This window comes from Tachypleus tridentatus, chromosome 4 (genome assembly GCF_004210375.1).
Source record: "Tachypleus tridentatus isolate NWPU-2018 chromosome 4, ASM421037v1, whole genome shotgun sequence".
Lineage (NCBI taxonomy): Eukaryota > Metazoa > Arthropoda > Merostomata > Xiphosura > Limulidae > Tachypleus > Tachypleus tridentatus.
The window spans coordinates 93,966,556-94,038,644 of NC_134828.1; the positions used below are offsets into that span (position 1 = coordinate 93,966,556).

General features: G+C 33.3%; 1 protein-coding gene across 1 annotated transcript; it reads left to right on the forward strand.

Annotated features, from left to right (window-relative positions):
* The first annotated feature begins 670 nt into the window (after positions 1-670).
* On the forward strand, positions 671-48,730 carry LOC143249706 (guanine nucleotide-binding protein subunit beta-5-like). Its single transcript, XM_076500018.1, is given in 11 exon segments — positions 671-820; positions 11,621-11,757; positions 17,740-17,781; positions 25,057-25,133; positions 25,591-25,717; positions 30,456-30,599; positions 31,154-31,294; positions 40,682-40,711; positions 40,713-40,779; positions 44,976-45,142; positions 45,543-48,730. Coding segments are annotated over 11 exon segments (1,071 nt in total). The 5' UTR covers positions 671-693; the 3' UTR covers positions 45,555-48,730.
* Positions 48,731-72,089: the final 23,359 nt, after the last annotated feature.

Below are 72,089 nucleotides of genomic sequence, written 5' to 3' on the forward strand. Positions count from 1 at the left end.
ATTCGTAATCCGAAGATGCGCGGGTTCGAATCCTCGTCACACCAAACATGCTCGCCGTTTCAGCCGTGGGTGCGTTATAATGTGAAGGTCAATCCCGCTATTCATTGATAAAAGAGTAGTCCAAGCGTTGGCAGTGGATAGTGATGACTAGCTGCCCTCTCTCTAGTTTTACACTGCTAAATTAGGGACGGCTAACACAGATAGCCCTCCTGTAGCTTTGTGCGAAATTAAAAATACAACCAATATTTTTCTTACCAATGATATATATACTTAAAGAATTCCTTATTGTGTGTTTGACTCTCTTAGTAAAAGACTGAAATTCTACTTGAAATAGAAAAAATTCTAGAGCTAGAGTGCTTATATTTACTAATATCTTTATATTTCAAAGCGTTACTTCAATCTTTAAGTGTTACTTTTCCATTAATACAAACCAAGTTTAAAATTAAAACAGTATCATTATATATATATAACAATTGGTCAATTTTGATGCAAAAAAAAGCAAAGAAATTTTTATATGTTTTGGTGTGTGTATATAAAAACATTGAAAGTGAGTTCTAATAAATATCTTTGTATTTTGATTTTTACTAATATTTTGAACTTTTAGTTAGAATATATTTAACTCTTTTTCCGCACATTTGTTTTATAACTCTAACGCTCCATCTGTAACGCATATTATTTGCATACCACTTAAAGATGGCGTCGGATGGTAGTGGTGTAGAAATTGATAATCCTGAAGAGACGATAGAGTCACTGAGTAAGGAGGTGGAAAAGCTAAAAGGAAGGTTAGAAGAAGAGAGACAAAAACTTAATGACGTAGCTCGTAAGTTTACAATTAATATGTTTAATTTTGGGCTAATGTCGAAGAAATTCTGTGCTCTAAACATGAAATAAATTATCTAAATGAGTAAGTTGTAATATTGAAACTCCCTTTTTTTCGTCATACTGGTAAAATTATTAGCACATTAAACTTTATAGATGTGTTAGTGAAAGTTACTTTATTATACGTTAGGTGTAAACCTACCTGGTAAGTGACACTAATTGAATAAAAAAATGCTGTGTTCGTACGTAATTGTACTCATCTTCTGCGTTTACTGAGTCTTGCAACCTACCCTTTGTGCTTGACGCTGTATTTTTATTGACACAAGGCCAATTGTGACTAGTTCACGATATAATTTGGAGCTGGGTAAAGTAATGAAAATGTTTACTTGAGTAAAAGTACTGTTGTTGAGGGCTACTTAAGTTAAAATAAACTGTACCAAACATTAAGCAGCAATAAAGCAAAACGTATAAACAAAACCAACGATAGCAAAATAACAAACTCTACATTTAACTTAAAATTCACACACAAAAGGCATTATCAAATGTAAATTCAACAACCTTTATTTTGTTTTTATTAAAGCCATCAGTATTACTGTCTGTGGTGCAGTTTTTTATACACTGCACTTGTTTAGTTTCAGTAGCAGCTGATTTTCAACGTTCCTACTGGACAGATTAGCTAGTTTCACTGTGAACAAGAGCCATGCAGGACTAAACAAATGCTTACATGATGCAAATTCACTTAATTTCCCATTATTGTTTTCAATAAAACTGAAAATAAGTCTTTTTAAAAAAAGACATGGATCATTATATGCATCAGACATGATGGTCACAGTGGGATGAAGTTGTTGCAGACAACACTAGATGTAAAATGGCTGCATTTTTTTTCCTGCTCAACAGCACAGGAAATATCACTGTTTGTGATTTTCTTATTTGAAAGCCTAAGCATACTCTGATTGATTTAAACAAAAAATATAATAGCAGCTGGTGTTATTTTCTCTTATGTTTTAAAGGTAACATCAGTATTGTAAAAGAAATGCAGTGGAATAAAAGTAAATTATTTCATGGTTTTACTTAAGTAAAAGAAAAAATATTTTTAAGAGACTTAAGTGACAGTAAATCCCAGAAAAGTTATATTAGTAGTGTAAAAAGAGTAACATTACTTTCTTACTCTCCAACAGTGATGTTTGTTAAAAAGAAAAACAAAAAAAAAATGGTTTAAGTGGTATTTTGCTGAAGACTGTTAAAATTACAGTTATATTAATATTTTCTAATTATGGTACATTAAGTTGTAACACTAACAGTGCTTAAATATGGTGCATCATAATAATATGAGTCACAAGTTTAACTTTTATTATATGTTGGCTCAATTTGTCATCCTTAAATTTGTATGTAAGAAATATTCTGAGAGTGTGTGATATGTTTGTTGAAGAATTTATGAGTGAGAGCAAAGAAAAATAAATAACAATATGTAAACCATACTGCATTTGCTATATCAATGGATGACGCTTTTGTAAGCACTGGACTTATCTGGGAAGTGACCTACGTAGAACGTGTTCACACACTATATCATCAAATTGCCTGATCAACAATGTTACTGTTAGAAAAACAAAATTAGTTCAGAAATTATTAAGACCTTTATATTTGATAACAATATCCTCAGCTGTAATCCTAGTGTTTTAGCAACAAAGACATAAATGACCAGATTTCTGAACTGCTTGTTTTCAATTGTAATAGTTCATTTAGATACGAGAAGATTGGATAGTGGCTAATATTACTAAATGTAATGGTGGATTTGAGCTTTGTTAAAGGAAGTTTAGGAGAGTTATAATTTTGTTATGGGGAATCCTTAACTCTAGAGTGTCTGATAAAGATGTTTTTCAGGATTATCTGATGAAATTAAAATTATTTGAATAAGTTACTGTGAGTGGATAGAGTTAAGTCTAAATTGACTTGTATTATAAGTGGTGTGCATCAGGAATGTGGATAACTGTTGCTAGCTAAGGATATATCCTCAACTAGAGTTAGGAAATTAATGGAATTTAATGATGTATTAATCCTCAGCCTCATTAATTGATAACATACAGTTGATTCTACCATGCTTTTACTCATAGGATTACCACTGTAGATTTCTCTCATTGACACTGGTGTTACCTGACCCACTTTTGAAATGAGAAGACTTGTTGGTTTACCAATTCTTGTAACTGAATAATAAAGTTAATTCAAATAAAGTAGTGATAAACGACAGTAAATAAATAATATTGTGTTATCATTGCATATAAATCTGATTTGTAAATGCACTGAATGAAATTCATGATAATTACAATTCAGTTGCTTAATTGTATTTTTACCCAAAACGGTGTTGAAGAAAATTCATCTTGTATACGTAATTCATAAACTGCTACAACGTTGCATCCCAGCCAGCCTAATCAGTGTAACTATTTGGCAAATAGTTGTTGACATGCAATTACATGATTGATTTAATTAGTTCTTATGATTAAATAAGTTAAACATTTTTTTCTTTCTGAATATTGTGTTTTGCTAACTTTTTTTCTTTTATTATTAAAAATAAACTATTTCTCACTGAGGCAAGTTGTACCATTTGCAGATATCCCCGTGTTTCATGGAACTGTGTGAAATATATCCAGATTTACACAAAATCAATCTCAGTAATAACGTGTAATACTGGTTTGAATATGAACCATTAGTGTCTTATTTATTATGAGTAAGAGTGATTTTTTTAAATTATTTAAATGTTTTTGGATAGCTTTCAACATTTAGTGAAACTAGATAAATGTTCAGTCACTTCTTTGGTCCAACAGTTTTGCAATCCAGTTAGTTTTTTCTCAGCTTGAAGTGATTTGATTTTCTTGGACAGATTTTTTTTGAGCACTTGGTGAGCCAAGTTTACATGATTATCACCATCCAGATAGTAAGTAGCATCCTGGAGAGAAAACAATTATTGCACGATTTCCCACAGTTAGAACTAATTTTATTTGTTCATTTTAAAATGTGTATAGAAACTCAGAGATTGGGGTATCATGAATATAGGGACAAAAATGACTTGCGTATATTTATTTTCTCACCAGCAACATCCAGACGTTATGTATGTCTAATGTTTTAAATTAATACAGAATGAATGATAGATTTTATTAGGCCTAAGTAAATATGAAATTGCCATGTGTATATATCATAGTATATGGGTCATTCCATGTCAAATCATTCAGGGGACTGCAGGTGACCCCTTCAGAATGCCTTGAAAAGATTCACATGTGCTCATCTACCCATATAATGAAAAATTGCCAAAGAGTAGATTAATATCTCTAATAGTTTCTGATTTACAGCCCTGTAAAATTTAATTACTTGTATTTTATTTTTGGCAAATTTATTTTTGGGCAACTTTGGCTGCTTAAAGCTGTAATTACTTAAAGAGTAATGGTGGTAGAAGACTGACATTTGCTACACTGACTGAATTAATCTCACAGAATTCAAAAATGGTCTCAAACCAAGTTTATCTCTTGTAGGATTTGCATAGTGAGGCTGTAAATCACCTGAAAACCTCAAATTGTAAAAAAACACTGGTTTATTTAATAAGCCATAGCTCTAAGACTTAATATGATACAAAGCTGAATTTTGTTTTCTAATTTCCTATAACATATCAGTTGATAAATCAGCAATTGTTGTAATTAAAAGTCTATTAGATCTCCTGTAAAAAAATTTAGTTGCATGCAACTTTTTATGATTTAGCTAAAAATAGCCCTACTTCAGCTCACAGTTTGACCATGTCACCAGTTATTCAGTCTTTTCAGATTTTTACCATATATTCTTACATCTCTGAATATGATCTACAAAACAAATCAAGATGGTGTTTAACCTACTTTTGGAGTTATAATTTTTTAAAGTATCCTCTGACCATACGTTTTTACTTGAAGAAAAAACTTCTCTTCAGGTGTGTTACTGTGTGCAAATATATCCATACAATTTTGAAAAAAATGTATAAATTCCATTGAAATATTCCAATCAACTTTTACCATATATTCTTACATCTCTGAACATGATCTGAAGATATCAGTGTTGATAACGTGTGTTCTGTCAGATTGTCTGAAACATGACATAGTAGCTGTTCATGCTTTCATTACTACAGTGCTAAGCCATGTCAAACAGAAATATCCAAACACAGAAAAGATCATTTATTTCAGCAATTCAAGAATTTCAAACATCTTGCAAATCCTTGCTACCATTTGGAATATTATCAGTTGTCTGCTGAATGGCATTTTTTTGCCACCAGTCATGGAAAATGTCCATGCTGTGGAGTTGAGGGTACGGTGAAGAGGCTGGTGGCTCGTGCAAGTTTTCAATTGCCTATAAATAATCAAATTTTAAGGTCTCTGCTATGTATCATTGGGCAAAGGACCACATTCAGGGCATTAAGTTCTTTCTTGTCAATCAGGAATCAGTCCTGCAGAATTGTGTAAAGTTTGATCTAATTGAGCACTTTGAAAAATTCAAAACTGTGGCAGGTATTAGATCACATCATCGCTTTATTCCCCACTCTACCAACAAATAGTATATGGGAAGGCTATCAGATGACAATGTGTACACAGTTGTAACTGTTGGTAGTAGCAGTGAAAGTGATGCAGCAGCTCAAATAGGGTCTAATGATAGCAATGACAATTATCAGCCAGGGAAATATGTGGCATGCATGTACAATCATGAATGGTATGTGAGAAACATAAAAGATAGATCAGATGAACATTCCAATATGTTGGTGTCATTTATGAAGAAATCAAGAAACGAACTGTTCTCGTGCAAGGCAGTAGTGGCCTGCAAGGTCACAAACTCGAATTCCAGAAATTTAAAGATGAAAGCTGGATTCCTTTCCAACATATTCATTGCTTGATAAGTGCACCTACCATGCAAGGCAGTAGTGCTTGCCACTATGTTCTAAGTCAAAGTGATCTCAACATAATCAAACTCGAATTCCAGAAATTTATTCAAGCTGCTGCAAAGCAATGTTTATTTGATGATATTAAGGCTAATTTATCATCAAAGCAGTTTTTGAAACATTTCATTGTCACAATTATTGCAGTTTGATGTGACTATAATCTTTCTCACTTATCCCCTGTTGTAGGATAAAAAACAAGTAATTAAATTTTAGAGGGCTGTAAATCAGAAACTATTAGAGATACTGATCTAATCTCTGGCAGTTTTTCATTATATGGGTAGATGAGCACATGAATTTTTTCAAAGCATTCTGTAGGGATCATCTGCAGGCCCCTGGATGATTTGACATGGAATGACCCATATGATTTTTAAATTGCTACTGTATAATTTTATTTCGTGAAACCATTGACTCGGACCAAGATTTACTTGGTATGGGATATTTAGAAGGTTGAATGTGTTATATTAAAACAGTTTTGAATATAAAAATTAGCAAAATGTGTAACATTGTAACTGACATACAGAGACATTTTGGAATGCAATGTATCAGTATATTTCAGTGTTATTTGGTATTTTCTAGGTATTGATAATGTTGCTAAAAATTGATTGCTTTTGGGAAGGTTGTGTATTATCTGTTTTCAGTGTTCTCACACTGATCATAAAAAATATTTTTATGTTGGAGATAATCTCTAATATGGGGCTATCATTTGTACTTATGACATTGGAAAGTATATTGCAAGAGTGTTGCCAAGGTACGTGGTCAACGGCAAGAACGTGGCTAGAATGGTTATATGGGTTGTGATGATGTGGAGAGCCTCCAAACTCATAACTGGTGTACACTTTTGACTGTGACATGCAAAGCAATCAAAACTTGTGGTTTCTTTAAAAAAAAATTCTTAATGATCTGCAGTAGTTACAAAAAGGGGGTGTAGCTAGTTTGATATTTTTATTTACCAGTTCATTATACAAATGTTTTATTCTGTCACTGATGTCCTTTGCTACTGCATTAATCTTGCTGTAATCATTTCTTTTATAACTCTTCAAACTTGTCATTACAGTCTTTCTGTGTTTAATTGATGTTTTTCTGTCGGTCATTTTTGTCATTACATTCTGTCCGTATTGCTTTCGTCTTATTGTTATCATCCTTCATTGTACCTATAGTTTCATTAATCTTTTCATCTTTCAGATTTATTCTTTAATTATTATGTCTCTTTCTTTGAACTCTTAAATTATTTTCTGCTTTGTACTTTTCCCTTTTAATTTTCCACCACTTTTTATGTGATTTTTTAAATTTTGTTTTCTTCTTTTAATTATGTCTTTCTTCTGGACTGTCTCTTAATTTTCTCTTTCTTCTGATTTTCTTTTGTCCTTTTTAATCTTATTTTAATGTCTTTTTCTGTTTGTTCTTTTTATTTTATTTTTCCACAGCATTATCATCTCTAACAAGCATCCATCATAACCCACTTTGTGTTCATTTGTTCACCGTGAAGGTTAAAGTTCGATCATAGTTTTAATTTATTTTCACTGAAGTAATCACATTTTTTAAAACCAGTGTTGAAAATTCTGTTGCATGGTAGGTTCTTTTGATTGGTTAGTAAGAATGATGTAAGAATCAGTTTATGTAACAAATTATTATTTCTTTAATTTTTACAACAACCATGTAGCTCACCTATAGGTTTAACTACAAATACAAACCTTTTGAAAATAAACTCTAAAACATAGTATGTTGATAACAATGTTTAAAAGAAATTTCCTTGATCATTAACAAAGCCTAACTTACTAATTAACTGACAGAAGCATTATCTCTCATTGATATGATAAACGTTGCTGTACCAAAAATTTCTCTATCATCGATTCTTGTATTTATAGTGAATTCCTATTTCTATTAAGTATAAGAATTTCTAGTTTCTAAGACTACTTCTACAAACTTTCTAAATTTAGTTTTATCACCATACATAACAGCTTTCTCTAGTAGACAACTGAATTATAACATGTGAGTCAGTCATCTAAGAACATCTAGATGGTACCATGACTTTGCACACACAAAAGAAAACTTGCATTTTCTGTAACACAGCCAACGACAATCAATTAACCATGCAAAGACAAACTATTACATCAGAGGTCACATATTGCTTCCTGTCTCAACAGTAAAAAATTCAATTGTGTGATACACACATACACAGTAGTCGTATGTGTGTTACATTATAGTATCCAAAAAGTCAAATTTGTGAAGTACAAACACAAACTATATATCTACCTACGTGTGTCAAGATGCCATCTGTGTTTCAAAGTAATTATATTTACAGAAATCAGAAATAGCTAAGACAATGGAAGAATTTACAAGAAACTGAAAATAAACTGCTGCAAGATAAGCTGAGGTTAGGGATGGAATATCTAGTACACCACAAGTGACAGCAGATGGCACTGCTGTCACACAAGAAGAAAATCATTGTTGTTTTTTTTTTTTTTTAATTTTAATTTTAATTGCACAAAGCTACTTGAGGGCTATCTGTGGTAGTCGTCCCTAATTTAGCAGTGTAAGACTAGAGGGAAGGCAGCTAGTCATCACCACCCACCGCCAACTTTTGGGCTATTCTTTTACCAGCGAATAGTGGGATCGACTGTTGTATTATAACGCCCCCACGGCTGAAAGGGCGAACATGTTTGGCGTGATGGGGATGAGAACCCACGACCCTCAGATTACAAGTCGCATGCCTTAACACGCTTGGCCATGCCGGGCCTTAAGAAAATCATGGCAGAAAGAATGAAAGAATCAGTTACAGAAACTGCTGCTTGAGTAGAACAAGATAGATAACATCAAGATGAAACAAAGGTTGCTGCTACTGAATGTAGATGTAGAATGTATCAGAGTCTGTATATGATGTTGTAAGAAGATCTATAGAATGTGGTTCTTGTAGGACAAAACTGTATCCAAATATAAAAACAGGACTGTTTCTTGAGCCTAATCAATATATATAAAAAACAAAAATCTGTTTCTGTCTGTCATTTACCTACTTATAGGTTGCTGTTACCATCTTTGAAATGATAGTTTGGAACAAGGACTTGTTAATGAGAGTTTACAACCACCAATCCTGATTACTGTTGTTATTGAGCATTTATTATCTTAAATTAACATTAGCTACATTTAAAGATGATGTCACAATCTTATAAAAAGAATTGTTAAATTTCCTGAAACACAACATGCACAGTGTTGAGGAGAGCACATATGTGTATTTTGGAGAGTGCACTAATGCTCTATGGAGGAAAGCAATGAAAAAAGAAAATGATTATCACCATTGCAGTAATACATAAACTGAGCTGAATATTTTAACACCAGACTCCTCAGTGTCCTTCTATAGTATTTCACATGATTACTTAACTGATGAACATTGGCTGCAGAAGTGTCTCATGAACCAAAACTGAAAGTAAGGTAAGGAGTGGGTAACAGAAGATACACCAACTACCATTTTGCCATTACCCCTTCCTTGAAATTGACCCTGGTCATTGCACAGGGTATACCATATTTTAAGTATATATGTAGTAATTTTGTAAAGCATATACAAAACTTTGAGTTAGATATTCTAATATTATGTTATGTTATAAACAAGTTGTGTGAAAGTTGGGATTTGTGTATTATTGTATCATCCTCCCAACGTTTTTACAGTTCATAATCCAAACAAAGGACAGGTACCTCAGGCTGGTGAAAATAAAGCTCACAACAGAGTATATAAATATATGTGTGTGTGTGTGTGTAAATAGTTGTAATACTGTTAGTTTTATTAATTGTTAATAGGCAATTAAATAAGCATTGTTAAAAATAATGACCTTATTACAAAATAAGCATTTCTGTTATCAGTCATATGTCAACGTGGTGTCATAACATATAATGCCTACAGTAATAACACCTAAATGCATTGGGGACATCCCATCTTTTAAACAAAATTCAAATACTTATGTTAAACTAGCCAGTTGTTATAGGAAAATCGACTAACAACCTCGGTGCTTACACCCACAACTTATTTATGACTGACTAGTTTATCATCAGCACTTTTACTGACAATAGCAATTGTTAGTTTTTATATGAATACAAATATATACATACTAGCATACAGCCCATCAAAAATGATGGCAAGAACTGTCACCCCACTCCATAGTACCCTAACCTCACATTTCATAGCTAACTGAAATAAATTTTAAAAATCAAACTTGATCAACAAAAAGGCATAAGTGCAGTTGAAGCAGTCAAACATTGGTAACTTCCTTTGTAGCACGTTCATAGAATAGTTATTGTTAAAAATCATTTAGATTAACAACTTCCAATATATAGAAAAACCAGTGCATTTGACACTACATTCCAACAGTGGCTTTTATATTATGTTGCTTAGTAGCAAAACTGTAAGCTAATATTATTGTTATTCTGTGTACTGAAAGTATAAAATAACATGTATAGGCAACAAACTAAACAAAAATGTGTTGATTTCTTAATTTAGTCTCCACTGATCAATAGAAGTTTGTTTTTTATTAAAAATGTTTGATGTAACAGAAAATAGCTTAACTTTAAGCTTAAATTTGAATCTGTATTTTTACTTTCATGATAAATTTTGTGCACTTGACTCTAGGTTAGGTGATCCCACACTTTGTCTTTACTTTAGGCTTGTTATACTAACACTTGCTACACTTGTAATATTTCATAGTTGCTTTACAACTCTCACTAATCATAGTAGGCAAAATGCTAATTAAATTATTCTGTTTCAATAATGAATCCGGTCGCACCAAACATGTTTGCCCTTTCAATCATGGGGGCATTATATGTGAGGTCAATCCCACTATTCATTAATAAAAGAGTAGCTCGAGAGTTGGCAGTGGGTGGTGATGACTAGCTGCCTTTCCTATAATCTTATACTGCTAAATTAGGGACAGCTAGTGCAGGTAGCCCTCGTATAGCTTTGCAAGAAATTCAAAAAAAGAAACCAAAACTGTTTCAGTAAATGAATTTTGTTTTTTTTATTTCTGTTTGGAGAAATCAAATATGTTGTGACATGACACACATTGGTTTTTATATGGATTTATGTATATATAATTTAAAAAAAGAGTAACTTTATGAAAATCTCGTACACAGATTTTTAATTCAAGAATGTTTATGATTAGTTAGTACATGTCTAGTTATCCTTCGTACAGAATATTTTTTAGCCCTATTCTCATTGGTATAAAATGTGTAATTACCGGTTTGCTAAAATTGCAAGGTGAAACTGAATTACTAACTTGTCAGAGAGATGTTAAACACGGATGAATCATCTGTATTTATTTACTGTGATGTGGAAAATACTGTATGTTGAATTATATTTCATCGATATATTTAGTGGATTGAATAGACTAGCTAATACCATTAAGAAATGAAGTTTATTTGCAGTTTGATAAAATTTGTAATAACGACTTAAATGATAGAAGTGATGAGTACAGATTTTCAATTTTATGTTTATATCTGTTTCATGAATTGATTTTACAGTACCGTAGTTTTCCTTGTGATTGCTGATGTTAATAATTACAAATTTCAAGGTTAGTGTTAGATTGAAAGGTTATTTATAAATAATTGTCTTCGTTTTTTTCATGGGTCTATTAGCTTACTGCCATTTGCTTATTTTTACTCTGATGAGCACAAGTTTTTTAAAACAGAAGATTGATACCTATTTTACTGTTGAAAATTTAGGCTTCAGTATGCAACTTGCATCACAAATGTAATTAAAGAACTATAACTGTATACTATTACGTTTAATTATGTATTTGTGTAGTATGAAATTATATATGAAAATTATATCTTCCATTATTTAATTGATATAATTTAAATATATGAAATTCTAATTAGTTTATACTGTGGCTGAGCGCCTAGATCCTTTACCACCTTCAAACATCAAGCCTCGTCGAGTGTTGAAAGGCCACCAAGGCAAAGTACTTTGTTCTGATTGGTCACTGGATAAGAGACATATAGTTAGTTCATCACAGGTAAGTTGTGCTGCTAAACAAGTAATACAGTGTTAACAATATTAAAACCAAAGTCCCAGTATAGTTACTGAAATAATTTATGTAGTTTCCCTTTTGTAAAATAGCAACTTTGTTTTAAAGACACATTTTCTTTTTGTTTACTTAACTCAGAAATAACCCTACTACCAAGTTGTAATCACCAACAGATGTGTATGTACATTTAGTACTAATCAATCTGTTGTTTCTGTATTCTTCAAACATATATTTTGTGAAACATTTTGTGCTTTACTGCAGTTTACAGGAAATGTTATGTTACCTTAGTGTTAACAACTACTCAAACAAAATAAAAACTGTACACGTGCTTATAACACACAACCTTTAGTGGTTCAGCTTTAGTTTAGCAGTGATGTATGCTATGTATAATTTAATAAGATATAGGATAAAATTTTCATATTGTCTTTGATAGAAGATATATGAATCTGTGTGCATGTACACTGTACAATAATCTTTGAATAGTTGTGATGTATTATTTAAAATTTATTATAGTTTAACTTAAAAATTAGTTTAGAAAAATCAGTGTGATAAATGAGTGTAATACCATGTGTATGCATGAGTTTGAAGATTTTTAGACTTTACATACCTCTTCATACAGAAAGGTATCTTCTGCTTGCTTTGTGTGTACCCTGGAGATTTGCATGCCACTAGCCTTAAACAACTACCACCTAATCTTGTGAGCATTTTGTGAATTGTGCTACCATATAATGGCATTATTATGCAGCAGAATCTCTCTGCCATTAGGAGGTTATCACTTTTTCCTTGCATGCTAACTCCCTCTGTGCTTTTGCTTTCATGCATTTAACAACATTTGTAATGCTTAGGGAACTTAATTTCCTTTTTTCTTCAAACTATGAACACTTGTTTATGTGTCGTCTTATAGTTGAGTAACTACTTCCTCACACGCACTGTGTAACAGTTGTGATTTATAGAGGCACACTCCCTGTGGATGATGTGGTGATCATTGTGAAGGGGATCATACATTCTTTTATGTCGTCTGGGCCTTTAGCTTCAGTCCCTTCAACAGACATTCCTTTCCTTTATTTGTGGGATGAAGGAAAATGATGAATTTTTTTATCCATTTTCCTTCCTTGACCGTAGAAGCTTTTCTCTCTTAAATAAATTTAAACTTTCTTGTATTCTTTGGTCTTGATATTTCTCAAGGTTTGCACTATGCATTTTCTTTTCCATGCCGTATTCTTTCCTCCTTCTTAATCCTAACTATAACTTATTTTTGTTTGCCATTCCTGAACCACATACATTTCCATGTCACCAAGTCTTACTCTTCTTGTTCATCAGATTTATATTTCCTTGATTTTAGTCATTCTGTATCCCCTTTCATGATTTCTACAGTTGTGATTGCTCTTGCCCATTGGGAAGCATATGCAAGCTATTGGCATGAATTTTATCCTCCAGTTCCCAATACTACTGTCTTTATCTGATCCTTTTTACATCTTCCTTGCATCTTCTCTCTACACATTGCTTTCCTTTTCTATGCCAGCTTGATGACCCAACCCCCCTCTTCCCCTGCTTGTTATACTCCCTGTAATTTCAACACCTTCCTTCTCCATTCTGCCAAAGGATCATGTCCCTTCACCTACACATTTGGATTAGTCTAACCCATTGCCTGTTAAACCATACTTTTCCATCTGGTAACCCTTTTCTTTCTCATCATTCTTACTGGTACTTCTATTTGCATGGAAGGGAATGCCTTTTGATGTCAGTCTATCTGTGGCTGGCTATCTTCCTCCTAATTGTTCTTCTGTTGAAAAACTCCATTCTCTATGCCCAGCTTTCTCTGCCTGTGCTAATTATAAGGTAGCCTTGTTTTCAACATTTTATCCTTTCTTGATACCACAAGGAGTTTCCTCCATATCATTCCAGTCTTTTATTCATAAACATACTTGCCCTGATTCCTTGCCTGACTGGGACTTCAGTGTCATTCTGCATGCTTTTCTTACCTGCACTCTTTTGAGCTGTTAGCAATCTGAAAGTTCTATCACTTTTAGTTTATGTTATTCAGATTCTGAAAGTTCTATCACTTTTAGTTTGTTATTCAGATTTTTATGCTAGTGACTTATCCCATACCCTTTCTATCATCTTTATATTCTCATTTTTTCTTATCATTCCTTCCTCTCTTAGTCTGCTTAGAGAGGATATACCTTACCCATTTCCCTTTCCTCCTATTTCACTCTTTTTCAATCATTCAGTCCTGGGTAGACTTTTTTTACACTGCTCATGCTATTTATTGCTTCTTAGCTTGTACTTCTCACTTTCAGGATTTCTGTCTTCTCCCTACATTCCCTTGGCTTCCTTTTCCTCCAGGAACAATCTCCTTTTACTTTTATAGGTAGGGTCTGCCAGTGCAGATGGTCCTTCTTTTTTACCATCAGATTCATCACCTCTCTAATTCTCACTTCATTTGTTTCCAATTCTACTGGATGAGATCATTCAAGCTAACAGGTGGACTACTTCACAAAACTTTTTCATGCACTCTTTTCACCATATGACTGTCTCATTCCAAATAGGTCACTGCCTACCTCTGTTTGCCATCTATTCAGTAGAGTTGAAGGCTACAATTGTCCGGTTAGCATGCACAACTATACACGTGAGCCTTGCTGATGCAATCATCTCCCATTCAATTCATTTGAATAATTAATAACACATTGTGCCCTCCTAATGCAGAGGATAACTCTTACTTGAGTTGACAAGTGCACTCTCAACATTATTTTTTTTTGTGTAGTGATTTTTGTGCTCTTCTCACACATCTGGTGTTGGCCCAGAAGTCTGATGGAGCTGAGGCAATATAAACATTATAAATTCTTGAACCTTTTTTGTTTGGTTGAAGAGTCTGTTAGAATATTTGAAAAGAATATGTGCTAATAATTTCTGTGCCTTTCTGCAACTGGTGTTTGTTGGATAATGTGTTATGGTAGAGATGAGGTGCACACTAGTTAAGATCTGAGTGCCTTTCTGCAACTGGTGTTTGTTGGATAATGTGTTATGGTAGAGATGAGGTGCACACTAGTTAAGATCTGAGTGCCTTTCTGCAACTGGTGTTTGTTGGATAATGTGTTATGGTAGAGATGAGGTGCACACTAGTTAAGATCTGAGAAGCTCCAACCATTCCTGTATTTTAATTTGCCTACCTCTTACATGCAGGTACTTAGATAGGCATGTTCTTGTTTTGCTCATGCGCATGGTAGGGAGTGTGTGCTTATTTTCTGTTTTGTGTTGAGTGTATCCTAGAGGAAATGACATTTCCCATGGGTGTGAGTCCCTTTCACTGGGTGTCACACTTCTTGGGTTTTCTTCAAGCACTTTCTGAAGAGACCTCTTCTAGGTAAATTTTACACCAGTCCCACCACCCTATCAATGTAAATTTTTGCTTTCTGTTTAGACAAATGTGAACTATCTAGGAAGTTAACACTTCCCTTACCTAAAAATGTATTTCCAGTAGATACCTCTTACACACTTTCCATCTTCTTACTTACTTTAGACATACTTAGATCGTCAAGAATGGAAATTCATGAGTGTGCAGGAAGGTTGTGTTACTTTCTTATTGGTGGATGGTTTTTGTTGCATAATAACATCATTATGCCATTGTACAATTCTTGTTGAAGTGTGAAGCTTCTGTATCTTCAGTTTATCTTTTTTGGGATTGAAACATCCACCTACATGTTTGCTGTGTATGTCATTTGGTGAAGGGAAGATGATCCTGGAGATTGAGGGGTGTCATCAATAGGTCAATTTATGTCAGTAACACCATAACAGATCATTTTGGCCTTGAATTCCTGTAGACATGTGGCCTTGGAGTGTCCAGTTGGCTGCTCCTTCTGCTAGTATCAACTAAGTGCTAATGTTGTATGTTTCAACAGGTGTTGTGAATGTTGTGTGCAGTGATGGTGTTTGGGTATAAATCCTGGTATAGCTACACTGTCAAGATGTAGCATTGTAGTGCATCCCCTCAGAGGATTTCATGGTGATTGGGGTCAGTGGGCACTGTATTATTTCTCAAAACATAAATAAAAATAGCTCATTCATAGGAAAGTAACCATGTTTGGTAGCCTCTGAACAACAGTCATCACTTCATTCTGTTCCTGTACCTCATAATTTCATTATGCATTCTTTGTCTGACCAACTTTAGGGCAAATATATTATTCCTTTTTTCATTCAGAATGGATCAGAGAAGCTTGTTCACTCTCTGAACTCAGTATTAAAGCTGTGTTCTGGGGAAACATTTGCATCAAAACACAGTTAACTCCTCCTGAAGTCATAGTCCATTGAGGATATACCTATTAAGGTTGCTCCACATTTTACTTGAAATTCCCCATGAGGAGTTGTTGTTGAGAGGGGCTTACAGAACATCCCAATGTTGGAAATCCTTGCTTATTTTTCCAGCCAAGGAGTTTTTGCTGTGCTGTGTATCTCCACTCATAAAGAAAGAATTATGTTGCTTACCAATGTGCTTATATTAACCTTTACATCACCACATCTACATGCCACTGTTAAGGGTGCTATGCAAATCTCTAAGGCAAATGCAAATGGAAGATAGCTTTCTGCCCAAGGAAATGAGTGTCTAACAGAAATACATTTTCAGTTGGGGAAAGTATAAACATTGTGAAGTTGCAAAACCAGAAGGAAAAGTTATTATCCAAAAATATGAAATTATGTGGAATTCCTTTTTTTTTTTTTTTTCATATATATTGACAAGTTAAATGTTTTTCTTACCAATACCAAAAAATTTAAATAATATTAGTTATTTTGAAGCAGTATTAGATAAAAGATTTTCTCCTGTGACTAAGCATTTACAATAAAAAGCTTAGGTTTAATGTATAATTATGGTTACATACCTTATATACCACACCATTTTTAATTATACATAACTTATATCATGCTCTTAAGATTGTAAGTGTAAGTATTAGGACCAGTGTTTATAGGTCCTCATGAAGTCTGGAGTAGCAAAATTAGAATAACAGTTTTGCAAAACAGAATAATAAAAGTTTCAAGAAAGAATAATACACTTCCAAGTAAGATATTGGTAAAACATTTTTTTAAATTTCATATCAGATATTAACATACATTTTACATAAGGAATTGAATTAGATCCATTGGATTTCTTTTTGTACTTTCATAACCATAACCATCTGCTTATTAATAATTTTTTATATTAAAGTATAGTTAAAGATTAGAAAGAAATTTTCTGATATAACAATAGTTTAAGTTTTTTTCTTTATTGTTTGCTAAATTTAAATCTAGTGTCTCAATGACAAGTCTAAGGTCTTGTAATGTTAAAAATTGGAATTTAGTACCTGCAGGGGGCAGAGCACAGATAGCCCATTGTGTAGTTTTGGACTTAATTACAAATAACTACAATTAGAGGCAGAATTAGTTCAATGCTACTTAGTCTTTATTAAATCACAATTGCATTTGTTTAACATCTCATTGCATTTTTTTTCCTTATAGTTTAGAAAATATTTTATCTTGGATGGAATTTCTAATGAAAACTTTATGTGCAAACTATTTGAGAAAAATAGCTCTTGTAGCAGGTGTGTTTTGTGGTGATTTGAAATTTTAACCCAAAGTTGAAAATCAAGTTTACATGTTGGTAAATTAATAATTTGTTATTATATAGAAGCAGTAAGACTATTAGGACAAAAATATCTTCTTTTGGTGCTATCAGTTTTGTGATTCATATTTTGCAGTTTCACACACACACACACACACACACACACAGCTTACAAGTACAGATCAGTGGTCAGTTTTCAATGCTTCCATTATGTGTTCATGAGTTGCCTAGTTTTTAATACAGGTGTGCAATATGGGAAACTATTATCTTACTGTATCTATAGTTGAGTCTATTAATTTTCTGAGAATTTATGGAATCCTGCTCCAGTTTCACTCTGTTTATGATTGTTTAATTTTTTTTTTTTTCTGATTTTATTTTAGGATGGCAAAATGATTATTTGGGATGCTTTTACAACAAATAAGGTAAAATTTTCTTTTGGATTTGTTGTTGAAACAGTAAAATAGTTATTCTTCAGTTTCAAAACTAACAAGATTACTTAGCACTAAGAATAATAGTATCTAACATTGTATTCTGTTTCATGGAGTTCAGTACCACATGCTGATAAAGTATCAACCATTTTTAGTGTCCTTTTTCCATCCAAACATTTGTATTACAATGTATACATGTAACTAAGTCACATGTTGTAACCATACAACAATTAAAATATCCATAATGCATTATTTGTACCAATCTACTCATGTTCTGTTGATTTGAATAATGTCTTCTGATACAGTACTATACCTCCACTCACAATATTAGCCTTTCACATTTCTTGCTTCTGTCTGTTTTCAAATATGTTTTGAATGTATGCCATAAGCCTTTAACCTTCCCTCTGTTGGAATCCAAAGTTCTAATGTGTTTCTCATGTAAATTACCAAGTGTTGCCTCTCTACCAATACATGACTTGCTCCGTGTGCCACCAATGAACTGTCACTTATTGTTTGGCAGTGCGGATGTTTTTCTTTAGAACACTTATTATCCTAGAAGTGTCTTAACTTACTTTAGCATAGTTCAAATTCTTATAGTTCAATTTCATTTAATTTCATTCTAGTTTTCTTTGAGAGTGTTTGATTTATTCGTATTTGTTTTCCTTTTTTGCCAGTTTCATATCACGCACAAATTTCAAAGTCACTGTTACAACTTCAGGTGCATATTAGTTGTCTATTCCAACAATTTTGGCCACACGCCAGTTTCCTTTTCTTTCTGCCTGTTGCCAATTTCTCATTTTGCCCTCCTGATCCAGATAGACTACTGTGTCTTTTCTGTGCCCTCTATTGTTATTTTGCTAACATGGCTTGTTTCCAGGGACCTCATTCCAACCTGTTTTTCTCTTTGCAACTTTCCTTTTCCTGTTACCTTTCTCCTGTTATTCTAACCAGTTCGGTTTAGCATTTGATTCGGGTGGCTTATTTCTTCTGGTCCCATCAACTACATCTCCTCCTATCTTTCTCCTGTTATCCTAACCAGTTGGGTTTAGCATTTGATTCAGGTGGCTTATTTCTTCTGGTCCCATCAACTACATCTCCTCCTCTTATCCCTTGCCTCTCATCTTCATCAACCATTGATGAAGTTATACTGTAGCTTGTGTGGAGGACTTTACACATGTTCATCTATCACTACCTATACCAAATCACTGTTTTTGCTTCCTTGGAGTACTGCTTACTACCTGTGGCTATTCTTCTGACTTTGATATAGCTGTGACACGAGGTAATTCTTTAGAACTACTTTCTTTTATTTAAGGGGACCCTGCTTCAACTTCATTTTGGATCCCTCTCTTTGAGTGGTGCCTGACCAGTTATTCTGTCTGTACTCTGAATGAGTTCCACTTAGATGGATATGACCATTTGCAAATATCCTTCTATTAAATCCAGACTGTAGGCCATATTGATTCCTATATTTCCTTGGCTGTGTATGCTCATCTTTGAGATAAGGTGTTTCACAAGATCACTTGAGTGTAAATTTCTTGCAATTTTTGCATCATAGTATGCCCAACCTGGACTGTACTGCCCATGGATAACATGGGTAAAGCAGAAGGGAATTGTTATTCATCTCTGCTGTCCCTAGATTGAATAAATTGGAGTGGTCTGCATTTAGAAATAGGGCTTTGTTATCACTCATTGCACTGTTTAAGGTATTACTGTCTGCCCAGACTCCCCAGTGGAAGTACAGGAATCATTTTCACTTAATAGTTTCAAGCCACTGGGGTGGTTCACCATGGAAGCATCATTATGGCTAGGTTCTACAAAGATGACTATAATCATTCAGTTCAGAGTAGGACAGTAGTATTATGCTGGTGTAGGGGGGAGATACAAGATCCTGTGAATGGGTGGTTTTCCCATGAGTTGAGATGCCCAAATGAAGTTCACTCCTTTAGTTAGGTGCTCTCCTCCTATCCTTGTAGACCCTGCATGGCCAAGTGGGTTAAAGCGTGTGACTCGTAATCTGAGGGTCATGGGTTCGCATCCCTGTCACATCAAACATGCTCAACCTTTCAGTCGTGGGGGCATTATAATGTGACGGTCAATCCCACTATTCATTGGTAAAAGAGTAGCCCAAGAGTTGGCAGTGGGTGGTGATGACAAGCTGCCTTCCCTCTAGTCTTACACTGCTAAATTAGGGACGGCTAGCACAGATAGCCCTCGAGTAGCTTCATGCAAAATTCAAAACCAAACAACAAACAAACCTATCCTTGTAGGGATGTTAGTACCCAGTGAGTGAGGTTCTGGAGATCGAGTATATCAATCACATAAGTCCTCACAGAGGTTTCATGTCGTATGTTTTTCCTTCTTGATTGCTCTTCTGTGGCCACAGAAGGTCTTCATGGCATGTTTTTCCTCTTCTGACCTGAATTTTCCCTCATTACAAGATTATTAATGACCTTAGTTATTTCTAGCTTAATCATGTTCACAAGGATTGAGTGCATGCAATAGACTTTCTTTTAATTCTAGAAGACACATTTCTGGGTCCCTGGCCAAACTATGTATTCCTGGAGTCTTCTGACAAATTTCCTCTGGACTCTGGGACTTCAAGTGAAAATGGTATAGATCCTCATCCTGCCCTCGCAAGGATATCAGTAACTGGTGAGTGAAGATTTGGATGTAGTTGACTTGCCAAGTGTGGTCCATTGCACTCTAGCCATCCTACAAGTTTGGGCACATCATCTCTTTCCCACCTTCCATTGTGGAATTGAGTGATTCTACTTCTTTCATGTCTCTTTATTGCCACATCCTTTTTCCATACAGATGTGCTCTATTTTCTTCCTCTGCCATGTCTGGTGCTACTGACTTGTTCAGTTTTCATGGTGAAGAGATACTTGACTCAAATAGTCTTCTGACCTGTTCTCTTTATTAAGAGATGCCTTGTGGATACTTCTAAAGGATACACTTGTGCTTCCCTCACACCAGTTCAGTGTGGGATCCAAGCTAATCCTCTGAGTGGAGGGAGAGTACCATATTGAAAGTTATAATTTTCCTTAATAAAGATATGTTTCCAACAGGTACTCCCCTCTCCCACACTTCTCACCATTCCTATTTACTTTTTTTTCAGTGCTTGCATTGTCTGGCAAGTGAGAAGTGATATTTTGGTGGAGAAGCAGAGGGAGTTCCATGAAGCACATGAGAATAGTGCTCCCTTATCCTTGGAGTGGTGACGAATAGTGATTTACATGAGAGACATGTTGGAACTTTGAATTTCAACAAAGGGCAAATTGAAGGCTTGTGGCATGTGTTCAATAAAAGAAGTTTGCAAATAGAAAATAGCACAAAATGAGAAAAGCTAATCTAGTGAGAAGAGGGAAGTACGAATTGGAAAAACATTTTAACTTAGGAAATTTATAACTTTTGGAGTTCACAATTGAGTTTGTGTAATGTATGTCACTGCATTCAGTAAGTGTGCAAAAACTATCCTTTTAACCATATCTTCATCTGTGTGTGCTAGGGCCAGGATGCTAAACCTTGTTTGAACCAAATTTAAGGAAAGCAGAACAAGAAACATGTCAATGACCCTTTCAAAACAACACTTATTGTGAAGGTTCGATTTGAATAAATAACACTAAGACACAGTTGGTAACAACTATATGTTCTTGAGCAGAGCCTTTCTTACAAGTTAACGCATGAAAGTTTGAGAAACATCTACTCTAAGACATTAAGGGACATCTTGATCAATTGCTTGCTGCTTTCATAATGTATATTTTGTGACAGCTATGCTTTCTTAATTTATTAACATATTTGATTAACTTAAAAATATGATGAATATTCTTTAACATGTGTTGTGGATGTCTGTTCAAAGGATGTATGTAATGTAACATGGATGAATCAATGGTACATCCTAAAATGCTAATATAGTTCTTCATCCTTTAGAAGTGTATGCATTTGTCAGAGTAGTTCTCAATCAATGGTACATGGGCTCTCTTCAGATGTTCCATGGAAAGGTTGCTTGAAGATGTAAATGAAGTTGCAGCACGGTGTGTATTGATCCTATTGTGATCTGTTTAAACAGAAAATAAGTCTGTAAACAGAGCATTTTGCGGATCACTGATTTTTAATATTTAAACCTTAGAGCAGATGCTTTCTCTTGCTCAGATATGGAAAAGTAAGTCTTGTGTATAAGGAAAATTATATTGTAGTTGCATGCTTGTTCCAAACAAACATTTAAGTATGCATTTAATAATCAAATTTTATTTTGTTTGATTTTCAAACAATGTAATTAATGCTTAATTATAATTAGAATAATTATTTTACAAACTTGAATTCAGCCTGGCATGACCAAGTGATTAAGGAACATGACTCGTAATTTGAGGGTTTTTGGGTTTGAATCCCTGTCACACCAAACGTGCTCATCCTTTTAGCCATGGGGGTGTTATAATGTTACAGTCAATCCCACTATTTGTTGGTAAAATAGTTGGCAATGAGTGGTGATGAGTAGCTGTGTTCCCTCTGGTCTCACAATGCTAAATTAGGGACGGTTAGCCCAGATGGTCCTCGTGTAACTTTGTTCGAAATTCAAAACAAACCAAACTTGAATTATTTATTTCTACTCTTGTAAAATTTAAATGTGTAATGTATTGGAAGAAAATTAGTATTGCAGAGTATAAATATGAAAACAATTAAAGCACTTAGAATACATAGTATTATCATCATGTTAACTGGACTGTTTAGTCTATAACAGCTAATCTAAGACCACTATAAACTATTGTTTACTTTTACATGTCACAATTTCAAATAATCTGAAACTGAGTTGAATTGTAATATAAAAATAGAAGTTAATGTTAATATGTATCTACTTTATGATACTTGTCAACATTGAAAAAGTTTTCTGTTTTTTAATACAAATATATTTTAAAATACAAATATACAAAAGTTTTACAATAAACTTATAAGCTATATTGAATCTTCTATCTAGTCTGGAATTTCTTTAATATCCTATTGAAGTTTCACAATGAGTGATTTAATTTGGAATTTATGTAGATATAATTCACTTAATCAGGAGCTGTCTAATTCCATATTTTTCTGTCATTACTGGTCTATCATTGAGTTTCTATGCCAGTGAAGTTATGCAGTATTTTCATAAAAATAGTGATATCTTTTGTGAATCTGCTAAACATTAATGGTTTCTTATGTTTGAAATTTATAAACATTCCTGGTCAAATATCTGAAGTTCCTGATTGATGAAAGATTAATCACAGTTATTGCTCCCAAGGTTTATAGTATATCAACTATAGCATACCAATAGTATAGACTGTCTCTTGGCACACTGTGTTGGTTACTTTTACAGACATAAGGAGAGTTTCTAGAAATTTCAGCCTGCACAACAGTACTGGCAATATGCTAATATTTTTGTGTACACACATATTGTTGATTCTTACACTCAAGGATCTTTTACAATTTTAGTAAATGGATGGGAATTTTGCCATACATTTTCAATAGTATTAGTTATGTAAATTTCTAAATATGAATTTAGCCTAAACATCAATACCAAAATAGATGTGATAGTAAATCCTACACACGTGCATTTATATTTTCTCATATTACTTGACAATGAAATTTTATGTAATTGTTAAATTTTTCTGAACACTGAACATTGTCACTTATGTTTTATTACTTTTACATATGAAAATAACATTCTTTTCATGTTTGTTTTGCTGCTTTTAAATTATCAGATGGTTACAGATCATGAAGGTATTTCATACACTACATAATTCATACTCTGTATAAGCCAGTCTTGTCTAGGTTAATAAATGCACTGTTTGTGGGATGATTTAAAGGAAAAGGTAGTGGGTAGGTTACAGATTGAAAGTGATAGAATCAAAGTGCTTTTAAATGTCTCGTGCTCAGTTCCGTTCCATTATTTATGACATTCTCTAAATATTAGGTTACGACTACATGAATCTTGTACGAAATCAAACGCAGGTCTTATATAAATTACACAAGTTTTAACCCTGAGCTGAACTTTGAGTTGAATATATATTTTTGTTGTGTTAATAATTCACCTGGTAGATTTCTTACATGTTTCACAAATTGTTTTGTAGTTTTTATTGAGTAACCCAAAGTAAATTTTTATTTTTCAAAAATTATTTTATTTTAATAAAAGAAATTTTCAGTATGTCTAAGGATACTTCTTTTGTATTCTTGTTTATGATAAAATCAGTATTTAGTTTGATAAGTTTGCAGCTGAAACAGGAAATAACTATGTATCATTTATACAAAGCAAGTAACTTGATCATGTGACATCTTTATCTGTAATATTTGGATTTAAGCAACTTAATTTATTCGATATGAGGCTTAACTTAACATGAATCCCTACATGTACGTAAAACCAACGTGATTTGTGAACATAATTTAAAACCTGGAAATTGTATATTTTTTTGGAAGCATTCTTGAAAATGTTGATTTTTAAGTAAAAGTTAAGTGTTTGACAACTGACTATCCATTGTGCACAAACAAATCATGCAGAGTTATTAAATTCATAATTATATATAAACATTATTTTAGCTACAACCAAATATAACACTTATAATCATTGTAATTCCAAGTAAACATTTAGTTTTACTCAAAATACATCTCTCTCTGAGTAGTAGTTAATATTAATCTTGATTTATACAGGAAATTAATCCTTGTCAAATTATTGGGTAATTTTTCAGATGTCACTTTGTTTCACAAAATGTCAGATAATTCTGTTCTTTCTTGTAATGTTTTACTTGTGAGATAAATGTTAGTATATTTTTAGATTGTAGTTATTATAAAAATAAAATACATATTTAATATCTGTCTACTGAGGTTTACAATTTGTTTAAAAAATCTAACGAACAAATAGAAATCAGAAAGTGATGTGTAGCCTTAATGCTGATAGAATGTCACATTGAGACTGAAATTTTCATAAAGATTGCTCTTAATTAAGTCAAGCTATCACTTCATAAAGTATACATATTTGTTTTATTTTAAAGTAATGTAACCAGGATTTCATCTTGAAATAGTTGCATGTAATTTATAGCAAAAAAAACATGGTAAACATTCCTCATGATTCAATTAAACTTATGAAAAAAGTGATAAATGGGTACATATAAATAAAAATTGAATGATGTCTCGAGTGACTTTACGATCTATTATTTGTTTTTCATCCATTTCTTTCAGTTTTCTTCAATGACTTACATTGTGAAATATATCCTTATAAAGTCTAAAACATTTTATTATTACAAGTAGGAACATGCAGTAACAATGCCAACTACCTGGGTGATGGCATGTACATATGCTCCTTCAGGAAACATGGTTGCTTGTGGGTAAGTTTATTTTTCGATCTGGTTTTAGTTTAGTTAATAGGTCTTACAGTACTCACTTAATAATTACGTGTCAGTTCTGTTGATTAGCTGTCTAGTTTTCATTAATGCTATGAAAGTGATCATACCTATTTTGTCCTGTTTTTATACTTTATATAGACCTTACAGATAGATATTAGTGATGTTGTGATTCCTTTAGAATGAGTACAGCTATAACTAAATTGTGAGTTTTGTAAAAAAAAATAAAATAAAATGTTTTATGTAATAAAATTTCAACTGTTCACTGCTTTTTAAAGTTCAGTTTTCTCTAACACATAGTATGGTATACTTAATATATGTATGCTAAATTGAGTTATATATTGGCCTTTATCATCTTTTTCCTTTTGTTCTCTGAAAAGATGCTGTCCAAATTTAGAGAAAAAGGATGGGCAATAATTTAGCATATGTTTATTACATGTAGAGGTCTGGACAATAAAGTAACTGTTTATCCACTGAGCTTTCAAGAAGGTGTATTGAGTAAGAAAAGGGCAGTAGGAACTCACACAAGTTACATGTCTTGCTGCTTGTTTCCTAATTCTGACCAACAAGTAAGAATTAATATACTATTTATGTATTATTCTATGGGTAAAAAGTAGACTAAAATAATCTTAAGTACCGATATATCTCGGAACGGCTGGTATGGGTATTAACACTTTTACTGATAAGGAGAGAACAACATTTTGACCTTCCTAGGTCATCTTCCTAGGCCTTAACCTGGTATACTTAATTAAGTATGGTATACTTAATATATGTATGCTAAATTGAGTTATATATTGGCCTTTATCATCTTTTTCCTTTTGTTCTCTGAAAAGATGCTGTCCAAATTTAGAGAAAAAGGATGGGCAATAATTTAGCATATGTTTATTACATGTAGAGGTCTGGACAATAAAGTAACTGTTTATCCACTGAGCTTTCAAGAAGGTGTATTGAGTAAGAAAAGGGCAGTAGGAACTCACACAAGTTACATGTCTTGCTGCTTGTTTCCTAATTCTGACCAACAAGTAAGAATTAATATACTATTTATGTATTATTCTATGGGTAAAAAGTAGACTAAAATAATCTTAAGTACCGATATATCTCGGAACGGCTGGTATGGGTATTAACACTTTTACTGATAAGGAGAGAACAACATTTTGACCTTCCTAGGTCATCTTCCTAGGCCTTAACCTGAAGATGACCAGTCCGTTCTTTCTTATCAGTAAAAGTGTTAATACCCATACCAGCCGTTCTGAGATATATTTTTATTTCAAGTGGGTTTCTCGTCATCAAGAATCTTAATTACTGTTATATGTAGAATATGATAATTTATTTTTTGTAGTACTTTAACAAACACGTATGACTCCTACACGTCGTTTGGAAATTAAGGCAGTTTAAATGAGATTGTGATTTTTAGTTAAAAGGAACTATTGAACTAAAATATGCACCACTCAACATCTAAAATATGTTTGGAATATTGTTTTTTATCATGACAAGGCAAAAAGTGCTTTTATAAAATATCATTAACCCCTTTTAGCTAATTTCTATACAAGTTAAACATCTCATGACCAGTTGTACAAAATAACATCCCTTATGGAGTACAGCTGGTCAAATTGTGATATTCATATATTAATGACGACATTAACCCCAGGTCAAAGTCACCATTTTTAAGCCCCTTCTATACCTATTTAATATAAATGTATTTTCATGAAATATACTATTATGAAATATGATATAATGTAAATTTTTTTTATTGTAAAAGTTTTATTCTTATTTTAAAAGAAAAATTTAAAAACAACAATTAAAGTGCAGGTTTTGCTGTCATGTGATCAGCTTGTAGTTACAAGTCTAAATTTTACAAGCTATTATATATGACACTATGAGAACATAATAAAGACTGTTTGCGTACAAGATCAAATTGAAGTTCCACCTGATTTTCATGAGTGTCTGGAAAATTTCCAAGATTTTTTGTGTGGGGTTTTACATTCTATTTCTAAGGTAAGTTGGTCACGCCCAGTGCAAAGTCAAAACTGTATTGGTGAGTGACTAATAAAAGGAGATTACCCAATAGTCTAAAGAAAGTTCTACCAGTGAATAGATTTGTAGCATGAGATAGAAAAGAAGCCTAGTTCTCTGTTCTCTTGAGTGTTTGGTATGTGTTTCTCACATTATATGTATTAGTTTACTAGCTAATTAGATTCCATTTAGGTTTTATGTAAACATAAACATCTTTTGATATGAATCCTATTACCAGTTTCCTAATATGGTAGAATTTGTGTTTGTCATTTGTCTGGAGAACATATGAAGGGAGATGTTTTTCCCATAGGAAATACATAGGAGTTGGTGCAGTACATGTTTAGGCAGCTATTTGCCATGTATTGCACCAACCCTTCTGTATTTCCTATGGGAAAAACATCTTCCTTCACATGTTCTCCAGATAAATGACAAACATAAATTCTACCATATAGATAAATTTAGTTTGACTTGTGGAAATGTCAAAGCAAGATGGCATCATTTGTGTGTGCAAGCATCAGTGAAAAAGTTTGTGGATGACCTTTGTCCTATAACAACAGTTACAATTGCAGGGTTACCTGTGCAGGAACAAATTAGCATACCTGAATGAAGAAAAACAAAAGAATTAAAAAGGAAAATTAAAAATGGATTAAGTAAAAAAATAAAGGCATGAAATTATGCATATGAGGAAAAGAATATTACAAAACAATCTACAAATATGTTAATTCTATATATATATATTTTCATTTCTTAAATTTAATCATCTCATTGCACTGTACATCGATGATAATATCTAGAGTTAATGCTATAATGGAGAAAACGAAAAATAAGACAAACATTTACTTTAAAAACATTTGATATTCATTTAGGAGGTTCTAGATATTATGCAAATAAAATTTGAAAAACTAGAATAATAAGTGGCATTTTTAAATTCAAAATGAAAATCACATTACTTGTGCATTACTCTAAGTGCATATAACTACATTAAATAATGGCTGTTTTGATACAAATACTAGAAAAAAAATCAAAATTGTCTTGTTTATTCAAAATCTACATAATCTAAGGATCGTGCAAGACAAATTTAAAACTAGTTCGTCACCTGGTTTTATTTTTACGAAGAAATTTCATGATAATTGCATACCTACTTGCAATGTAAGTGCATTGTAATCATATGGCAGATCAAATATCTTCTGTTAATCAATTAGTAGTGTCCCACAAACCATGGTACATATGAGAATGCAAATTAGAGTTGATGGTAGGTGTTGTCATCCAGTTGTTTTCTCTTTATTCAGCAATTCAAAAAGGATAAAAAAAATATTGTTAGTGGGTGCTGCCAGAAAGACTTTTCCTCTGGTTGGTATTTCAAAGATAGCTACAATGGCAAATATCCTTAGTCGCTTATATCATAACAGTGACAGGGTGTGTGCAGAATCCAAGATATTTGAATCATGCTTCATTCCATCCCCCAAATGACCAATGTTGAACAAACTTGAGGTAAAAGAAAACTTGTTAGTCTAAAATTTATCATAGCACAGCCAATGATGTGTTGATTAGTGTTTAATAACTGCACACTTGCAATGTTTCAATTACTTGGATAGCTAGAATAATAGAAAATGCTGGTAGTTAATTTTGAATAATTGATTAAATTGTTCAGCCTCTTCTTGCAAATGAGCATTAAGTGAATGTAATTTTAAAAAATTCACGTCATTTCACATCAGTATGGAGCACGTCCACCAGGAAACAGCAAGGGCAGTCTGAGACCTCAGTATCGGAGTTTATAATATGCTCCTTAGTTATACTTGACCACTTCTCTGATTGGTCTGTTTTATAGATATTGGACCTAGAATCACTTGATGGAATGCGCTGCGTCTCCTAATGTGAGTTATTTACATGCTTGTTGAAGGCAAATTCTGTTTGATGTGAAATCCTCTTTGGTAACCCAGTATCATCTTCAAGGAGTAAGATGTTCTAATGGGTTTTCAGAGGTCTAGTCAGTAAGTTAATGTATTTTGAGCCATGTCATTTCATTCAAAACAATGATCATGGGGGTATTGTATTTCAAATCATATGAGTGATTATTATATACCTAATTTTCAGAATTATGAACTAGAGAGGAATAGAATTGACATTATTTAATGCTGTTGTTTTGCTTTGTCATGACTGTTTAAACTTTTAATCACTCTTTAACTGTATTTCAATTAGAAGTTTATTTGATATACGTCCATGTATTTGGTTGTACACACTTGTGGTTGCATTAAATTGAAGTTAATGAACTGAAATTTGTCGCAAGACAAAATGTGTTCAAAATATTTATCTAATCAGACAACTTTTGTTGTGAGCATTGAAAAGAAGCATGAATTTTTTTTAAAGATCCTCAGATTTTATCAGATAATAATTACAAATATACTGAATTGTGATTTTTAATGTTTCACAAACTTAAAAGTGCAGTTACATTAGTTTTATATTAGAAGCCGTTATGAAACTAATGATTGATCACTAAAATTTGTCCAAGGAAATGACTGATTTTGTCCTGTACTTTATGAATCACATTTAAGTTTTTAAAGTGGTCTAATGGCCGATGTCAAAAACAAAGTGCTTTATAGCTCTTTTAAGGTTATTTCAATCTTGAGAAGTGTTTGTGGTAACTTTTAAAAGTGTAAGAATACAATTGGAATGGTAATGTTACTTTTTCCTTTACCTTTCTTTGCATGCTGAGAAAAGTTTGAAGTTATTTTTGTTTTGTACAGTCTGTTCTGCTTTGAAGTTTAGATTTAATAATAACTGAGATGCAAGATCATATAATAGAAAACTACACAATGTATAAATTAAATTTTGATGTCAATAATTGTGTAAAACAGTATTGTATAGTTAAGTAGTTTCATGATTTTAAATTTTGATTTTGAACTAAATATATATTTTAGTAACAAACATTTTTTTCAGTTTTCAGCTGAATAGTCCATATATTAAAAATTTGTAAAATTTGCAGTGCAGTTGTGTTAAAGTAATATACTGATACAACTCCGAAATAAAATTTCTCTACACTTAGTTAGTTGCCCAGATACTCAGCTTATGCAGGTAGTAATTTAATCACAAGTTAACAATCTCTGGAGGTACAAAATTCAGAATATTAAAGTAGAAATTTAGTCTTCAGAAAATAAAAAAGAATTGTTCAGTCTTTGTTGCATACAGTCATTGATATTATTCTTGCACATGAGATCTTACAGTTAGGCTGCAAAAGCTTCAGTGATATTTAATTTAAAATTATTTTCTGTTATATTAAAGGTTTTTTTTTCCTAGATTCTCACAGGAAGTGGAGACAGTACGTGTGCTCTGTGGGACGTAGAATGTGCTCAGTTACTTCAAAGTTTCCATGGCCACGGGGGAGATGTAATTAGCTTAGATTTGTGTCCATCAGAGACAGGCAATACATTTGTGTCTGCAGTAAGAAATTATAAGTATTATGTTCCTCTTCTTTCTAGTTGTCATTGTATATAATCATATCCATGTGTTATGATGTTTTGCCGTTTGTAGTGACTGCAAAGCCAATAATATATATATTTGTAATTGGAGGTTCCATTTGTATGTGCATTAATAAGTTATAAAAATTATTACCAGAAAAGCTTTTACTATATTTTTTTTTTTCCCATATCTTGGTTGTTTCTGTTAACTATTAAATAAATGTCACTTAGATTTTCAGGACAGTAATATAAATATGAGAAACCGAATCATTTTTTGTTAGGGGACGTTTACCCTAAATCTAATATAAAAAAAAAAATAAAGCTTTTATTAATTTTTTGGAGAGTTTATTTACTATTATGAGGTCAAATTTTAAGATTTATATAACTTCATCAGTTGGTCATATCTAAAGAATAGTGTATTTTTACATTTGTATACAAGTTTGCACACATTGCGTATATCATAAAGGTGACAAGTGGCTTGTATTGAAAACAAAATATATTTTTAGATGTTTAAATATTTCTTTTTTTTATCACCAGGGTTGTGATCGGCAGGCTCTTCTCTGGGACATGAGAACTGGTCAGTGTGTGCAATCCTTTGAAGGTCATGAGTCAGACATTAACACCGTGAAGTTTTATCCAAGTGGGGATGCTCTAGCTACAGGATCTGATGACTCTACTGTAAGTAAAATACATTTTGTTTCTTATAAACACTGCTTGATGGAACTAGAATAAGGCATGAAAGATATACCTATGGGAAGCTAATTAAAAACATAACCCTAGGATACTTCATCTAGAAAAATAATTTCAACCTGTGTTCCATTGGCTCGCTTCAGGTGACTCTTTGGAAAAAGTTGTTTAATTACAGAAAACAAGTTGCATCACAGTGTATGGAAAATATCTGTATTATAAATCTGAATCTACTAAAATTACCATCATGAAACTTGGTAAGAGTTTCTTAAAAAATACAGAATTGTTGTAAAGAATTTGCACTAAAGATTTGTCTATGAATTTACAGTCTTAATCATGCTGAGTGGGCATGGATCTTCATGGTACAAATAAAAATACTTTTCATCATTTCAAGTTTCTCATGCACAACAGGTAAAATATAAATGAATATCAAAGGTTTTTCTCTGCAAAATTATATATTTTGTCTTTTTTATTTACCCTAACACCAGCCGCGGCAAAAACAATGAAACAAAATAGCGAAGAATATGAAATGGAATGATGTATGTAATTTTTTTAAAAAATAAATGTGAAATGTAACAGAGTTACAGTTTCTTATCCAAACAGTTAACCAATGTAGCAGGTCTTTATATAATTAACCAATCAAATAACAGTCAATTACAATCATGTGATGCTGTTAACATGAATTGGTCTTGTAAAGTTTTTCATTTAATTCTTCATTTATTATATTTTTAATCCAACATAATATATTCTAATATTCAGATTTAGTAGCTTGTGATCCCATGTTCAGACAGCAGTAAGTTTACAGACTAACGAAGCTAAACTTTGAAACAAATATTCACTTACTCGCATGTTTTAGTTGTATTCCTTGTACATTCACTAGTGTTTTACATAATAATTTGCAAATGACAGACCTAGTGAAAGTTACAATGTCATTTCACATGTAAAGACATACATTTGTGCCACTACATGGTGATGTCATTACAGAGCAGAACCTTCCACTAGTAAGTGTAGTACGTCTCAGTGTTCTGTATTACAGAGCAGAACCTTCCACTAGTAAGAGTGTAGTACGTCTCAGTGTTCTGTATTACAGAGCAGAACCTTCCACTAGTAAGAGTGTAGTGTTCTGTATTACAGAGCAGAACCTTCCACTAGTAAGAGTGTAGTACGTCTCAGTGTGCTGTGACTCGCTATGCATTTCACGTTCAACGATTGTCAGTCTTCTCCTCCACGCTCTCATGCACTGATGTGCACTGTTTTATATATATATCTAAGAAACTTATCAACAGTAGTCAGACTAATATATCTAACAAATTTATCAACGATATTCAAACCGTTGTATCCAATTTTGCTGAAGCTTACTATTCTACTTGACTTTAGTTTTATTATACTACTAGTATTGATGGAAGTGAACAATTTCCTTACACAAATTACCATCATTTCTGTTGTTTAGTGGGGTTCATTATGGAGCTGGGTCCCCCTACACCCATTCCTCTCACACTTATTTTCTCCTTTACCTTGATTCATCCTACCTTCCCAAGTCTTCTGCAGCTAGGCAATTGATTTTACCTTTTCTTCCTTCTTTTGTGGTTTGAGTAACTATTATTTTTCATAGCGTGGGTTCCCTCCTCTGGTAGAAGTTTCTGTCCTACCACATAGACAAGATGAATCCACCAGCTCATACATCTGGGCTACATGTAAGTTGAATGATCATAGACTGTCATAATGCTTCTTCTTATCAGATTTGTCACCTCACACTAGGTTATATTATTACATATTTTTATTTATATTATTAATTTTAAATGTTATTGAAGACTAAGGAACATTTCAGTGAAAGTTATGTAATAATTAAACTGTTTGAAATACTTTTTAAAAGTATCATTTAACAAACCTGTTGTTTTAAATTGAAGTGTCACCAGATTTTTTTGGAATAACTTTGAACAAACATTTTTAATGAGCTATTCAATACCACAGACAAAAGTATAGTTCACAAATGTCAGAATACTGGGCCAGTCGAGAGAGTAATCAAAGCATTATGTATACACATGACAACAAGGTCACTGGAGGTCATAATTACCTTGTTGTCATTCCTTCTTATTGTCTCTGTGATGTATGGAAACAAAATGATGTTATGGGGCTGTAAAAAAGTACATGTGAATATTGCCCAGAAACTCCAGTGCACAGTACACACTTGGGCAGTTAATCATATGTAAGAAACTATACCACATAGTAACTATTGTAATGTTGTTTTGATTAGTTAGAGTTACTGATCAAATTATGTAATGAAAAAGTATTATAATTGACACATCTGTTTTTCTCATATCCTAATTTAATTTTGCATGTTGTGTATTTCTCTGGTTCTTATAACAAGATCAATTTCAGTATTCAGTTATGTTTATCATATTGAAATTTTGGTACACTGTTTCCTTAACACAAAGCATGGCTCATGTAGTTTCAGAAAATAATGTATTTATTTTGTAAACAATGTTTTTATTAAAGGTGTCCAGCAGTCAACACTCAGTAGTGAGTGATACAGCCAAAGAAAAGTGAACAAGTAAACATGCAGCCACTAGTGAGAGTCTTTTTATGTGACATGATTGTGTACAAAGTTGTCCTTTCTGAAACTTGCCCACTGCAAGAAGTTACATTTTAAATGTTGAAGACTGTAAACAATCAACACATTAATAGTTAGTACATAAAAATGGAACCAATTTCATTATATATACGTATAGCGAAGCTCAATCTGACCATGTTGTTTGCTTTTATCGCGTGCGTGTTTAAATTTTAAACCTCAGCCCTCCTCTGAACCTTTGTTCAATTTCTTTGAAATTATTTTCAGAATTTCCTTCCCCCTCGGTGTGGATTCCTGAACGTGGTGAGGTGTCCTCCCAGGGAAGATTCTGTTCTATCTGGTTACCTTCTCTGGGATCGAAACATCCACTCACGTGTTTGCCGTGCATGGCGACCCGTGAAGGGGAGGAGAGGATCCTGGTGGTTGAGGGGTCCAACCCTAACACACCACTTTGGCCTCGAATTCCTGTAGACGGGCGGCCTTTGAGTGGCCCCCCTTGGGTCAATCGGCTGGTCCACTTGGGCTAGAGTCAACCAAGTACCAGTGTTGGAAGTTCTCAACGGGTGTTGTGGACATTGTACATGATGCTGGTGTTTGGGTATAGTGCTCACGAAACCCTGGCGTTGCTGCATTGTCCTTGCGTGACTTTGTAGTGCGTCCCCTTGTAGGGCTCCATGGTGGGTGGAGTCAGTGGGTACCGAAATTTTTTCTTCTTCCTATGGATCCTCTAAAAAATTTAAATAAAATTGTAAAAAAAACAGTCAATGGGTAAACGACCACGTCTTGAATACTCAGAACAGCAATCTTCAACATCAGTAACACATTATCTCATTTTCTTATATTACATTCTCTTCGAAAAACCTTTAGGGCAAATGTCACCTTTTTTTATTCAAAAGGGACTAGAGGGACTTGCTGGCTCTCCAAAATCAGTAAAGAAACTTTGATCTGGTGACATATTGGTTGAAACATCCACATCCCAACACAGTGAACTCCTCTTGAATAAAAGGCAATTAGGGATATACCTATTGAGGTTACACCCCATGCTACCTTGAATTCTTCACTAGGAGTTATTGTTGAAAGGGATTTGAAGAACATTCCCGAGTCAGAGATTCTCGCTGGTCTCTCCACTCAAGGAGTTTCTGCAGTGAGGCGATCTCCACTGCAAAGATGGAGTTACACTGCCAACAAATACCCTCGTTTTAACATTTACTTCACCACGTGCACCTGCCACCATCAAGGCAGGTTATCTCATTTGCAGGGTTTGGCCATACATACCAAACCCTCTTTGATGTTTCCAATGTCAGAGATTTGGCCACTCAAAGACATCTTGTTGTGGTTCCCTGACATGTGCTTGTTGTGGAGGCAAGGACCACGATGCCTATGACTGTGACATGAACCCACATTGCGTAAACTGCAATGGTTCTCACCCCTCTTACTTTCATTCTTGCCCAAAATGGTTGGAGGAAAAGAGGTGCAGCGTTTGAAAATGACACATAACATTAGTTATCCTGAGGCTCGAAATTGCTGTCCACAACTCCATCTCGACATATGCTGCTGCACTTCATTCCACAACTACAGTGGGAGTGCAGACAGATCTCTGTGCCTCCAAGAGAATCGTTTCAAAACAAATGAAAAGCCTTTTGACCTCCATGGTTAAAATGGTTGATGAATCGACTTCCACACCCATCTCTGTTCCTCCCATACAGTCCAACAAACCTCAAGATCCACGTCCTTCAGTTTCAAATACAGGCATTTCTTCTGATACATCTTTTTCTCCCACCACAAGAGACAAAACAATTATTCGTTCGCGTCCTCAGTCACTGGATTCCCCTTCCAATAACAAAAACCTGCCCACCCGACCCAGAGCAGGATCCATGGAGGTTGATAGACCTCCTCCGACTAAAGACAGTAAAGAAAAAAGACGTGGTCGTAAACCGAAGGGTTCTCCAGCCACTTCACCTACCCGTTCTTAAAAATGGCCACCTTGATACAATGGAACTGTCGAGGTTTACGTTCTAATCTGGATGATATCAAAACTCTGATTGCTTCCTACCATCCTGTTTGTCTTTCTTTACAAGAAACATTTCTCAAAACTGCTCATACTGTCTCCATTCGGCAGTTTTCTCTGTACAGAAATAACAGGTTGTGTGATGGTCGAGTACATGGAGGGGTGGCACTGTTGGTTGATCAACACGTGCCCACCCTGTCTTTGTCACTCAACACACCCTTGGAGGCTGTAGCCATCCGTGTTTCCTTGGGTCATACCATCACTGTTTGTTCTCTGTACCTGTCCCCTGGAAAGACATATGATCAATCAGATCTTGATGCTCTCGTTGAACAATTGCCATCTCCATTTCTAATCCTAGGGGATTTTAATGGACATCATCCCCTCTGGGGAAGTGCTATTATTGATGAGAGGGGTCGATCTGTAAAGCGAATGCTCTCTGATCACAATCTTTCTCTTTTCAATACTGGTTCTTCCACTTACTTTCATGCACCTTCAGTCCTTTACCGCTATTGATCTCTCAGTTTGCTCCCCTTCATTATTCTCCCATTTTCATAGAGGGTTGACAGTAATCCACTAGGCAGTGATCATTTTCCGATCCTTTTGAGAGAGACTGGCGTGGTCGATGCCACCCTACCCAGCGTGCCCGGTGGAAGCTGGATCAGGCAGACTGGTCCACTTTCACTGCTCTCGCAGAACTTGATCCTGCCATCGTAAATCAGCCATCAATAGACGACTGTGTAGCAGCGGTAACTGACTGTATTACACATGCAGCTGCTCAGTGTATTCCTAAAACCTCGACACGTTTTCCACGATATCCTCGTCCGTGGTGGAATCCTGCTTGCCAGTTAGCACGGAAGGCTCAAAAGCGGGCCTGGGATACTTTTCGTAGATATCCCACACTTTCAAACCGGGTTGCTTTCCAATGGGCCGTGCACATGCTAGGTGGGTAAGATGTCAAAGCCAGAAGGAATCTTGGATTAAGTTCACAACCAGCATATCTTCTACCACCAGTTCCAAGATCATATAGGACAGGATTCAAAAGGTTAATGGACACTACAATTCTATCCCCCTCTCGATCTTACTCTCTGATGGTCAGGAGGTGACTGATGTTTGGAACATCGCTAACACTCTAGGTGAAAGCTTTTGCCTGGTATCTAGCACTTCTGCTTGTTCCTCCACCTTCCTGACCATCAAGACTCGGGCAGAGCGATCACCTCTTTCCTTTCGAACTGGCTGTTTCTTTGACTATAATTGTCCCTTTACCCTGGTGGAACTAAAAATGGCCCTTCATCAGTCTGCCAGTACGTCTGTTGGACCTGATGATATTCATTATGACATGCTGCACCATCTATCTCCTGCTTTTCTTGATGTCCTTCTGATTGTTTTCAACCGGATCTGGCAGGAGAATGTTTTTCCTGATGCCTGGCGCCAGGCTATTATTTTACCTTTCTCTAAGCCAGGGAAAGATCCCAAGATTCCTTCAAACTACCGTCCAATTGCTTTGACGAGCTGTCTCTGTAAGACATTAGAAAGGATGGTTAATGCTCGTCTTGTTTGGTTCGTTGGATCAAACAACCTCCTCTCGCCCATCCAGTGTGGGTTCCATCGACAGCACTCCACCACAGACCACCTAATTCGTCTTGAAACCTCTATCAGAGAAGCCTTTCTCAACTGCCAACATCTTGTATCAATATTCTTTGACATAGAGAAGGCTTACGACACAACATGGAGGTATGGCGTTTTGCGAGACCTCCATACATATAGGTTACGTGGCCATCTACCCATGTTTATTAGAAAAATTTTAATGGACAGGAGATTCCAAGTTCGTGTGGGTTCGACAATTTCCCCTTTCTTTTGTACAGGAACTTGGAGTCCCTCAAGGCTGTGTATTGAGTGTTACAGTCTTCAGTATAAAGATAAATGCCATCACTGAACAACTCCCTCTCACTTTGTGAATGGGCTGTATGTCGACGACTTTCACATCTCATGTGAAATGAGATATATTGAGCGGCAACTACAAACCGCCCTCAATTGTGTACGGAAGTGGACTCTGGTGAAGGGCTTTAATTTCTCTCTCTCCAAAACTGTATGCATGCACTTTTGCCGTCAACAGGGTATTCACCCTGATCCTGAACTTCCTATCGGTGAAGTTTTGCTGCCAATGGTCCCGGAGACCAAGTTCTTGGGGCTTATCTTTGATCGTAAACTGACCTTTATACCACATTTAAAGCAGCTTCGGGTCAAATGCACAAGAGCACTGAACATCCTCCGTGTTCTCTCTTCTTCCAGTTGGGGGGCAGATCGCTGTTCAATGTTAAAGGTATATCGTGCTCTTATTAGATCGAAACTTGATTATGGATCAATGGTCTATGGCTCTGCCAGACCCTTAGCCTTAAAGATGCTGGACCCCATTCATCATCAAGGACTTCGGCTCTGCACTTCCCCACTTCAGAGGTTATCTTTGAGTCTCATGAACTTCTTTTGCACTTCCGCCATATGCAACTTTTTTACTATATGCTTCGAAACTTCATTCCTTACCAAAGCATCCCACCTGGAAATGTGTTTTCCTTCCTTGGTGGGCAGTACTTTTTCAGAACAGACGATCTGTCATTGCTCCGTTTGGCCTTCGTGATCCGGCGCAATTGGATGAATTGGGTCTGTCCTTGGATAACATTGCAAATTCCACAGGTCGGCCCATCCCACCATGGCTTATTACAGCCCCCAAATGTGACCTTTCTTTCAGTCACCTAAAAAAGGCAGATACTCCAGATTGGAAGTACCGTCTTTTATTCAATGAATATCTTTCAAACAATCATTCAGTTCCCATTTATACAGATGGTTCCAAATCAGGTAATTCAGTGGGCTCTGCTATGGTTTGCTATGGGTCAGTAGTTGCGCAGAATCCCTTCTACAGCTTCTGTGTTCACTGCTGAACTGTATGCCATATCTCTTGCCCTGGATCATATTGCAGCTGAGCAGTACTCCAACTGCACTATTTATATTGATTCGCTTAGTTCTATACTTGCCTTGGAATCACTTCACGTTAGCTCACATCCTATTCTCGCTGATATTCAAAACCGACTGGCCCATTTCTCATTAGCAGCTACTTCAATCCAGTTTTTCTGGATACCAGGCCATGTTGGTATTGGGGAACGAGCTTGCAGACATGGCAGCTAAATATGTCTGCTTCAGCACCATCACTCCTATGCCTATTCCGCACATGGACTATGGTGTTGTCTTCAAGGCTTGGCTCCGTGCCAGCTGGCAGTCCACTTGGAGTGAGCAACTTGACAACAAACTTTTTCAAATCAAACCCAAAATTGGACTTTGGCCATCTAGCTTCCGTAAAGTTCGGAAGGAGCAAGTTGTTCTCGCTAGGCTACTCATTGGTCACAGTTTTTTAACTCATCATTTTCTTTTATCAGGAACTGATGCACCAATGTGTAGTTTGTGTAACACTCAAATCACTATCAGCCATGTTTTACTTTCTTGCCATCGTTACAATTCTCAACGACGGCAATATTTTAAACATATTTTTTCCTAGGGTCAGTCTGTAACATTGGACAGAGTTATTGGTGATGGTGACTCTGTCCAACTTGATAATGTTTTTAATTTTTTAATGGCCATTAATCTTTTTAATCTCACTTAAGTGTTGCATATTTATTCATTACACCTTTTTAATTGTGGTTCTTTTTTTACAGTTTTAATCTCTCTCCTTCAATTTGACATTGGACAATGGCCAGAACATTAAATAACTCAACACCAGGACTGGAAAGGCCAACTTCAGGTGACTAACGCTACTGTTTGAACTACTCGTTAGTCGTCCTGGCAAGTTGTTATTATACTTTTGCTGCATATCATTTCACACTCTTACTACTTAACTTTTTAGTACTGGCCATATTGACTCATAACCCGGAACCAGGACTGGAAAGACCAACTTCAGGTGACTGACGGTGGTTTTTATACACCTGTTAGTCTTCCTGGCGGGTTATGATCATTACCATTTTGCTAGAGTAAATATTTTACAATTTTGAAGACTGGATGTCACCATTGGTTTTAACACCATTTTCTGTTTTAATTGCTGTTTTGTTTTTACCTTCATTTACTTTTACAAATTTTACTCCATGTACTTGACTTTATCTTTTTACTGGACATTTGGCTACTCATTGTTACAATTTTGCTATGTATCTTTTAAAACTTCTATTCTTTTACATTTTGATACTGGTTGCTATGACACATAACCTGGAACCAAGACTGGAAAGACCAACTTCAGGTGACTGACAGTGGTTCTTGAACTTACCTGTTAGTCTTCCTGGCGGGCTATGATCATTACCTTTTTTGCTGGAGTAAATACCTTACAACTTCTTATACTCTGCCTTCTATCTTAACATTGTAGACTAGGTGTCAACATTGGTTTTATACTTTTTTGTTTTACCTTCATTTCCATTTATGTCTATTACTACATTTATTTTTTTTTTTTTTATTTATTTTTTTACATTTTTACCGAATGTCTGGTGCAGATAGCCTCGCTGCTTTGTGCCATAAAACACTAAATCAATCAATCAATCAGTACTTCCTTCACGTTCACTTTATTAGCAATAGTGCTTGTCACTTATGGATTAAAACAGTTTTGTGGTCATGCTTTGTTGTTTTAAGAGTGATGCTGTTTTCGGTGTAGATTTGGTTATATACATCTTATGTTTTCCATTTTGTTTTAACAAGTCAAATGACTTAAAGTATCTCAGTTGTAAAGGTACATAAGACAGAGTTGTTCATTTGATGATTTATTTGTCTTTATTAGTGCCGTCTCTTTGATCTGAGGGCTGATCGGGGAAGTTGCAGTTTACTCTAAGCAGAGTATCATCTTTGGTGTGAATTCAGTAGATTTCTCTATTAGTGGTAAGTTAATACTCAGTTTCAAAAGTTATAAAAACAAAACCTTTATATTCTGTAATGGTTATTTACCAGAGATTTCAGGTCTAAGTGCACATCTCCGTATATAATATTAATATCTAAGTAGGAACAATAATGTAATTGTATTTGAATGCTTTATAACTTGAAACTTATTTAATGTAATTTTCAAAGAAAAATGAAAAAAAAAATCATCTCTGTGTAGTTCTGAGGAGACTTGCCTGTTAAACAAGAAATATACCATTTTTCTTGGAATCTCTCTGCCCATCTCAAAGTGTAGATTTGCATCTACTAAGAAGCTAGTAGTCTTTGATAATATAATAATTCTTGTTTTGTTTCAAACATGGTTTTCTTTTTCTGCTAGTGGTTCTGTTATTTCGTTGTCATTCTTTTATTATATCACAGTATGTGCTTTGAACATCTGCTATTGAAGCACAGTGTAGAACTAGCTGTAGCCAGTGTATAGATTCTATTGTACAGAGGAGGTTATGAACTATTTACATGAATTTAGAATATTGATTTGAGGAATTATTTGTTACTTTAAGATATTAGCTAGAGCCATTGTAGGGATAAACATAGGGATGTAATAGGAAGTTTAGAAAACTTAGGTCCTAGGACGATGTTCATAGTTCCTGTAGAAGATCATTTAATTCCCAAAATGGTTTTGTGTGAAGTTATATCTGTTTGAAGGCTACAGAAATTATCTTGTATGAAAAGACAACTGTTGAACACTTTTAGGTTTAGTGAGTATGGTAGGCAACAGCAAATGATTCAGGTGAATTAATTCATGATTCATTGAATATTTTTAAGTTTACTGTGTTCAAACGATACACACAAATAAAATTATTTTTTATTGAAAACGAACTATATTTACTATAAATAATTGTTGTTAACTAAAATCATTGTTAGCCTGAACACAGTATTTGACATCAAAATAATACCACCACCATTTTCACTGGTGAAGACCTGGTTCAAGATTAACTCTTTTATTTTATATTATCAATAGCCAGAAGTGGTGGTCATCCATAGCAAGGATAAATAATTTATCAAACTAAATACAGTGCTTTTCAAAAGAAATTAAGCTTTTTTGCTCTGAATTCAAAAGTGTTATGTCTGGCACCTTACATCACTCAGCCAACTCTGTCTCAACTGTCAAGCATGGTAGTAGTAGCACCATGTTATGGTGATATTTCTCATCAGCAGGCACTGGGTTGCTTTTAAAGATTAACAAAGAACAGATGAAGCCTAGAGGTAAACCTGCTTGTTTCATGAATATTATAATCCAAAAACTGAATGGAAAATTCACATTTCAACGTGACAGTATTTTGAAGTACAAGGACAAAGCCACACTGGAGTGTTTTCAAAATAACAAAGTGAATGTCTTGGAGTTGCCCAGTCAGTGTTCTGACATATATCCAATAGAAACTTTACGGTGAGACTTAAAGATCCCCAGTGACTTTATAAGAATTGGAACAGTTTTACCAGAAAGAATCGGCAAAAATTACACCATCCCATTGTGTAAGGCTGATAGAAACCTATCCAAAAAGACTCGCAACAGTAATTGAGGACTGACTTTGGGGCAATCAGCAGTTTTCAGTTTATAAAGGCTAGGTGGTTAAGGTACTTCACTTGCAATCTGAGGGTAGTGGGTTCAAACCCCCATACCACCAAACATGCTTGCCTTTTCAGCCATGGGGATGTTATAATGTCACAGTCAGTCCCACTATTCGTTGGTAAAAGAGTAGTCTAAAAGTTGGCAGTGGGTGAAGATGACTAGCTGCTTTTCCTTCAGTCCTCTACTACTAAATTAGAGACGGTTACCACAGTTAACCCTCGTCGGAAAGTTAAAACAAACCAAATCAATTTATATGTTTTCTTTGCAGTTTTTGCCGATATTCAACCTTAGTATCGTGTATGATTATTATAAGTTTGGATAAAAACAAGTTAATTTAAACAGTTTACATTATTTGTATTTCATCAAAATATGATATTGTTGGTTAGTAAGGAATTGTATGCTTTTGAACATCAGTCAAGTTGAAGTTGACTGAATATATAAAATGGAACATTTTGATGAACACCAAAAAAATGAAATTGTAATATGAAATTTTTTTATTTCAAAACAATTTTAACACAAAAAAAATTGTGATCTTCACAACCTAAAAAAATGATAGACTAAAGTAAATTTTACAAAGTTTCTCAAACTGCAACTAGGTACTGTTTACTGTTAAAGTCCTTTGAATATTCATGCAATTGAGTCCATTTTATTGTGAAAGAAAAACAAGTCAGTGGGATATTGATAACACCAAGATGGCAGAAAATCAAATTACTGTTTTTTTAAGTATCTGAATATAAAACAATTATCAGTTGATTTATGAATGTTTCATTATCCCCTTGTGGTATTAGAGAGCATTATTATTTCCATTTTCATTGTGAAAATTCTTAATCAAATTGAATGAAACTCTGAATAAACATCCATTTTCATTTGTGATAATTCATTTGCATTACATTATGTAAGTTTAAAAACCAAAAGAATTATTTCAACGAGCCTTGTAAGGCTACTGTAGTTTAGTATCGTAAACTAAATCGTGTGAAAGTAAAATACTGAGACAGTAAAAAAATGATTGTATGTACTATTAAATCTATCATGTTCTAATGGCAAGCAAAACTAGTACTTCTTATTACTTGAAAAGAATCTATAATCATTAGATGTAAATTGGTCTCAACAAAAAAAATACATTTGGAAAATATCACTCATGAGGGTTAGTTATTTTTCACTGGTGTTTGTTTGTATGACTTGCACAAAGAAGTTGGCTGTTTCAAGCAACAAAACAAAGGTACTGATGAATATTAAGTGAGATAAAACTAATATTTGAACTGTAACTGTCTGATCAAGCAGAAAATAAGAAAATCTAAAATGAAAGGAAATTTGTTAATTTCTCCAAACTCAGTTTCACAATAATTGTTTACAAATCTTTTTGAAGAAGCTAGATATTATTTAAGAATATCATCATAAATGGAGCTTGGTGATCAGTATAATTTGATTATGGGTTAAGCATTATGTGGATAGTTTGGAATAAATAGAAACATTAATTTCTATTAATCGATTATTTCATGTGACATTCATCTCTGTAGTCAGTAATTGATTAATCAAATTAATCACCCAGCTTTCATCAAAAATTTACAATTAATTAATTGTTAAATATTTCCAAGAATTTGTCTTCATGTTGCTTTGTTACCTTAGAATGCACATAACCATGCCATTAGCATCAATATAAATAGCTTGCACATACCTTTATTGGAATTTAGATTACATAGTGTTGAATCTTAATTAATACCTATTTCGTATGAATATTGTTTTCATGTTTCACATCCCCAGCTGGTACAGCAATAAGTCTACAGATTTACAACATTAAAATCAGGTTCGATTTCCCTTGGTGGACTCGGCAAATAGCATGGTGTGGCTTGGCTATAAGAAAACACACACACTTCATGTTTCACATGAGTGATGCTACAAATTTGAATTTAACTAAATCAGTAAACTCAGAGTTCAACAAACATGAAGCAGGAAACATGAAATACATGGCAAAGTAACAAAACATGCTCAAATCTGATTTGTGTAATATACATGAGATTAGGAGCCAGATAAAAAAAAAAAATGTATACAAAATTTAATAGTGTTAAATCTTTGGTTACAACATCTATGGACATGGTGGGAATGAAAGTTAGAAATGATTTATGTTTCTTATTAATTAAATCAAGATAATAATTACATTATGCTAAAGTATTAATTTTCCAATATACTTGAATAAAAATGATGAAATATAAACCGAATTACACTTTTTAATTAAATTTGTAAAGTTGATTTGCACGTGTGTATTTGAAGTGACATAAATTCATTGGTTGTAACAGAATGAATGATAAAATTTTGTTCAGCTTGAATACTGTAATATCAGAGAAGTAAGATTGAATAGTGAAAAATTTAACTTAAATAGCTGATAAAATAATACTGAAAAACTTGCTTCTATGATTTCTTCTATATACTCTTCAGTTAAACATTGCTTATATTGTAAAACTATAACATTTTAATGTTATTTGCAAGAGAAAGTTGCTTTTCAAAGTTGCTGATGTTTGTTTGTGAGCTTCACTACAGAAACTAATTATATGATTGGTTACATTTATTGTAGGGAGATTCTTATTTGCTGGTTACAATGACTATACTGTAAACGTCTGGGACACACTCAAGTGCATAAGGCTTACAATTCTCTATGGACATGAAAATAGAGTTACATGTTTAAAAGTTTCACCAGATGGCACTGCTTTGTCAACAGGAAGCTGGGACTTCACACTCAGGGTAAGTACAGTTTGGAAGAGGGATGATCTTCAACTGGGATAGTTCCCCCACTGCATTAGCAGTAGGTCTTAAGGCTTATAATACCAAAAACTTGGTTTCAATACCTGTAAATGTTTACACTGTTTTAAGTGTCTTGTTCTAATTTCATCTTTCATATAGATTTTTAGATAATGCAGAAATAATTTATTTTTTTTTAAAATTACACAAGTCTTATGTCACTCCAAAAGAATAATCTCTGAATTTAACATGCTGTTTTATTTATATAGCACTTTTTATTTTGAAAAAGTTGCATGTTAAAACATTTTTTATAATGTGCATGTTGAAGGTTGTAGTTTTAAAAATCCAAATAAGAGTTGTATTGATATGTTGTGCATTGAAATCACTGATTGTTCTTTTGCAGATATGGGCTTGAGAGATATGATTAATTAGCTGCAAACCAAAAACAATTATTCACTTTTGTAGAAAGTGCCAGGATAAAGCACATTAGTGTGTAGTCATGAAGTTCCTGAGAAGTACAGAGATTTATGTAAAAAAATTTTTTAATAGAATACGTGGTTGAAATTTTTTCAAGACGTCTCATGATCACAGTTGAAGAAATAATAGTAAATATTTGTTTGATGTATTGTTTTATCAAGATATTAGTATTTGTACAGTTTATTCTATTGTTACATTACCAAAAGATTCTGACCAAGTAAAATGTTTCATTACGTTTAAAATGATGTGTACTGTTATTTGATTTAATCTTTGTTTCTATTATGTTTTTTTTATTTTGAAGCTTATTGTACTTTTGTTTGTGAAATTAATTAGTCCTTTCAGAAAACAAAAACTTGCATTTCTTCTGTTGCGTTTTATCTTTTCTGTATGGCTTCATAGTATCATAAAATAGTCTCTGTTTCATGAACTTTAGATGTTCAGATTTGGTGCTAGCCTGTGCCATATTGCCATCGTGTTCTAAATTATAGATAGCCATACTTCAGTCATTAGTTCTGTATTTTTGGAACTTAAGTGATATACAAAAAAAATGCATTTTTATTATTCATATATTTCCTGTTGACTGTGTGAAAACATTAAATGAGCATTGTTTTCTGTTAAACAGTATATACACGTGTATTATCAGACAGTTTATCCTGCCAACTATGGATTGTTAGTCATTTTTATCAAATCAGAGGATTTGCTACTTTATAAATATTGTGTAATCTTTGTTTGTTACCATCTAAAGGTTTGTTTGTGTATTAACTTTTTGAATATGGACCAACTTATGTGATAAGCCATACAACTAACTGTGAAACAGCTTTTCAAGCAACTCACAGTAATATAGTATCACAAACATGTTATTTTTCCATTTTTGTGTTACTAAAGATACTTTAATGTAATAATTAAATGCAAGAAGAGTATATTTCTCATCAAGTACTTACCATATAAAAGTACAAAACTTCCTTATTATTCTATTATGAAAGTTTTTGTGCTGTAAAAGAATTGACTTTTGCCCAGTTAAATAAAACATAAAATAACAGTGTAAGTATTACATTAGTTTTACCATGTCTGTAAGAACATTTCCTAATCTTTTTAAAATTTTCTTATGGTAATATATTCATTACAAAAACAATGTGTGATGTCTCCATTGCTTTATTAGTATGGTGTTTTATATTTTACTGGTTTCATTTTTTTAATCAATACTAAATAAAGTTTATAAAATTGTTGTGTGGTAAATTAGGAATGACTAATTCTTCTAAATAAGGTATTTTATGCAGCGATTTCAAGACGGACACGTTTTATTATGTCAGTGTCATTCATTTTCCATAATATTTGTGGTGAAGAAGGAAAGATGCAAGAAGTAATAACTTTGTCAGGAAGAATGAGATTGTCGGGTTTCCTGTTCCTATTGTAATGTGAACATTGATAATTGTATTTATACAAAATACTAGTCTAGAACATTCATTGCATAACATTTCTCCAAACATCTATATTAATATTCTGTTGATCTTCTCACATTATTTTCATATAATATTTATAGGTTATTAGTTTCAAAATGAAAGACTGATTGTATATGTTAACTTATTGTATCCTTTATGACAACTTTTAGTATTGTTTTTTGAGATTATAATAACTTTTAAGTATTTGCTTTCACACTAAAAATATTTTCAGGTAGTTTTTCTTAAGCATAATATATATGTTATGTAATGGAAATGCTACGTTGCTTAGCACGATATAGCAATATTTATGTGGTACATCTGTTGAATAACCATTTAATTTGTTTTTGCCATTACGTTTGATATATTTTTTGTTTCATAAAGGAATGACAATCTCTTAGTTTTGGTATTGTAAGAAAATGCATCCTACTTTTGTTAATTCATTTACAGAACTATCTATTTTTTTGTATGTTATATAAACTTTTGTTTTTCATTAAGTTTCAATGGAAATAGTCAGGACAAGTATTGAAATCGTTTCTGTATTTTTAAGCAGGGCAATTTGAAAGTTGTTGCTAGTTTGATATCTTTTTAACTTTTATATATATAAAAATTGATATTGCTTATACAGAATTTTACTGTTAACAATGACAGCACATTAGTGTCTTAAATGTTCTAAAAACTACTATGAAAATGTTACCATGACATTGTTTTAAAAATATATTTGTCATGGTAAATAGTTATAAAGTAAAACAAATGACAGTTGTGTCATGAAATTTTAAAAGATTTCTCAGTTGCTGAAATGTGTGTGAAAGAAAATCTTGTAAATATTTTTGTCTTATGTTTGAAACATTCATTCTTGGCATTGCTTTGTCAAATGATCTAACTTTGTTTTATTTTGTTATCCGTGATATTAATGAGATAACCATATGTATTAAGTGTGAAACTGTAGCTGTACTTTCTTAAGTTAAAACATGACTAAACTATGTAAAACTACTTGTGAATCAGAACAATTTCTTATAAATTCTTTGCACTATTTTTAATAACTTGTTTTTTGTAATTAAAAACTTGTAGTTATGAAGAACTTGCTGGGGATGTTGATCAGTTTACAACAACAAAAAATCTACTAAACTAAATGTTTATAAGGATAGACCTTGATTTACAATGGTGAAGGCAAGTGTTGAAGAAAAGAGTTCTGACTCCTTTGTGATTTAAGATAGTCATAAAAACATATTTCTATAAAATTATAGCTTTAATTTTACACAATAAATTAATTCTCTTTGGCCTTGTAATACTTTTAAAGTTTAAATGCTGAAAGTTAGGGAAGTAGTAAAAAGAAGTAGGCCTAAGATTTGTGATTAAAAGAACATAAAATGCTGATTTGTTTCCCACATTCTCATACGTTTTTGGTCTATTGGCTGGAAATATCTTAAATGTTTAATAACAACCTTTCTATATGTTGATGGTGAGTTTTTCTGTAACTAATACAAATTATAGAGATGTTTCAAAAACATTTTAAATTAGTGTCAGGTTTTTTATTTTATGACTTGTTTATTTTTTAACTGCATTGATACTGGTTATGCTGTAAACTCAAGACATGACAGGAATGGTGAAGCTCTTACCATTTGGACATATTGTAAAAAGATAATAAATAATTATTTGATTTTTTTTCAGCTTTCAATTTGGTTGTAATTTAAAAAGTCATATTCTCATGTTTGTGAATTTGTGAAATCGTTGAAGGCTTAAGTCATACTTTTGGACATATCCTTATAAAATTAACTGCTCAAGTTTGTCAAAATAAAATTTGACAAAAGAGTTTTAAACTTAAAAGTAAAAAGTGTGCATCTCCTGCCACAATAAGCTCCACTACCACCCTTCTTGGTAAAAGCATTACAACAGTTTCAACTTCAATTTGAAAAATGAAAAGTTTGTTATTGTTTATTTGCATTGGATTTTTTTTTATCATTATTATTTTCAAACAATATTTATCAGGCTTAACTTTCTCATAATATACATTTAAAATTAAAATACAGTAACGAAAACTGTTTTGGTTGTGGTGTTTTTCATATAAAGTAAAATGATTTAAAACCTTTTGATTAGTGCTAGTCAAACAACTTATCTTTTAGAGACATTTTGTCATCTACCTTACACTTTAACGGAAATAAGAACTTTACTGTGTTATCTAAGATACGGATGAACTTCTCGATTTTTCATTAATTTTTGAGGTTAATGCCCTTTTTATGTAAAAAAATACGGTTACCAACAATATTATTAAATTCCTTTGATCCAACACTTAAATTACCAAAAAGCTAAACTTCACAAACCTTAACGTTGTTACTAGTTTAGCGTTAGTGTGATATATCCGTAACTTAACGTCATCACTAATTTGTAAAATATTGTATGAATAGGAGTAACTAACTTAAATGATAGTGTATGTCTAGTGTTATTTTGAAATTTAGCTAACCCTAGCGTCTGCATTAGTTTGAATGTTATTTTTTTCTAATTATTTGTAACGTGAAAAGCGGTTTGAATAATATTTCGAAATGTGAGTAATATTTACGTTACTAGTAGTTACGGTAATATAATTGTGTAATAACATGAAAATGCGTAACAGTTTGTGATTTCACATATATCTACCTACGTGACTGCATTATTTAACAGACAGGGTGAATAACGGACAGTTTTTTGAATAACCTACGTACCATATTGTTCGCGAGTCCACGAATTTGTTGGTTACACGGTTTCCAATTATACTACTACCTCCTTATAACTTAACGGTAAACTTAATAGATTTAACGCACAAATTATTGGTTCAATCCCAGCAATGGGTGCAGCTTTGCATTTGAACAGACGAGCAAAATCAGTCGTACAAAAAATAAAAACAGCATCGCCATCAATCGAACTGGTTACTGCTGGAGTCCTATTTATAATAATATAGACTTAAATGGAAGACAAAATAGTGATTTCACTCGTTCTTTTTGTCGCTTTATCCTGAGTCTAAATAGGTGAAAACATGAAATAACTTAGTATAATGCAATACGCCAGGATATTAATAAGTTTAGGGTTTAATGGCTAACAAATATATTCCTGTGAATGGAAATCAGAGCAGGATAACTACACCTAAATAACAAGAAGTGAAATAGACTGGTTGTTGGTCACACTTGAAGTACACAAAATCTGTAGTATTTTACATTCCCCAATTACAAGTTTAGAGAATTTGGAGAAGGATGTACGTTTATTCTCAACTTGTCTGAAGCTTATTTAAATATTTAGTTTGTTAGATAGCTTGCAACTAATGTAATATTTATTAGAGAACTTTTTACTGAAACAGACGTTTCACCTTTACAAAGTCTTCAGGATCAGTAGATAAAAATTTTGTTCAAGAAACTTGAATGGTACAAACTGATCATTTTCCAATATTTGTTGTTCCATAGTGTTAGTAGGTTTTTAATTTTATTACAAAGAACTAAAGTTTAGTTCCACGCTGGTACAGGTCTTCGGATTTACAACGCTAAAATCAGGAGTTCGATTTTCCTCAGTGGACTCAGCAGATAACCCCATGTGGCTTTGCTGTAAGAAAAACACATAACTCAAGTTTATTTAATGTAAATATCTTTTAAAAATATTAAATTGATATGAGTATTGAATAGTGGTGTTGATCTATGTCGCGAAATTTGTAATGTTAGATATGATCTGATTGAAATACTATAAAGTTTCAAACATCCTTTCATATGTCAACTATCTGAGAACATGTCCGGATACGGCCAATTAAGATGCCACGAGAAAAGCTGGCAAACTCTGAAAGAAATGTTATTGGTTGCAGAATTATCAGTAGAAAGTACGAACATATTTCCTGTACTTACTTATATCCCAAACCACTTTATGTACCGTCAAGTGTGTAAACCAAATATTAATATCAACACACTTATGACTCTTCAGTCTTGAAACTGCATGTCCGGTATTTCATCCTAGATTTATTTAATCAGAGTTTAGGATTCCAGTCCTCGTCCACTATGTGGAAAGAATTGTGTGTCATGTCACTATTTGCAGCCTACAGGCTTCGTATAATAGTTATACTGCCTAGAGGTTCGAACTAAAAGTGTGTAACAATTATAGAGGAAGACGGTTTTACGACCCTCTGTAGACCCTGGAAATGGAGGCTACACTCGTCATGACGATATATACGTAGGACGGCTTTTGTCTCGGAGATAGTTACGAAAATGGTATTTTAAATGAGTTTTGTAGGTATAATAGTCTTTATTAATTCGTATTTAAATCACTTTTTAAAATAAACTTAACATCAAAATTAAGTCGCACACCATACATCGCATCAAGTGTTGCCTGCTCTCGCTTTACGTTCTTCTTACTCAGTTGGGCTTTCACAACTCTGACCTTAAAGCAACCGTTACATAAATTAGTTCATCTGAGAATCGTAAGTTCATCAATAATCTTCAAAGAAGATTGGTTCTCTTCCTCGTTGTCTTTTTGGAAATCCATTTTAAGAATTTTTGCATCCGTTTCATTCTTTTATCAACTTATCTTTAGTGAGTTCTCCGTAGGTCTGCACCTCTTTGTTCACATCAATAAATTGTTTAAAAGACTTTGTGATTAATTGTTCAAGTATTACAACACCATCCATCAGAAAAATCGGGGCACCAGTCGCGTCATTTTGTTCATCAGCATTTCTGAAACAATATTCGATGTTTTCTGTTCGCACCAGTTTCAATGTTTCAGCAATGACGGTGACTGATGTCAGAAGATCTGTCTTCTTTTTTATTTCTTCAGGGGAAAAATTAGGATGTGTGTCGTTCTCATCTTTTATGGGTTGAAGCATTATGGAACTATAGCGAGTTTGAGATTCCAGATGACAGCCATGTCCATTGACTGCATAACATATATTGTTTTGGAGAAAAGAAACTCAAGCTTTCTATTTTTCAGGGTAATATCTTTAGGGTCAGCCGCGTATACAAGCAAGAGTTTTGTTTTTGTTTTGCGAGTTCCTTATCTCATTTTTCAAGCCATTACTCAAATATATTTCGATGTAGACACATCCTGTAAGAAGTGTTTTTACAGACCCTGTCATGTTTGCACAGACAAGGATTCTGATTCGATCCTTATGCAGCTTTCCTCCTTTTACCTTTGAGTCACGAGAGTTAAGAAGTTTGAAGAAAAGCGCCGTTTTATCAGCATTGAATAATTCCTTGTACAGGTTAAATAGCTAAACCTGATTTTGACAACAATTTGAATGAATATGGACTATTGTTTTAGCTGTAAAAAATGCTGGTGTGTAGTGTGTGTTACCTGATCTGGAAGTAATTATGGCAACTAGGAATGTCTTGAGTTTTTCTAACATGTAAGGAAGCTGCATTGATATAATTTTCTAGGGAAAGGCCAATCCTTATAAATGTGTGTATATAAATAAATATATGTTTGGGATTTATTCTTTCTTATCTAGATCCCCAAGAGAACTTTATGTACTTGGGACAAAAATAGTTTTGGGCCACTTCAAAAAATGCTTTATGCAAAGTTGCTTGAAATAGTTTTAACTGTTTTATGAATACACTAATATACGAAATGTTTTTATTTAAGTACTTTAGGAGCATATAATAATGTTTAACTGTTTAATGCAATCTTTTAGTACCACTCTTTTTAAAATATGTGTTTATATCGTAACAAATATTTGTAGTGGAGAGAAATAACATGAAACTTGTGAAACACATGTAGGCTTTTCAACTGACGAATTGCAACTACTAGACAAAACGAATATCTTCACATCAAACAAGGTAACTCCATTAATTCTAAGCTTATTAAGAAAAACTGAGAAGTTTCAAGAATGATAAGACTCCTGGACCAGATAATATTTCTCCAATCTCAAGGGTTTGAAGGAGGTTAAGGATTGGATAACTGAGCCACTTACTACTATTTGTCTTTTTTTTTTTTTTATAAATCCTTAAAAAGTATGTAGGCATTGCAAATTAGGAAATGTCATTTCTTTTTTCTAAGGGAAGTGATAAAAATCGTTAAAATAATTATAGGCTCATTAGTCTTACATGAGTTGTAGGAAAATATTTGGAAATTCTGACAAAAGATGCTTTGCAAATCCATTTAACATAGAATTTTATTGGATAGTCAGCATGGTATCACTAAAGGAATATCTTGCCCAAGTATTATTTTAATAGATTACTCCTTATTTAGTTGAGGGAAAGGGTGTAGATTTGGTGTACCTGGATTTCCAGAAACCATTTGAGAAGGAGCAACATAAATGGTTTGTAAAAAGTATCTATAGCTATGGGGGATAAGTTATCAAATTGGATAGAAGAGTAACTGGATAGGAAAAAAAAGTAAAATGATGTTACCAATGAAGTTCACTCCAACTGGATTAATTTTACAAATAAGGTATCGCAGAACTCAGTAATACGTCTTTTACAGTGTTTTTTGTTGTTGTTTTTTTTTACATCAAGGGCGTAAATGAAAGAATGATCAATAAATTACTTGTATTTGTAGATGATATTAATTTAGCTCTTGGCTATTGCTAGCTGTAAACAATATGCTGCTAATTTATGTTAAGATTCAGATTATTTAGTGAGTTAGACAAATAAATGACAAATAGGCTTTAATCATAATACATGCAAGATAATGCATGTGAGTTATAATTCAACTTATAAGTATAATTTGGATGGAAATAACTTTAACAGTGTCATGAGAGAAAAAGGATTTTGGTGTAAAATAAATAGAGAATTTTTTTTTTTCAGTGGATACAAGAAACCAAAACTCATCTTCATACGTTGGGAAAAACATAAAGAAATTAATTTCAATAAGAAGTTTTAATCGATAATGAATAACTTCCATGCAACAACATTATGTCTGAGGACTTACTACACTAGAAATCGAGTTTAAGTATCATGGTAGGCATGACACAGATAGCCCATTGGGGAACTTTGTGCTTAATAACAAATATAACAACATTAAGATTAAAAATAATTTAATAGAAAAAATCTCCGAGCGTTTGTCTATTGCTGTCTTTTCCAATAACACGTCGATGTTTTAAATACACGAAAATAAAAGTTATGTATTTAATTACGTATTTCTCGCTTATTAGGTGTCATATCGATATTAATATTTTTAAAAAATAATTGCCTGAAATTGTTGACAAGTGGTTACATTCTCACACTGTAAAAAACGTACAATGCGAAATAGTTATTCATTTTTTCCAACATTCCCAAACTAATGGTCTTGCATAGTCAAGTGGTTAGGGCACTCGACTCGCAATTTGAGGGTCTCGAGTTCGAATTTTCCTTGGACCAAACAGGTTTGTTCTTTCAGCCATGCGGGGCTATAATGTTATGGCCAATTCTACTATTAGTTGGTAAAAGAGTAACCCAAGAGTTGACGGTGGTTAGTCTTTCACTGCTAAATTAGGGAGGACTAGTGCAGCTAGCCCTCGTGTAGCTTTGCGCGAAAAAAAACGAACCTTTAGCATTAAATGTCACGAGATGTCACGAGACCAAGTAGTAAGTGGTATAACTCATAAAATAACTCTGGTATATCAATCTTATGGTGGCTGTTGGATTAGAAACGTCAGTTGAGTTTACATGTTATTGTAATAGTGGTAGCCATTTTGTTCTTTGCACTCTTCCATAAGGTGTACTATCGTACTATCTGTGATATATGATACGTTTGTGTGCCTCCCCCATACTCTGTATATCGTTTATTATAGAGTATGTAATATAAATATATATATATAAGGGTGTGGCGCCTTCTATGAATGTAGTTAACATATTTCAAATACAATAAATACTTAATAACAGCAACAGTGGATTGGAGAAGTTGTGAACCACATATTAATATACCAAACTATCAGGTTCGGCATGGCCAGGTGGTTGAGACACTTGACTCGTAATCCGAGGGCCGTGGATTCGAATTCCCGTCGCACCAAACATGCTTGCCCTTTCAGTCGTGGGGACGTTACAGTATTACGGTCAATCCCACTATTCGTTAGTAAAAGAATAGCCCAAGAATAGGTGGTGGGTGGATGTTGAACAGGTGCCTTCCCTTCTATTCATACACTGCAAAATTAGGGACGGCTAGTGCAGATAACCCTCGTGTAGCTTTGCGCGAAATTCAAGATTATCTTAGCGAATTAGGAATAGTTATATAACGGACAAACAGACAGACATATATTTTTCTGCTTTGTTGTATATTGAGAAAAGAGAAGTTCTACTCCTTTCACATTTGGTTCAATGTTGGCTAGAAGGAATTTTGAATTCATATAATTTGTATTTGTGTCTTAATGTCCGGAATTTTCTTGAAATTGTAGGATGCCATCAGATCGATATAGAACTAAGTCTAACCTAAAGTAGTTGATTGGTTATTGAGTTAGCAAGTTTGAATCCAGTTTCTTTGTTAGTTCAGTTTTGTGATTATTAAATGTCTATCAACAAGTAACAGATATATGAGAAAGTGTCGAACGTACAGAAGGAGTTAGCAAGTAAGATATATCATATTAAGTACTGCAAATTTAGGCCTATAACTAAACATTAGTCAAAATAATTTATATAAATTTAGGTCTAAGCAGTAAAGCTGCCATTAAGTGGGTTGTTGCGCTCTTTTTATCAATTAAATATAAACGTACCTCCCAACAATAAAAACCGTTACAACAGAAAGCTGAATACTATTTTTTTTTCAAAACTATTTTGAATAGTAAATAATAAAATACAAATGCTCAGCAAAATATTTATACTCCAACAAACTGTAATAATACACCAGTGTAGTAATGTACAGATGACAAAACTATTAAAGACACACACAATAAATTGTACTAGTTTCGATAGTTCAAACATCCTTATCAAGGTAAAAGTAAAATGTTCATAATCAATGTCTTGTATGTTAAGGTTCAAAACGGCGTCAGAATGATTATGGTTCATTAACGGCAGTGGTGTACAAAAACTAATTTAAAAACCTTCCAAGTAAGGTTGATTTCAAATTATATTTCATAATTGAAAAAGCTTTTTAGTTTTTAAATATTTATATCTACCCTTTTGTGTTTGCATTTTAAAATTTGGGTTCTCCAATGACTTTCGATTAATGAAGATTAAATTTTTAATTAATTGTCCGACAAATAATATTAAAGTCGATTTTTTTTACTTCTTCACGACGAAACCCTCATGTTCCTTTACTCTAATTTTAAGAGACGTCGTTTTTGTTTGTCCAATATGAACGAGATTATTAAAACAAGGAATAGACTAAGTACTCTGTCTGTTTGTTTTGAAAATCGCGCAAAGTTACTGAAGGACTATCTACGCTAGCCGTCTCTAATTTTGCAGTGTAAGACTAAAGGGAAGGCAACTAGTTATCATCATCCATCGCCAACTCTTGGGCTACTCTTTTACCAACGAATAGTGGGACTGACCGTAACATTATAACTGCTGAAAGGGCGAGCATGTTTGGTGCGACAGAGATTCGAACCCGCGACCCTCATATTACGAGTCGAACGCTTTAGCCCACCTGGCCTACTCTGTCTGTGATTGGATACTATTTTTTCGTTGTTAAATTTATTTGAAGGTTTGTTCACTGGATTAGTATCTGGTTTAAAGTTGTTATATTTTGTGTGTGTGTTTTCTTATAGCAAAGCCATATCGGGCTATCTGCTGAGCCCACAGAGGGAAATTGAACCCCTGATTTTAGCGTTGTAAATCCGGGGTCTATTATGTTTTAAAACGGCACTTATTTTATTGGATATCAAGGGATAGTTGAATAATGACCATCTCTTATTCTATCTGCATTTCTTTGGTTCACTTTTTACTAAGCTTTTTAATTTTGTTAAACAGATAAGTTATTAAGTTCAGTTTAAATCCTCGTGTAAAAGCAACATTTTGACTATTGGAACAAAATTTTCAATATACAGCAAAGAAGAGATCGTTAGAGAATAATATGTCTAGTTTTATTATTTAACAATAGTTTCACACCTTGTGGCCATCGGTAGACATCTATATTTAATTTGCCATTTGAATATCGTGTAACTAACACATCCAGAAGATATTTGGTTGATGAACCAATCCAGTTCATCAGGGAATATTTATGTCTGTATGAACCAGGGGTGTAGATCCTGGGGGTGAGGGTGGGGATATACATCCCCCTTCATTTTAGGTAGGGGGTATGGTGCATACAATCATCTCCCTCTATAGTTTGGTCTGTTAAATTGTTTTATTGCATCACAGGCCTATAAATTGTGTGTTTGTTCTTGTGATTCTTGTGTTCTTACCAATCGAATTACATAATTAGGCCTAGATGTAGGCTTTTTCAGTAGTGGAAATGTACATCTTTAATATAGGCGCGCTTCTAAGCTTTTCGATCTAAGCGATAGTTCGTAAGTCAATAGGCCTAAGTATACATGCAAGTATCGTGGCAACAACATTACTCTGTGACTGCATGTTTACAGCTTTCAGGTTCACGTAATCAGAGATTACCAACTTGCAAATTTAACAGTCCACATAAATGGTTGCAAAAATCATCCCCCCATCAGGTGTAAAAAAATCTACGCCCCTGGTATGAACTGAGTTTAATTTTTTATGAAACTATTTAATATTGTTATTATAACCAGAAAGTAAGGTGAACGAGTCATCAACAAATCATGTACATAAATCAGGTTTTTATCCCATCTATTAAAGAATTTATTTTCAAAGCTATCCATGAAGATGTCAGGTAAAACAATAACGGATTGCTTGTACAGAGGCTGTTATTTTGTTGGAAACAGCCATACCGATCTAAAAATATGTATTAATGAGAGGTATTCTAAATACGTTTATAAATTCCTCTTTGGCAAGAGGCTATGTAAAAAATATATATAATGCTCTGAAACATTCCTTTAGGTCTCCATTTACTGGAACTTTGATGAATAAGCTTTTGATGTTGAAGGACACCATACGTGTTTTGTTTTTTTTTAGTCGCTGCATAAATGATCACAGAATAGCTCCAAGTTTCTTTGTTTTGTTGTGTTTTTTTTTTTTTGTTTTTTTTTTCAAGTACATACTTTTATCTCGTAGCTCCATCATCTCTTGACCAATTTGAGATCTCAATATCTCAGTCGGACTCAAACAGTCAAAGATCTTCAACTGATGTATTTGACCACGCCTGGCCCCACTAGTACAGCGGTAAGTCTATGGATTTGCAACGCTAAAATCAGGGGTTCGATTCCCCTCGGTGGGCTCAGTAGATAGCTCAATGTGGCTTTGCTATAAGAAAACGCACACATACACATTGACCACGCCTGAGGTATTATAGACTATTTATTCTAATCTCGGCTGAAACTTTCTCAAGTTGAGGGTAGACTGGTAGATATTATGATGACTAATAAAATAAAATCTGATGAATGCCCACCTCGTGCTTGGTATTGCTAGCACACAGTACTGTATATAATAAAAACGGGGGAAAAGTCTCGTAGATTAATTTATTTTAGTTTTACCTAAAATATTTTTAAGTGCCACGGCTATTGATGATTCTCTCTTGTTTCACTAAGTTATAAACGTTTTGAAGATTTTTAGATGTTGACTTAAATTCACTAAAATAGATAAGTCGATCTATCGTTTCAAGTTATTAGCGACCTGAAGAGTGAACTCTCTTAGTACAGTTTGAGAAGCGTGAGATATGATATATTAGAAGGGTCTCACTTTCTTTCAAGCTTTTACTTGATTTCAGTTTTGGGTTTGTTAAAATGAGTTTGGTTAGACTAGAGTTCAGTTTGGAATACGAACCGTCACACAATAGTTTACTGACACCATAACTGCGCTGTTTTTGTTTAAAATTATAATTTGCCACTTTTATCAACTTTAGTTATAATAAGATTTCTTTTGTGTTATAAGTTCTTCGGAGAACTGTTTATGATTTCGTAATAGTATTATTTGGGATCATATATGTTCATAAGATGTTCAAAACCTCGAATCCAAGTTTCGTGTTGTAAACAGTTTAATACACACACATATGATCCAATTTTAGTAATGATTTTTTCATTGTCAGTTTTGCTTCTTAAAGCGGCCCGGCATGGCCAAGCGTGTTAAGGCGTGCGACTCGTAATCTGAGTGTCGCGGGTTTGCATCCCCGTCGCGCCAAACATGCTCGCCTTTTCAGCCGTGGGGGCGTTATAATGGTACTGTCAACCCCACTATTTGTTGGTAAAAGAGTAGCCCAAGAGTTGGCGGTGGGTGGTGATGACTAGCTGCCTTCTCTCTAGTCTTACACTACTAAATTAGGGACGGCTAGCAAAGATAGCCCTGGAGTAGCTTTGTGCGAAATTCAAAAACAAACAAGCTTCTTAAAAAAAAAAAACGTAACCCGACTTTCCTACATCAAGTTCATCTGATGGTTGTTGGTGGTCAGAAAATTAACGTGGTAGGACGAGGAAGATGACAAGTTTCACTTCATCCCTTGAGAATGAAAAGTTCGTTTGTTGAAACTAATGGAACTTCTTATATGTTTGGTTAATTATTTAATCATTTGTTCAGTACTACGCTGATGTACTATTGTTGTTTTTATAAGCTTCTCGTTCAAACTCGTGCTTACAAAGGTTAATATAAAATACAGGGATTGTTTAATAAGGAGGTTTTCTTTTTTAAAAAAAATAACTTGGTTTGAAGCTGGTTTTAGCACCAGATTACAGCTGTTAGTGTCTAAAAAAGACATCTGTATGTTAGTCACTGTTCTGATTCAATTGATATGCGAGTTGACAGTCTGGTTAAAATAAAAATAAAAGAAGGAATTGTCAGATTGGGTAGCAGTGTTCATTAATCACTGTGTCCGTGCTAGAGCAGGATTAACTCGAAGACCAACTGAACGATAATGAATTTTTTTTAATACTAGTATTATATTTCTTACTTAAAATTAGTAATTTCAAAGTGAGAAGAAAAACTGAAAAATTATGTGCCTAGCTTTAACTAGGTGGTGCTATAAGTGAAACTAAAATATAGGTGTGTTGAATGCAAATATAATCAACCGAATAAATAAAATATTGAAACTTTTGACAGTAGCTTTGGCCTTTATCTTTGACAAATGCGTGCTTTCAAACGAGCTTTTCTTTAACGTAAATCAAACCCAAAGTACACACGGAACTACTTTTTTTTTCACCCGATAACATCACAGTTTTAAACATTAGGTTTTGATTTTCATTTCAATTAGAACTCGATGTAATTTAAGGAATTTTATCACTAACAGAACAGAGAAAAAACGTGGGTTTAAGTTTCCAGACACTTTATAAGAAAACTAAAACTAATTTACTAATAGCGTTAGCTACTTCACAATTGAGTATTGCTGTAATCATACAAGTTCTCTCAAAAGGATATTACAGTTAAACTTAAAAGTAATTATAATCACTGAGCGAAAAATGTTAATAACAATCGGTCTTTCAAAATTTAGTTAATTCGTTTGTTGCTTAACATTAATCATAAATATCGACTTAGTTTTAAGTTGTTAATCAAACAATTACACATTTTTTAAGTTCGAAATGCAGTATTTGTTTTGAAATCCCTCACAAAGTTTAATAGATATTTTTATTTTTTGTATAATTACATAAATGTAGATATGTTTTCATGATCCCCGTCACACCAAACATGTTATCCCTTTCAGCCATGTGGGCGTTATAATGTGACGATCAATCCCACTATTTTTGGTGAAATAGTAGCCCAAGAGTTGACAGTGGGTGGTGATAACTAGCTGCCTTCCCTCTAGTCTTACACTGCTAAATTAGGAACGGCTAGCGTAGGTAGCCCTCGTGTAGCTTTGCGCGAATTAAACAACAAACAATATTTTCAAGAACAGGCCTAAAATATACCGTCTTACACGATACATCAAGTGCAAATTATGATCTTATTTTTAGTATAACAGCGGGTTCGAAAAGAAATAAAGAGTTATAGTTGTTACTTTATGAGAGATACATATATTGGTTATTCAAGAACAAGAGAATAGCCCTGGCAGGAAAAGCCTAGTTTTATTTCATTTTTACTTTGCAAACCAAGTACCACATCTTACTTTGATATTTTTATTCTGTTAACATGCGTGTTTTTTAACTGAAATAACATGTTTATCACTTGAAAATAAAGAACCAAAATTTTTTTTTTTGAAATAACGAGAAATAATTCAAACATATTATCAACATTTGAATGAATAATCGGGTAAGAAGTAAAAGTGTACATATATTTTTTACACGTTTCTACATTTCTTAACTAAAAGTTGAAACAAAATCGTTTCAGCTAAAATGTATAGAAAGTTTGATTGTTTGTTTGTTTTTTTTTGAACTTCGCACAAAGCTACTCGAGGGTTATCTGTGCTAGTCGTCCCTAATTTAGCAGTGTAGGACTAGAGGGAAGGCAACTAGTCATCACCACCTACCGCTAACTCGTAGGCTACTCTTTTACCAACGAATAGTGGGATTGACCGTCACATTATAACGCTCCCACGGCTGAAAAGGCGAGCATTTTGGTGCGATAGGGATTCGAAACCACGACCCTCAGATGACGAGTCGAACGTCTTAACCCAGCTGGCCATGCTGAGCTACGAACAGAGACTGCATGCCGCTACTTCTTTGAAAAATTGGCAAATGACTTGTAATAAATGTACAAGTAAAACAATACGTATAAAATGAGTACGCTTTCACCTTTGTTTTATTTAAGATATGAAAAAAATTGATGTGTAGTAAAAGTGTCCTAAGAAAACATGAAATATGAATAAACATTTTCATAATATATTTTAGCTGTTTATTTGCAGAAAATCATTATGATTCACTGAACATTATATACAGTCTTGACCAAAATGTTTACATATTTTATAACAAATAAAATCATTACTATTATTTTATTTTTTAATTTTGCGCAACGCTACTCGAGGGCTATCTGCGTTAGCCGTCCATAATTTAGCAGTATAAGACTAGAAGGAAGGCAGCTAATCATCACCATCCACCGTTAACTCTTTGGCTACTCTTTTACCAACGAATAGTGGGATTGACCGTTACATTATAACACTCCCACGGCTGAAAGGGCGAGCATGTTTGGTGTGACGGGATTCAAACATGCGATCCTCGGATTACGAATCGAACGCCTTAACCCACCTGGCCATGCTGGGCCAATTATTATTTAGACAGGAATACAATTACACTAAGTGCTGTTGAACTGAGACATGTATGTTACATTAAACATCTAAATATGTACTTTGTATAATAAGAGAAGTTTTATCGACATCACGAACGATTTATTACAACAGCAAACAATTTTGTTAAACACCTGTTGAAAGTTCTGCAATTCATTATTTCATCTCTCACAAGAAAATCTTACCAAAACATAAATAAGAACAAAATATAACATCAAGTATTATAAATAACATCTGCAACTTTATATCAGTTAATATTAAACATTTAGTACTTGGTTCTTCTTTATCGTACTCTAATGAACTCTGCAAGGTGGCATGTTGTCTATAAGGTTATTGATGTAATCCACCGTGATTTTATCCCAACTTTTCATTAGAAGGTGCAGCAACCCAGCTATAGTAGCTGGTTTATTGTCGTGGTTAGCAGGTTTCCAGCTCAATCTTCCCAAGAGTTCTCAATGAGATTATAATCTGGAGACTTTGCTGGCCACGGAAATATTGTAACATACTCATATTCGAAATAATTCTCCACAATATGCACGCTGTGGATAGTGGCATTGACATATTGGAATACAAAGTTGTTACCAAACCTTTCTCTAGCACATGACAAAAATATGATATCTGTAGGTGGCGCCATTGCGTTTTTTTGTTTCAACTGAGAACCCTCCAATGACACAGCAGTATGTCTGGGGATTCACATCTCTAGAAACCAAATTTCGATACCCGTGGTGGACAGAGTACAGGCAGCCCATTATGTAGCTTTGTGCTTAATTCGAAAAAAAAAAAATTAAACTAATAAAATTTCATCCCAAGTCAGGAGTTTGAATACCAGATGGTATGAGTTTGTCTGTTCGAACATTTTAGTAACCTACTTTCTGTATCAAAATAATTAATTAATATGCGTTTTTGTTTAATTGTATTATGATTTCAGTTTTAATATTTCTTTTCTTACTACGGATTTCTTGAGTTGAATTACTTATTTTGACTTTTAAACACTAAAAATGTGAAAGTTTACGATATTATTTAACCATAAAAGTTTTGCATGTTTAATATATTTTAATACCCGCTCGGTGTGTATCTTGCTTCATGTTGATTTTGTTTGTTGTGTTAAATTTCACGCAAAGCTATTCAAATGCTATCTGTGCTAGTAGCCCTCCCTAATTGTGAAACGATAAACTTGAGCTACCGCTAACTCCTGGGTTGCTCTTTACTAACGAATTGTGGGATTGAGTGTAATATTATAACACCCCAACGGCTAAAAGGGTGGTTAATTTTGGCGTGACAGGGATTCAAGCACGCGACTTTCAAATTACCAGTCAAACGCCCTAACCACTTGGCCATGCCGAGCCCGACATGTACAGTGGCAGGTTTCGATCTCGCAACCTATTAATAGCGAGTAAAACGCTCTAATTAACAAGTCATGCCAGGATATATACTAGGTATATTTATGTTTTCATTTGTAAGACGTTCAGTGAAAGAGCTGTTCAAAACCTGTGTTAAATCACTCAATTTCTGTATAAAATACAAACAGAACCTTAGAAATAATTATTAATATTAATTATTTAATTTAATTAATAATATTAATTAATTATTAATAATTATTACTATATTGATACTATTATTCATTCCTTTTATATTTTTATGTGTAACTCATATAACCTTGTAACGAACAAAGTCGTGAAAACACAAGCAACGTGATGTTTAAAAATTTATTTTAGGGTTAAATTTATTCATAGTGGTTTTTTATTATTTTTAACACAAAATTATTATTTTTTATAGGTCCATGGTTAAATTGTAATAAATTTCAGTTAAATAATAAATGTCCCGTAAAAAGACAGTAGACTTACAACGCTAAGATCCGAGATTAGATTTCCTGTTGTAGACGAAGCAGATAAACTAATGAGGCTTTGCTCTGTAACCAACAAACTGTTTGTTTTTTGTTTGTTTTGAATTTCGCGCAAAGCTACTCGAGGGCTATCTGCGCTAGCCGTTCCTAATTTAGTAGTGTAAGATTAGAGGGAAGACAGTTGATCATCAACACCTACCGCCAACTCTTGGGCTACTCTTTTACCAACGAATAGTGGGATTGACCGTCACATTACAACGCACCCACGTCTGAAAGGGCGAGCATGTTTGGTGTGACGGGAATTCGAACCCGTGACTCTCGGATTACGAGTCGAACGCTTTAACCACATGCTGGGCCCCAACAAACTGTAATATACAATTGTTCACGTTGTATGCATGTTGTTGACGCATCTTACAACGTTTGAACGACTAAGTTTTTATAATTTAGTACACTGTTAATTAACTGCAGTATGGTTTTCTTTTTTATGTTTAATATACACAGTATACTTTTTACAATTATTGGTGTATTTTTATGATAACATAATTATTTTAATATCTAAATAATATGCAATATTTTAAAACACAAACTTACTGCTTCGTTTATAAGTACGTACATATATATGTGTATAATGCATACTTTACTACTTATAAGGTTTGATTTAAAACGTTCTTACGATTAGCTAGCTCTGCTAGATAGCTGATGAATTCGGTAGTAAATCATTTTGCTACATCTAAACATGATAAATGAAGGACTTGCACTTCGCTATTATGTAAATTATTTAGAACAGCAACACTTACCGTTTGGCGATTTTCTATAGAACATTCACTTGATGTATAAAGCATACCATACAATTAAAATTCATGAAATTCTGTGGTTTTAGAGCAAAGTTCATAAACGAATCTTCTTTATGTGTGTCAGTCAAATCGTCTGTAAAGATTACCTTGTACAGGTTTCTAATTCACACTAATACTGTCTAAAAGGTCCAACGCAAATAAAATTTTGATATTAGGAAATACAGAGGTCAAGAGAAGCTAGCTGTCAGCTGACCAAACTGCTGGTTCTCTCTTCAAACTGATTGAACGAAATGTCAGTAGTATAAAAAATAAACGTCTCAAATTAGAAAATTTTGTGAAATGAACCATATGCCTTTTTGCAAAATATGTTATTTCTAGTTTGTAAAATATACGAGATTAAAGTAATCTCAGTTTATAATAATTCAACTATGTATATTAAATGTTTGTTATCAACTTATAAATTTTATTACACTATAAAATTTGGTCTTATTAGCTCAGGGGAGAAACAAATAGATTTTTCACAAACTAACATAGTTCATAATACAAAAAAAAAGATTCGCAAATCATTATTTTATAATGAATTTAGTTATATATGAAGTGATTTTTATTTAATGTTTTATAAATACATATGTATACTGGAACATTTGAGTGGCATGGATGGGGCTCTGTAGGCTGAAATAAGCATACCCAATTTGGGCTTTGTCTTATAAGTATAATATGATGAGGGTATTTGAATTTAGTTATAAATGAAGTGATTTTTATTTAATGTTTTATAAATACATATGTATACTGGAACATTTGAGTGGCATGGATGGGGCTCTGGAGGCTGAAATAAGCATACCCAATTTGGGCTTTGTCTTATAAGTATAATATGATGAGGGTATTTGAATTTAGTTATAAATGAAGTGATTTTTATTTAATGTTTTATAAATACATATGTATACTGGAACGTTTGAGTAGCATGGATGGAGCTCTGGAGGCTGAAATAAGCATACCCAATTTGGGCTTTGTCTTATAAGTATAATATGATGAGGGTATTGAAGAAATATGTGTGTAATGTATATGGAAACGTCCACAATACCAGGGGTGTGTCGTCACGTACACTTTGTTAGGTGGTATAATCAACACCAGAGGGCGCGTTGCTAGTTGTTATAACAGGATTACCTAATCAACACAAGAGACAAGTTCTTGACCTTGACCTTTTTCATATTATTTTATCATATTTATAGATTTCGCTTTAATAATTATTTATAAATTAAAACTTAGTGATACTCAACGTTGTAGAGAAAGACAACTACATCAGAATAACGTCTTTGAAGACTTTAAGAACAATCAAATCTGTAAAATAAAAATGGTTTTGATATCAATAAAGTAAAAGAAAAAATGGATATTTTTCCTTACACATTTTATAAATTCAACATGTTTACTGTCTGTCATTACAGAGTATATTCTTTACAAGCAAAATAAGCTGTATGTTCACCGTAACAATGAATAATGGATCTTGTTTATAACTGATCTTAATTGACTGTTAAACAAATTTATTTATTCGTGAACGTTACACAACAATAGAGAAAGCTAAATGTACGTATGTAAAATTCTTAAAATTTGACGATACATTATTAACTGCATTTCTGCTTCTAACCTACTATTTCCTGTTTTCGATCTGGGACTCAGATACTTGTCATTGAAATATAACTTTGCAAATAGAACTCACCAAGCATTCTTTGTCGGAATAATACGCATGTATTCTACCTTTGAATAAGTAAAAGCTGTTAAACACCTGTGTCGAGAATAAAATATTTCAATATGTTGTTTCTTGTAACCAAAGACAAAAAAAAATACGTATCGTTTTCGTTCACATTTTATATATTCAACGTATTTACTGTTTATCATTACAGAACGTACTTTAAAACCATAATAAGACGTAAGCTCACCACACTTTAACTTTGTCAGTAAAAAATAACTTTTGTTCGTCATTGAGTTTAAGACTGAGTAAAACAAATATAAATTCATTCACTTTGCTACATTCTTGTAGTTATAGAAAATTATAAAGTGACCGTTTCTCAAAACGGTAATATACTTCTAAGGTTTGAGACACGATAGCAAAGGGTGTATGGTCTACAAGAAAAGACATACATTATTTACACGAAATTTGTTCATAAAATTATTCCTATAAATTTATATAAGACAGTGTCACACACCTCTAACATAACTAGGGTTATCTCTGCAGTACTGTACATTACATAATGATACAGAAAGCTTAATGTACATTTGTGAAGTTGTTATTACTTCTGTACAACACTGAACATATTGACACTGCATTGTTACTTGTGTACAACACTGAACATACTGACACTTCATTGTGACTTGTGTTGGCACTGTATTGTTACTTTTGTACAACACTAAACATACTGACACTTCATTGTTACTTGTGTTGGTTTTGTATTGTTACTTTTGTACAACACTAAACATACTGACACTTCTTTGTTACTTGTGTTGGTTTTGTATTGTTACTTTTGTACAACACTAAACATACTGACACTTCATTGTGACTTGTGTTGGTTTTGTATTGTTACTTTTGTACAACACTAAACATACTGACACTTCATTGTTACTTGTGTTGGTTTTGTATTGTTACTTTTGTACAACACTAAACATACTGACACTTCATTGTTACTTGTGTACAACACTGAACATACTGACACTTTCACGGGACTTGTGTTGGCACTGTATTGTTACTTGTGTACAACACTGAACATACTGACACTTCATTGTTGTGTTGGTTTTGTATTGTTACTTGTGTACAACACTGAACATACTGACACTTCATTGTGACTTGTGTTGGCACTGTATTGTTACTTGTGTACAACACTAAACATACTGACACTTCATTGTTACTTGTGTACAACACTGAACATACTGACTTTGCATTGTTATTTATATATAACGCTGAACATACTGACACTGCATTGCTAGTTGTGTACAACACTGAACATACTGACTTTGCATTGTTATTAATATATAACACTGAACATACTGACAGTGCATTGTTACTTGTGTACAACACTGAACATACTGACACTTCATTGTGACTTGTGTTGGCACTGTATTGTTACTTTTGTACAACACTAAACATACTGACACTTCATTGTTACTTGTGTTGGCACTGTATTGTTACTTTTGTACAACACTAAACATACTGACACTTCATTGTTACTTGTGTACAACACTGAACATACTGACACTTCATTGTGACTTGTGTTGGCACTGTATTGTTACTTTGTACAACACTGAACATACTGACACTTCATTGTGACTTGTGTTGGCACTGTATTGTTACTTTTGTACAACACTAAACATACTGACACTTCATTGTTACTTGTGTACAACACTAAACATACTGACACTTCATTGTTACTTGTGTACAACACTGAACATACTGACACTTCATTGTGACTTGTGTTGGCACTGTATTGTTACTTTTGTACAACACTGAACATACTGACACTTCATTGTTACTTGTGTTGGCACTGTATTGTTACTTTTGTACAACACTAAACATACTGACACTTCATTGTTACTTGTGTACAACACTGAACATACTGACACTTCATTGTGACTTGTGTTGGCACTGTATTGTTACTTTTGTACAACACTGAACATACTGACACTTCATTGTGACTTGTGTTGGCACTGTATTGTTACTTTTGTACAACACTAAACATACTGACACTTCATTGTTACTTGTGTACAACACTAAACATACTGACACTTCATTGTTACTTGTGTACAACACTGAACATACTGACACTTCATTGTGACTTGTGTTGGCACTGTATTGTTACTTTTGTACAACACTAAACATACTGACACTTCATTGTTACTTGTGTTGGCACTGTATTGTTACTTTTGTACAACACTAAACATACTGACACTTCATTGTTACTTGTGTACAACACTGAACATACTGACACTTCATTGTGACTTGTGTTGGCACTGTATTGTTACTTTTGTACAACACTGAACATACTGACACTTCATTGTGACTTGTGTTGGCACTGTATTGTTACTTTTGTACAACACTAAACATACTGACACTTCATTGTTACTTGTGTACAACACTGAGCATACTGACACTTCATTGTGACTTGTGTACAACACTGAACATACTGACTTTGCATTGTTATTAATATATAACACTGAACATACTGACAGTGCATTGCTATTTGTGTACAACACTGATCATATTGACACTGCATTGTTACTTGCATCAGTGAAATGAGTTTAGGGACCAATGTCCTTCTAGATCTCCATAGTCACTTCTATTTCTTTTAACTACATATATTTGATCTACAGTTTTTAAGCAGCTGTAGTCAGATATCTTCAGAAAAAATACTTAAACAAATTATTCCTTTGTAAGGGACTATTTGAAATGTTACGTGTTCATTATATCAATAGTTGTCTTATTCTTCAGAACTTCAATATTCATAGAAATGTTTGGATTTTTTATGTTCTATATGAAATCCACCAGTGTTTTGATTTCGTACATAAACTGGTTACAACTGATTAGCGCAAAAAAAGAGTGAATGGTTTTGCACATGTGTTCAACAAGTCTCTGCCTTATTGTACAAACAACATGGACATCTCTGTTTTTCTACTCTGGTTATAATGACATACTATAGGTTTTAACCGATTCTGAGTAAATCCGTTTGGCAAAGAGAAAAAAAATAATTGACTAATTGCAAACTGAATCATACCCTTGTATTTTACATATTTATGACGTGATGTAGCACTTCATAGATGGTATAACCAGCTGTCACTTTCTTTTTTAAATGGTGATCCTCAGAGAGAACTAGAGTTTCAGTAAATAGTGCTAAAACAGTGTCAGTTTCATAGATGCTAGTACCACCATAGACAATTCATTTTCATGTTACATCCTTCCATTTTCTTTCTTTTGCAAATAACCCTCTTACCACGTACTGGAAATTCCATAAACCGCAGTGTTCCAGCAATTTGTTTTCAGTTAATATTTCCAATAAGTTTGGACTTTCAATTTGATTTTTACAATAACATTGAACATTTTTATCTTTTTCAAAATACATTTTCAAGAAAGTTTACTGAATGTGTCCTTTTCCAAGCTAAGAATAAACGTTTGATTTAAACACGTGATCACTACAATTTTTATTTAGAAAAGTAGTCTAAAACATCCATATGACATCAACACCAGTGCTTGTTCTAAACAGAGCGGTAATTGAAGGTAGCATGTATTCACTACTTCGTCTATTCTTGTTTTTCCTCTATAATTGGAAATGTTTTTTTTTATATAATCATTCCTATAATTATTGTCAGAATTAATGTTATGTTCTATTTGTTGCTGTAATAAAATGTAAACTCGACCAGAAAACGTTATGTCCTACTTTCATTGAAATACTAGTTCTCGTTCTATGCACTCTAAATCAGACTGTTATCACACATACTGAAACGTGTTCAGAAAACTCCAAGTAGATATCATGATCTTTGATCAACTGTTCAGATTTATGGCTAAACATTCTCTTAAAGCGTACAAAAAACAATAAATTAATATTGATATTTATTGTAAATACTATAAGTGAGAAACATTTTCATCAGTAGAGGTGAAATATGTAACCGTCTGAGGATGTGATGGTTCTGAAAAAGAATCTTTAAAGCTCAATACTTTTAATGAACTTGTATTGTTTGTCGGTTTGTTTATGCAGTGTACTGGAGTCCACCTTTACTAACTTTAATTAGCTATCTGATCTGTAACAGAAGATATCTAGCGTAGTCGACATTCTGTTTTAGATTAAAGCGTACATGCACACATCTGTGTGCTAGTATAATTGACTGTGGTATATGTGTATATATATATATATATATATGCGTATCATGTTATAAAGAAGTCATCAATTTTATAAAAAATAAATTATATACAGCATTATCACTTAGCCATTTCTTCAGATTATATCGTTCTTCAAACAATAAAAATTGAAATATTTATCATAAAACACTCAAATAAAGAACAAATGATGAAGAACAGTTCGTTTTAGTCTGATTCAGTGTGACAATATGCAGAAATATTTCATGTGGTAGATTCATAAATGTGCAATTAAACAAACAGTTTAGTGCTATATGATTAAGACTTGCATTTTTAACAAACAGATCATTTATTAACAGATAATTTAGTGCTATATGACTAACTAAGACTTACACTTGTAACAAACAGATCATTGTTTAACAGAAAATTAAACAGATAATTTAGTGCTATATGACTAATGTAAGCCTAAAAGGTTTAATTTTTATAATTGACTAAAATCTCTGATTTTAAATCAAGAAACGTAATAAAATAATAACCTTCAACAGAAGTGTAATTAGAGAATGTTTGAAAAGTCTATGGACATTTCAACAAATTTTACAGAATGTGATCTGGATGTAATCCAAAACAAGTTTGGATCAACACCAGGATTAACTCGACCTTCTCATACTTTGATAACATTATTATCGGTCACGTATTAGAAATTAATGAAAGGTGTAAACCATCTTTGGTTTCGTATGTTTCGGACATCCTGTATCTAAAATATGGTGCGTACGCTGTCGAACTTTGATGAAGTCGCATGTTGTTCTGCAAATTTAACTCGAGTTTTTGATACTAACTTACATATTCATAGTCGTTACCAATGTGTATTTGTTGTAGATTAAAAACCAGTTTTTTGATTCTGATTTATAAACTTGTGTATGGGCCAGTGAAAAAAAAATCACAAGATATCAGTGCTAAAGATTTACAATTATTTTACTGTAGCATGTGTTACCTGAGTTTCATTTTGACAAATATAATCTACTAAAATTTTTACTGACATTACTATTATAAACCAGAGTCTAGAAATCGAAAGGCCGTGTTGTTGAACAAATTTATTTTCTATATGTGTTTAGACTTACACAAGCAGAAGTACATACTCCAAGTGACTTAAGAAGCTCTAATAAGTCGAAGAGCAAAAGCTGTTTTGGTATAGACTTAATCAAAGCAGGTATTTTATTTATCTCAGAAACTCGCTCTCAAACAAACAGATCATTGTTTAGCGCACTTTCAATTAATTATTTCAAAGTACTTCGAAAATCGATACGAAGAACATGTTGTTAATTAACGAAGCTCCTTGTTCTGTGATCAAAGCATGTTGTGTCTGTTATACAGCTCATTGTCAACTGAAGTGCTCAGCCACTGGTTGTATAAAATATTCATTACATCTAGTACCCGTATGTTC